At 39.9% G+C, this 72,089-nt stretch overlaps 2 protein-coding genes across 4 annotated transcripts; one reads left to right on the forward strand and one right to left on the reverse strand.

Annotated features, from left to right (window-relative positions):
* Positions 1-2,682: 2,682 nt before the first annotated feature.
* On the reverse strand, positions 2,683-11,295 carry LOC127570429 (spermatogenesis-associated protein 24-like). Its single transcript, XM_052016007.1, has 6 exons — positions 11,167-11,295; positions 8,286-8,351; positions 7,774-7,904; positions 4,372-4,442; positions 4,088-4,190; positions 2,683-4,002 (listed from the first exon to the last, which is right to left on the reverse strand). The coding sequence occupies exons 1-6, from the start codon at positions 11,269-11,271 to the stop codon at positions 3,894-3,896; spliced, it is 585 nt and encodes a 194-aa protein (XP_051871967.1). The 5' UTR covers positions 11,272-11,295; the 3' UTR covers positions 2,683-3,893.
* A 266-nt stretch (positions 11,296-11,561) lies between these two features.
* On the forward strand, positions 11,562-38,969 carry mmadhcb (metabolism of cobalamin associated Db). Of its 3 annotated transcripts, none has more exons than XM_052015978.1 (8): positions 11,562-11,677; positions 13,697-13,735; positions 15,184-15,328; positions 16,875-17,092; positions 18,567-18,675; positions 24,043-24,173; positions 35,177-35,263; positions 38,190-38,969. In XM_052015978.1, exons 2-8 carry the CDS (start codon positions 13,727-13,729, stop codon positions 38,385-38,387), a joined length of 897 nt encoding a protein of 298 aa, XP_051871938.1. In that variant the 5' UTR covers positions 11,562-11,677; positions 13,697-13,726; the 3' UTR covers positions 38,388-38,969. The 3 variants fall into 3 exon arrangements, with proteins under 3 accessions (XP_051871938.1, XP_051871954.1, XP_051871945.1); XM_052015994.1 differs by having other exon boundaries at positions 11,625-11,685; XM_052015985.1 differs by having other exon boundaries at positions 11,626-11,689.
* The last annotated feature ends 33,120 nt before the right edge of the window (positions 38,970-72,089 follow it).

A 72,089-nucleotide genomic window follows, 5' to 3' on the forward strand; every position in this document is an offset into this window, starting at 1 on the left:
TTGCCAACCTGCTGAAACTGCAGCAAAGGACTACATTTGTGCTAACCAGCAAAAACAGCATGCAGTGGAGCCAAGCAGTCCAACAATCAACACATCTGATCAAAGCTCTACAGTCCTACCACATCTAGCCATGAACCATGGACAATTGAACAGCTAATGGGAAGAGGTGGTTCCAAGAACATCCCCATTCTCAAAGATGGCAGAACTCAACATACGAGTCTTAAGTGCTTTGTTACATTATCTTTAAGAATGCTTCTAACATTTTCCCCAAGATAGATGCCAAGCTAACTAACCTGTAGCTGCCTGCTTTGTCTCCCTCCCTCTTTGAATAACAGAGTTACATGTGCTATTTTCCAATTTACTGGAATCTTCCCCGAATCCAAGGAATTTTAGAAACTTAAAACACATCAACCATCTCACTAGTTACTTCATTTAAGCCTACTAAGACAAACATTTGTCATAGATTTCCAAGTGCCATTTTACTTTCTCTATTCATCCAAGGAATTTCAATATCATTATTCCAACAATTTTCCACAACTCATTTAGGAAAACTTGTTCTGAGCTTCAGGCAGGGTTGAAATATTGTTCACCTCAACGTAGAAACATTGAAAGTAGGATCAGGAGTTGACCGTTCAGGTCTTTGAGCCTGCTCTCCACTTCAATCATGGCTGATCATCTATCTCAATAGCATATCTGCACCTTTACCCCATATCCAATAATGTCTTTGCACCTAAAGATTTATCTACCCACTTCTTAAAAATATTCAGGAACTAGGCTTCTATGGCCCTCAGTGGTAGCAAATTCCCCAGGTTCACCACCCTCCAAGTAAAAACAATTCTTCTAATCTCATTTCTAAATCTCTTGCCCTGAATCCTAGGACCATGACCCCCTCCCCCTTATCCCACACATCCCAGCTGGGGAAACATCCTCCCTACATCCAAGCTATTTAGTTCTGTCAGAATTTTGTAAGTTCCAATTATATCCCCTCTCATTCTTCTGAGATCTGATAAATACAAACCCAGTCAACTTAATCCCTCCTCATATGGCAGTTCTGCCATCCCAGGAATCAATCACTGAACTTCACTGCAGTCCCTCTGTGGCAAGTACAGTTCATTCATAGCTAAAAAACAAAACGGCACATAATTCTCCAGGTGTGGTCTCACATGGTGCAATACAATTCTAGTGCTTTAAAAGGTAGTAGTGACTTTCTTCTTTCAATATGTTATCAGTGCCTGGCACTTGACAACATTCAAGCCTGAGTTGACCAGGTCGTACTTATGGTTGGTGTTAACAGATGACTTCTCAATAATGTCCTCAGGAAATTATCCAAAGTCTTTCTGATCATAAACAGCCTGACTTCTAGGATGGGAATGTTTTCAGAACCAGCATAGACTCAATAGGCTGGATGATCTCCTTACATGTTGTGAAAAATATGAATAAACCTTTTAAAAATTACAAAAAGATATTCCTTCATTTTTAAAATATGTTATGTTTTGTGAATTTGGATATTCAATCAATCAGGCAGATAACCATTCAAACTCTATTATTAACTACGACTTGCGTGAAAATAAATTAACAATATAAACTGCCACAAATTAACATCAATAACCAAAAAAATCAATTTGGCATAAACCAGCTTTAAAAAAATACAATTAAACTATACAAGTAGAGTCATAAAGTAATACAGCATGGAAATGGGCCTATCGGCCCAACTCGTACATGCCGACCATGGTGCCCACCAAGCTAGTCCCATATGTCTGCGTTTAGCCCATGTCCCTCCAAATCCCTCCTATCCATGTACCTATTCAAATGTCCTTTAAATATTGTTATTGTACCTGCCTCAAGCACTTTATCTGGCAGCTAATTCCATATACAGTATGTATCACCCTCTGCATGAAGAAGTTGCCCCTCAGATTCCTTTTAAATCTTTCACCTCTCATCTTAAACTTATGTCCTCCAGTTTTTAGCTCCCCTTCCCTGGGAAAAAGACTATGTGCATTCACTTTATCTATATTCCTCATGATTTTATACACCTCTATAAACGTCACCCCACAATCTCCTACATTCCTAGAAATAAAGTCCTAGCCTGCCCAGCTTCTCCCTATAACTCAAGCTCTCGAGTACTGGCAGCATCCTTGTAAATTTTCCCTGCACTTTTTCTAGTTTAATATGTCTATTCCTGTACACAATACTCAGCAACATCTTGTACAACTGCAACATAACATCCCAACTCCTATACTGAATGCCCTGAATAAAACTCAGTGGCACATATTGTGAATTTTGACAGATTAGTTTCAATGACCTTAATAGTCTTTGCTATTGAAGGAAAGACATCTATTTTATGAACATTTCCTGCAGTGGCAAATTATTTTGCATCTTTTGCATACACTTTCTGACATCTTTTTAAGTATACTGTCCTTCCCAGTACAAGACCAATTGCAGTCAGAAAGATATCAACTACTAAAAGGGAAGGACATGGTGAGTATGACAGCACCTTTAGCTATTCAGTTTATACACACACCATAGAAAACTGGTAATGTTACTTGCACTCCCTTCATCATTGAAGATTCTAGACATTTCAATATACTGGGTACAACATTTACACAAAAGAAAATTAAAGGCAATGAACATTTACTTCTTTGAAAACAAAAGTTCTGTAAACAGAACTCTCAATAGTGACTGTAACTAAACCATAGTCCTGGGGCTGTCACGATCAAAGAAAGTGCTCTAAGATTGCTGAAGCGATAAAATGCTTTATATTACATCTTTAGAATTAAAACACTTGTAAGTAACACAAATAATATTGTCGATAAACTTGGTTCAAGAACAGTGAATCTAAGACAGAATGCTGATAAGGCCCTACTATTTTGATTCAACAGGTGCAAATACAAATAAAGACTATATTCATGATAAACAGTGGCAAATTTAACTGCATTTCACTCAGTTTATTGACAAAAATGCATCTCAAGTCACAAGGTCAGGAATATTGACACCAGAAAGGTTGTCCAATGGTCAATCCATTTGACAGTTCCTTGGTGGCGGATTTATCCAGTATAATGCCAGAAATTTTGGAATGCAAGCCCATAGCTCCCTCAAAGTGGCAACAGAAGTAGATAGGGTGGTAAAGAAGTAATACTTGCCTTTAGCGGTTGGAGCGTTCAATATAAAAGTTGGGAAGTCATGTCACAGCTGTATAAAACTTTGGTCTGGCCATATTTGCAATATTGTGTACAGTTCTGGTTGCTGCATTACAGGAAGGATGAAGAGGCTTTGGAGAGGGTACAAACGAAGTTCACCAGAATGTTGCCCGGATTAGAGAGTATGAGCTTATAAGGAGAGCTTGGAAAAACTTGGATTGTTTGCTCTGGAGCAGTGGCTGAGTGGCAACCTGATAGAAGTATATAAAATTATGAGAGGCAGAGGTAAGTAGAGTCATCCGTGCTGGGAAAAAAGAAAGTCAAATACCAGGGGGTATGGATTTAAGGTGAGAGGGCAAAAGTTTAAAAGGAGATTTGCGAGGCAAGGTTTTTTAAAAAAACTACACAGAGAGTGGTAAGTGCTTGGAACCAGCTGCCAGGGAGGTGGTGAAAGTAGATATGATAGCAACATTTAAGAGGCATTTAGACAGGCACATGAACAGGCAGGGAATGGAGGCATGTGAACCATATGCAAACAGGTGGGATTAGTTTAAATTGGCATCATGGTCAGCACAGACATCGTGGTTCGAAGGGCCTGTTCCCATACTGTATTGCTCTGTGTTAAATTATGATTGCAACTTTTTGCTGAGAGCATCAGTTTCATCAAAACAATTCAAAATTTAACCAGTTGATAAATGATATTGTAACATTGGAGGAAATATTCAGGAATTTTTTTAAAAGTCTATATACACAGGACTACTTTGAGGTAAGAAACTTTCCACGTGCTTTCCTCTTTTTTCCTTCCAGTACACGTTCAATATATTCATTTTGCTGTTTCTGTATTTCAAACTCAGTAACCTGTTGTCTAAATATAAAACACAAACATCAGTTCTTTGCAATTAAACATCACAACATACTGAAGCCCTTGCAGGACTGCTTTACATACTTACTTCAATGTAGCTTTCTGTTTTTCAAGTTGATGACAAAGTTCTTTAATCTGATCTTCTTTGCTACTTAAAATGTCTTCTTGCTTTTCTATTTGACTTTCAATACCTGGAAAAAAATAGCTAACAATTACTTTTTTAAAATTTCCTAGACTGGCTGAATCATCATTTCACATAATCTACCACAATTGTAATTGTTGAAATCCATATGCTTCAACTAATAGACATACATCTCATCATATTTTGGAAAGAAATAAAGTACATACACTGGGAAATAATTATTGACTTACCATTGTACTTGCTTTTTAACTTGTCATTTTCATTTGACTCCTTCATTGCCTTGTTTTTAATACTTTCCAATCTTCATAAAAATGAAAATAGGCATTATAAATCACAATGAAAATAATTTATTGATATAGGATTAACTTATAATAGAACACCAAATATGTTAATCAAGAAGCGAAAAAAAAAATTGCTGGAAATCCAAAACAAAAAGAAAAGGCGAATTTGTGGACCAGTTAGCATCTCTGGAGATTACGTTTCATGATGCTAGGTGTTAGGGAGAAACAACCACAATTGGAGGTTCAAGTGTAATAGCCATTAACACAAACAAGAACCAGCCTTCAAACTGTTTTCAAATGTAACTGACAAGCAGTAAATGGTCTTGAAATTACAAAGACAGCTGCATAAATAGAGCTTAAGAGAACAGACTACTAGCTGTATATTTCATTCTAAACAGAAGACGAATTAATAGGTATGCTTCGGAGAAATGACAAGACAATCTCTTAAGTGACAGGTGTACAAAGGTACTTAAATAATGTGATGTCCATCAATACAATAGATTGCAATAAATTGTTCAAGGCATTGGAACCAACCATTAGAAGTGAGACTTCTTGAGCTTTGTGCTATTGTAACGCAAAAAGATAAAAAGGGCTTTATTAATCAGACTACATCAAAACCCATTGGATGTGATCCGTGAAGGTTACAGGCTGGCTATTTTGCCGCTCAACACATGGTCATTTTTATCAAATGATACTTGAATGTATATGTATCAAGAAAGCCACCTCTCAAAATACTGTGATTAAAATAAGGATGTTTGGGTGCCAAGAGTTTCTTTATCTTCAAAAGTGTTTAAACAATAATGTGAACTACCTTGTCCCAACAAAGATGTTTGAATATACAGAGTTGGTCTTGTCAGTTAAAATGTGCTTCCATTATATACGTGCAATTCTATGGAGCCATTTGTCCACACCTAAAACATTCAAGTAAACAATGCAATTCTAACTATTGAAATTGTTTTCAATCATCTGCTGTTACCTTTGTACTTAAAGGGTAAATTGGTACAAAATCTCAATGTACTTTGAGTCTAGGGATGGAGACTCTTCCACAAGATTCTCTCCCCAGGTCTCCCTGTGTTTGCTTGTGCTGGATAAAATCTGTTACGTCTGCACTCCAGTCTCGGTGTGCCTCATTCAAAAAGCACAACACTAGAGATAACCAGCACCTAAGGAAATCCCTCTTAGATTCCAATTCAAAATACTTCAATGAGCTAAATCCTGGGTCAGCAGTGAGTGAAAAGCCATTCACCCAGATGCACTTCCCATCCATTTTGTGATTGGGAAGCAAATTTGTTATCTTCTTTCAATCACTTGAAAATTTTAATTTGCAGATTTTGACACTAATGGAAGAAATGCAAACTTAAATATTTCTACTGCTTAATGGGACACATCATTGTTGTTCCATATATTTCCTGCATTCTTATTAGCTCTTCAATGGTTAGTTTTCACAATTCATTTCCTAAATTTTTAAGTTGCAGTGATAACAGCACTTCCTTTCCTTCCTTGTCATTCTATTTCAGAATTTGTGCAAATGTTGGTCATATCTTGCTGGTAAATGGCATTGATTTCACTGCAAATAACAATAAAACTCTGATAACCCAGGTTCTTCCTGTGGCTCAGCGGGTACTGACTCCCGTAATCCCTTTCGCACTTCAACCCCCGCCTCCCACGCTCCCTTCCACATACTGGGGTCTTGGTTTCTGTGCTCCCCTGAAGCTTAGCTGGTTCTGTTTCCTGTGCTCCCTTGAAACTTCCTGGGTTCACTGGAAAAATTATTATTCTACTGTGTAACATCAAAAACAAAAAGGTGTTAGAAGTGTGTTGGAGCATCAATAACATCCAATAATCCAAAAGACCTGCTGGCCTGGCACCACCAAAGTCACGAGCATGTTGTAATAATGGAGTTTTATTGCATCAGCATTTACCTACATAAATGCAAGCAAGTTACCACCTGCAGATTCAAACCCGAAATCCTGAAATCACATCCTAGCTGACAGATTCTTGACAGTGCATCTGTCAATGTTTGGAATCTGCATGGTATCCAGAGATAGGAACACAAACTTGACGAAATTTCCTAAATTTAATGCTCTCAGATCCTGGGTTGGCTTAAACCTAACTTGCAATTACAAATTTGCTCATATCAATTTTAATTTTAACATTGTAATGAAGAAAGAAATGAGGGAAAAGGCAATTTATTCATTATTTTTAAAAGGTGTTTCTTGTAATACTTTTTAAACATAAAACAGTACAGGCATGATGCCAATTTGAACTAACCCCATCTGCTTGCCCATGATCCAATTTTTTTCATTCTCTGTATGTTCCTGTGCCTGCCTAAATGTCTCCTAAACATCAGTATCATATCTGCTTCCACCACCCCCACTTGGCAGCGTATCCCAGGCACCTACCACTCTGTTTACAAAAACTTGTCTTGCAATTCTCCTTTAAACTTCCCCCCAGCACCTTAAATCTGTGCCCTCTAGTATTTGACATTTCCACCCTGGAAAAAAAGATTTTACCAACCCTATCTATGCTTCTAATAATTTTATATACTTCTATCAGGTCACACCTCCATTTCAGACACTCCAGAGAAAACAATCAAAAGATTGATTTTAATCTTTGCGATTTCTTAAATAATTTTAAATATTTTTGATTGTACATTTCATTCTAGAGTTTGTCTCACTGTCAATAGTTTTTAAATGCTTCTAGATATCAACAGGCAGCAATGGGTCTTGTTTTGGCCCACTTCCATGATCCAAAAATATCAAACAAGGCCCAGTATCTGGTAGGACCTGACCAACAGTTTGGCCTTAGAGATATGAAGTGAGTGCAGGGTAATGGGTACATAAGTTGCAAATAAGTGGCAGATCCCATTTCACCAGCAGATGTTTTTCTCTGCAAGTATTCAATATCCCATTGCAATCAAAACTTCAATAGAGCAGACCAACTTGATCATAGTCCTCAAATATGAGGACCGTGCATGCCAGCAACAGATAAAAGAAAATCACAGAAAAAATTAACACCATGAAATAAGGCTGCATTAGTTATACCCTACCTTCTAGTCTATTGCAACTGGTCAGTATTTAAGATCACACAAGCATAAGATGTCCAAAACGTTAATAAGGGTTGCACTTATAAATACAATAAGAAAATCTAGCTACTGCATGATGAATTCTATACCTTTCAAAACAGTAAAATCAGCACCAAAAATTGCCACAATAACTCTAATGAAGCAGAAAATTTTGAATGACATTCATATAGCACTTTCTATGACCTCAACACATCCATCAGCAGTTCAATAAATTAATTCATGAAAAATAATCACTGTTTGCGTCTAGATAGGAGCAAAGAACTTACGCATTTTCAAAGGCCTTCTTTTCCCGCTCCAGCTGTTTCATTAGAATTTCAATTTCACCAAGTGAAAATTGCAGTTTTTCAGACTCCTTGGAAAGTAATGCTTTTGTTTTAGCATGTTCAAGTCTTTCATTCTGTAAATAAGTGTATCAGAGTTAACAGAAGATTCCTTTTCTCAGGTACAAATGATGCAAGATTGGCACTTTATAATGTGATTAAGAAGGGGTTCATTACAATCACTTTACACATCATTCAAGGGAATAATAGCTAGTTTCAATTATGGCAGGAAATGGTCACCAGAGAAAGGTATTGCACATTATGAATCAATTGAAGACAATATTTTAGATATAGCTGAAATATATCATAGAAGGTTCAGTGAAGATCATTCTTTTACCTGAATCTCTGGTAGGGACATCTAACAGATAAGTACACTGGTACAAAAAATGATTAAATATTGAATAAAAAAAATACTTACATTGTTAATGGTTCTTCTTTATTAGTTTAAAAATTCTCACCTCCAATTCTTTCACAACATCTTCATACATCTTTATGCTTACTGATTCTTCTTCTCTATCCTGTATCTAAATATGCAATATATTTTAGTACATTAGTAAAATTTGTTATCAAAACAAAGAATGTTTGACCCTTTCATGACTGCTGACCTGATAGATGCCAAATCATTAACAATCAATGACTTTATACAATCAGGTCAAATCTAGGGAAAAATATTTTGTTGTTTTGCCTCTTATAACAGTTTAGATGGACAACCTAGAGTAGATTCCCAGGATGATGTTGAAGCTGCAATCTAGCTAAATAATAGCAACAAAACATTAAATCTGAGTACAGTCTAATAGTCATCAAAATGATAACCTGGAAAGACTGTTTGGGTCCCTGGCTGGTGAAGCAGTGATTCACTTGCACTTCTTCCAATGTAATATACTGAATATGATGTTCACAATGTGGCCAACACTGGCTGATCGATTTGCAGAACACCTGTGTTCCATCCACAGGGGTGACCCTGAGCTTCCTGTTGCTTGCCACTTTAATTCTTCATCCCACTCCTACTCTGACATATCAGTCTGTGGTCTCCAGCAATATTTCAATGAAGCCCAATACAAACCTGAGGAACAGCACTCCATCTTCTGTCTGGGTATGTTGCAGCTTCTGGACTTAATATTGAATTAATTCTCCAACTTCAAGTAACTTGAATTTTGTCTGCATCAGTCATCTACCTGTGATATTGGCTCAGCTTGCTTATTGTTTCTCCCCCCCGCCCCCCAATTCCCATCCCACCCAACCCCCACTCTAGGAATGGAGGATTTCCTCAGCCTGACCTTCTGAGCATGAATTCCTGCTCCGCATTTCACAACCCCTACATTTTTCTGTCTATGTTCTCACTCTCTAACTGTTCCCATTCACTCATTGACAAGATGACCTTGTTTACAGCTTATCCCCATGGTCACTGCGATTTTACCTTATTAGAGATATTCTCCTCCCCACTTCCCTGCATCTTAACAAACTTCTTTTGTCTCCTTCCCCAGTTTTGTCCTGAAACCTTAACTCGGTTTCTCTTCCCACAGATGCAGCCTGACCTGCGGAGTGTTTCCTGCAATTCTGCTTTTATGTTAGATTTACAGCATCTACAATTTTTTTTGATTTTCACATCTCCCCTTCGAGTTCAACTTTGTGTCTTGGGCTTTGCTCTTTTATCACTTCAGATAAACAAAACAGAAAAATTATCAAAATCATACTGGCTGCATGTGAAAGTGAAAAAGTAATATCAAAATAAACAAAACAGAAAAATTATCAAAATCATACTGGCTGCATGTGAAAGTGAAAAAGTAATATCAAAATACAACTGTAAGCACTCTTCCCTACATGTTTGCATTTTTGATAGGAATTCGTGTTGTACTATAAATATCCATTCTATAATGATATATTGCGATGTTACCTCCAAAGGAGTCAAAACACAGCTTGACAAGTTTGCACAGACAGTTCCTGCAATATATGAAGCACTGGAATTTATGAGCAAGTACGGATAGAATGCATGAGTTTCAGTGAATGAATTACATCTGTGTGCCCTGATTATCCTCCCTCTTCTAACTCGTTTGACGTTATATTGTAATTGTTATTGACTGTGAATGCAATGGCACAGGATATTAACATACAAATTAAGACACTATAAAGTGACCTGACACTGAGATCTGGGTACTGCCCATAACAGAATACTGCCAATCAAAGGATAACCACCAATAAAGTAAACAAAGCGTCAAGAAAGAGAGTCCAGAATGGTGATGCAAGTGTGGAGTTGTGAGTGGGGCGGGTCAGGTTGTATGGGAAGTTGGAAAGGGTGAGTGTGGAAAGAAGAGGGGAAAAGTCAGAGGGAAGGTGCAGAGGAAGGGAACAGGAAACATCGAGAGCATATGCCAGTGTGGATCATGGTGAGGGGAGAAAATTGGGAGGGGAAAGGGGATGCACGGAGAGAAGGAGCTGGGGAGGGAAACTAAAGCATGTACAACAGTAGTGGTGGATTGGCTGTGGAGAGGGGAAAGAGGAACATTCCTGGGGAAGGTGCCCATGCAACTCCTGGAAGATGCACAAGGATCCACATATCCTGTGGGGAAGTAGGAAACATCAGGTGGTTGAAGTTTATCAAATACACTCCAAGGGACAAGGGGCAGGAAAGTACAGGGAGATGCACATCACACTGGGGGGTGGGAGCAGAGGATTGAGCAAACACTTGGGGGGGACAGGGAGGGGGAAAGCATAGGAACCATTCGGGGGGGGGGGGAATCAGAAGGATGGTTCTGAGCATCATTAAGATGAAAGAGGTCTGAGCATCTGCTGGACTGTCCCACTCGGGGGTGGGGGGATGACAGGGTAGAACCGAGCATCTACTGGAGTGGAGGGTCCCACGTCAACTTGGGGAGGTGGTGGTGGTGGTGGTGGGGGTGGTGACTGGAATTGGGAGCGAGCATCCACAGGAATAGAGGGTCCCATTATCACCCAGGATCATGGTGGTGGGGATGGGGGTGGTGACATGCGGGGGTGGGGGGGGGGAAGAGGGGGAGCATCCAGTGGAAAGGAGGGTCCCAGCATCATCCAGGGACGTGCTGGTGGGGATGGGGGAGGGGAGAGGGAATGGGGGCAAGCATCCACTGGAATGGAGGGTCCCAGCATCACCCAGGGGCGTGGTGGTGGGGATGGGGCTGGTGACTGGGGGAGGGGGTGAGCATCCACTGGAATGGAGGGTCCCAGCATCACCCAGTGGGGCGGTGACTGGAGGAGGAGAGGGGGAGGGGTGGTGACTGAGAAGGGCCGAGCATCTGCTGCAGGCCACCTGCCGCTGAATCAAGGCCAGGGCACGAGCAAGGGAAACGCAAAGCCACCCCTCACCATGGCGCCGAAGCTTTCGATCTGCTGCTGCTGGATGAGCACGACGTCCTGCAGCTGGCTGTGGACCACGCTGTGGGTCCAGGCGTCGGCGGCTGCCTCCGCCATCGCCCATTCAAACCCCGCTCGGTCCCACCCAGCCAATCACAAGGCGCGTTACGGCAGCATCAGCGAATCCGACCAATAGAAACGACCCTTGCGAAGCGACGCTGAGGGAGAACTTTAAAGAGAATACAAACCAGTGACCTCCGTTTGACCGCGGCATGTTATCATCACCGTGCCACTTTGTAACTGTATTAAGCGATGGGGTGGGCTGTTGATTTCTTTTGTTATTGATCGCGGTTACCATTGACAATAGGAACAGAGATTGAGAGTCCGCCCCGTTGCTATGGGACGCCATGGTTACGGGCGACGTAAAATCTAACGGGATGACGTCAGGCGTACGTGCGCTCCGGCCCGGGTAGCAGGCGGGCGGCCTGAGGAGCTGGTGCCGCGGCCTGGGCAGCAGCACAAGGTGGATCCGTGCGTGAGTCTGACCGCGACCTTCAGAGTCATACGGCTCCCCAGGGAGAGCCATTAGAAGTGCCCTTGTGGCAGCTTATCAGAGCAGAGCAGCCTCCAGTCAGGCTGGAGCTGACCCGCTGTCCCTCGGCGGTGAAGGCGGCCGGACACTCGGACTGTCCCCGGCACACGCGTAACCCGCACACCCCTCCTTAACGCCAGCCTGTCCTCATCCCATCGCTCCCTCCTTCCCCAATCCATACCCCATTTAATCCCCAGTCCACTGTCACCACCTTCCTCAGTCCACCCTCCGCTGTCCCCGCCTACCCCAGTGCATACCCCATTCAATCCCCAATCCACCCTCCACTTACTCTCACCTTCCCCAGTCCAGCCCCCGGTCAATCCCCAATCTACCCTCCCATTATTCCCACCTTCCCCATTCCAGTCCCCAATCAGGCCTCCACTGTTCCCACCTTCCCCAACCCACAGCTGCACCTCTCCCCAACCTATCGTTAGTCCTCCCACTTTCCGCCCAACCCAGCCATTGTAATCCCCAACTGACCTATTTCCTGTCTTCCAGGCCTCTTGACATGTTACCTCCAACTCAAGACCTCCCTTGCTACTCATCTATAACTCAACCCGTATGTATGCTACTGTCCAGCAGTGCCTCTTACCACTTCCTGCCAATAGTTCCTATCCAGTGCCTGGGGCTTCACAACCTGTCTATCACTGCCTTCTACTCTATCCTGCACCTCACAGACCACCTGCCATCAGTCTACCTAACTCCCATTCCACCTCCTGCCCATTTGCACTAGAACTATCCATAAGTCATACTAACCAGCTACCACCCATCTTCCCCATAAACTCCAACCTGAAATATGAATCGCCTATTTCCATTTGTGCTGAATTAGAGGTCAGCAATGACTGAATGGCAGAGTTGGCAAATGATCAACTCCTGTTTCTTTTTCTGGCATTCTTCCATACAGTTGGAATGCTTCAAAAACAAGTCATTCAATCAGTTGGTAATGTTCCCAGACCTCTCAATGAGAAGGAGTTGTTGTACCTAAACGATGGGGTTAATGATTACTTATTTTAAATTAATAAACCCAGCTTTGCATAAAATGAATGCTGTTCTGTAAGCAAAATGTTCTCTTTTGCACTAAAACATTTTGTATTGGCTATTAAAATCTTTTTCTACAAGGTTGGAAGGAAAACTCAGTCCCAGTGGTAAATAACCAGTAGGACAAACTTGGAATGATGCCATCTGAATCTGTTGAATTTTGTTAATAAGTAACTTTTTTAAGTTGAAATCAAGGCTTTGTTAGAGTAATATTTACTTCAGTAATATCCATAATGAGTTACTAACATTGATTGTTTTTTCTGTGGGTAAATATTCCTATTGCTCTTATCTCTGCATTGATAATAAAAAGGTGAAAGCAACACTTGCAAGTTCAGTAAACGTTTAAATTGTTTGTCTTTGGACTTAAATTAAAATCCTATATTGATTCCACTGCCATGTATCTTGGGACAATAAAGGCAGTTTGTCAATTAAAGTTGTTGTTCGTGTTCAAGGGAGTTAAATTGAAAGCCTGAAGTAGGCTTATTGCAAACTACAATAAATGATTGTTGTTTGATTGCACCCTGTTTTAAATGAGCAGTGCAGTAGATCTTGCATCTATCTTGATCTGCAGCAAATTTCCATCTTGAAATAATTTTCTAACTTTTTAAAAATACAGGTTACTGAATTCATCAAATTATTTTGAGACACGTTGCTTATCCCCATGGTATATTTTAAAACCCATTTTTGGTATTAGCACTATTATTTACCTGGAATTTATGATATTTAATGCTTTGCACTGGACTATTATTTGGGCGGTTTGATAATTAGTTTGGTCTTTCATACAAAATACTATGTTCTGGAAATTGATTTCTGTTTTAATATTCAGTCTGCAAAGTAAGGGTAGAAAAGAGAAGTCCATGTCTTTTGATAACTTGGGGGCTAAATTTCTTGTATTTATTTTCTATTCTGTAGAAGAAGCAGTTGGTGCAGAAAACAAGTAAAATGGCCAAGGTACTTTTTGGATTATTATCTCTTCTAAATTTACTCTTTAGGAATGAAGTATACACAAATGGAATTGCAATATTAGTGAGTCAGTTATTTCCCACTTCATTTATCTGAAAATGATTAGAAATATACAAATATGTTTTTTAAGAACTTTAATCTGCTTGTGAGTTACTGCAAGAAGCTTTTTCCTGCATTGGATTAACTGACTATTTTGAGTCAAATGTAACTTGGAGTCTCTCTGTAAAGTTTATCTTTTTTCTCCGGGAATGTATATGGCAATGGGCCTGACACCATTCTGGGATTGAAGTTTAGGTTCCTGCAATTCGTGCCTGATATCAAAAGTTTTAAATTTTTTAATTGCATTGATTGAAAATGTAACATTAATCTAAGTTGCTAAAAGGATTTTAAATGAAAAATTCTTTTTTAAGGATTATTTTGTGAATACTCTATTATCCTATTTTTATTAAACTTCATTTTCTTTCTCCTAACCTAACATTTCCAATTATTCATTTCGAGAAAGCAAACTAGCACTTAAAAAAAGGGGGTTGTTTTTTTTTTACCAGTTAAGTTCAGGAGCTACTCTTCAGAATGACAATCTGACATGTTTAATGCCAGCCTGAGCTCACCACTGCCTCCTGAGCTCAATGACTCCAGACTCATTTGAAACTTGAGCATGCAATCTAGGGTCATACTTCAGCATAATGCGACATCATTCCTTATTTGCAGGAAACAACATAGGAGATATATGAGATATAACGACATACAAGATATCTGTCTTCTCAGATAGGCATAAAATAATTCCTGGCAATATTTAAAGCTGAGAATACGAGCTCAGTGGTTATCATGAAAAATATTTATCCTTTAAACCCTCATTTATCTGTAACTGAAACCAATTATCTGGTCATCTGTTCCTTGTGTTTGGATCTTGTGTGCAGATTGGCTATCTGTACATTATGCTTTTCTATATTCCTTTCTAAAATGTATCATTGGTTTAAAAATGCTTTGAGTCATCCTGAAACTATGAAAGGCACGAGGCAAATGCAGTTTGTTTTCTTTTAATGGAGGAAAATGAATTAGTCCTGATTAGTGCTACTTTTCCCTTTTTCCTCTCTTTTTTTCCTATTTCCTATCACACTTTGGAAAGAAGTATAAATTACCTAGAAAGTGCATTAACTTGGTACAGGAAATGCAGAGTCAAAATCTCTACCAAATTGATCCAGGAGTCCAGGGGCACCTTTCAGCTCTGATGGTAACGCAACTTATGACTGTCGCCACCTTGTTGCACATTTGTTCATGAAATGCATTCTTCATATTTTGTGGTTTAATTCTATGGTTGCACTTCATAAGATCATAGAACAGTACAGCACAGTTTGCACAATCTTTCAATTAATAGCAATTTTTTAAATATAAATTATCAACATTTTCGCTCCTAACTATCTGTTCCTTGTTTACAGGTGCTTTGCACCAAGGCCAGGCTAGTTACTTACTTGCCAGAGATTCAGGCATTGGTTAGAAGGATTGCAGCCATTAGAACATTTGCCACAGCGGGCTCTTCAGGGTCTGATGAACCTTACGTTGCAGTTATACCACTTGATCAAGGTAAGAACAGAATTCCTTTTTATTCCTCTTTCCAAGAGACTACAGGTGCTGGAGTCTGGAGCAAAAAAGTCTCCAGGTCTTGATGCAGGGTCTCAACCAGAAAAATCAGCCATGTACCCACTAAGTTTTTCCAGCAGTTTATTATTTCTCTTCATTGACATTTGTGTTATTGCATATCAATAAAATTCATTTGGAAGACTACTATTTGGAAGCAATTATTTCTCGTTTTTCTTATTTCTCATCTTTCCACATGACATACAAATTGCAGCCCATCACATCTCTATCAGAGGAGTCTCATTAGCTCTATTCTCTCATATTTCCCTATAACCTATTCTCTCGCACATTATATCGGAAACAGGGTTCTTGTCTGTAATTTTATGATTTTGTGTTCTAAGTTATGAAAATGCACATAGAATTGAACTTGCCAGAGTTGAGAGAGGTTTTAAAATATCTCTGAGAAGTGGCTAATATATGTAGCATCAGAAAAGGTGATTCAGCCCAATGTAATTATTCATTTTTCAGAGATTGAGAGCAATTATCCTCCTCACTGCAAATCATAACACCTTTTTCCTCTAGAAATGTGTACTGTCAGTAATAGATTTGACTGGTAATTTGCTTCAGTATTTCATTGCACTTCAGGGCAGACACCCTCCCTAATCTTCCTTCCTTCATCCTGATTGTCAACATGTAAAAACTTTATTGTTTGCAATTTCCTCTGACCGGTTTTAGAAGTTCCTTTCTTAATATTGAAAGAGTAATTTAAATTGTTTTGTTATTTCTCCCCTAAAGAAAACCAGCTGAACCTCTTGATTCTTGCCATATACCACATTCCTGATCCTTTAAACTACTTTTCTCATAGGTTGTTTCAAGGCCAATAACTTCCCTTCCTTCATTTTGGTGAACTGGGTTAAATCTAACTATTTCAGATTCTGACCAAATTTGGACTAGGTTTGCAGTACTTTTGCTTATGAGCCTGAAGATCCTAGCTTGGAGTCCATTGTGAACGGACACATAATTTATTGATGCCAGTTTAAAGAAGAACTAATACATTGGAACTGTTGTCCGCGTTTAAATGAATTATTAAATGCCTGTCTTTTTAAGTCCATGTTGTTCTTTGAAAATTTCTGAAAACCAAATAGTGCTGCAGTGACACTATTTTAACCACATGCTTCAGTTTTAGTAAAAAGTATGTTGTAATGTTAAGACAACATTGCCTCAAATGTGACTTAAGAGACCTCAGTATCATTTATTGACCGAGCAGAGTGATGGACAATCTAAAAACTCTTGCACACTGCTTTTTTGCTTTATAGTTAATGGCACATTGAAAAAATGGTGGCCCATGTGGAAGATAAATCCACACATAAGCATTTATATCTTTTAAAAATATAATTCCTGAAGTGATGATCTCCAGTTAAGAACAATAATTTTCTTATTGGCTAATGTGATTTTTAATCCCTGATCTCTCTTCCACCACTTTTATGTAAATTCTGAGTCTTTGTGCTAAATTTAAATGAGATTTACCCTCTTGTCGTGCTTGTATTGTTAGGTTTGCAGACTGTATGGCCTGATGAAAAGATGGGGCCATTTGGACCTCAGGATCAACGATTTCAACTGCCGGGTAACATGGGGTTCGATTCCCATATTAATGGTGTTACTAATCTGAAGAGAATCTCAGTGCGCAGAACGCTACCAGATGTGCTGACAGAGCCATTATCCAGTGAAAAGCACGAGTTCATCCTTGCACAATTTGTCAATGAATTTCAGGCAAGAGAAAACAATTTTTGATGAGCCAATATTCTAAAATTTAATTTTCAACATCGCTTAAGTTGTAATATGAATTTTTGCCATCTAATAATTTAAACAATTACCATTCTTTTTTAGAATTAGTGATTGATAATTTGAGATGTGTTGGTGATGCTAGTTCTCCTATTTGTATTGCTCTCTGCTATCGTTTTGCTGCCATTTGTCAATTGCTGATATATAGAAACCCAGCACATTGACTGAATCACTGAATCTGACGCAATAGTCCGCACACTTAATAGAACATAGAACATTACAGCACAGTACAGGCCTTTGGCCCACGATGTTGTGGCGACATTTTATCCTGCTCTAATATCTATCTATCTAACTACATAGCCCTCTATTTCTCTATAATTCATGTGGCTATCTAAGAGTCTTAAATGTCCGTACTGTATCTGCGCCCACAACCTCTGCAAGCAGTGCGTTCCACGCACCCACCACTCTCCACCCACCACTCTTCGTATAAAAGAAAAAACACCTCTGATATCCCCCTTCTACCTTCCTCCAATCACCTTAAAATTATGCCCCCTCGTGTTAGCTTTTCATCCTGGGAAAATGTCTCTGACTGTCCACTCAATATATGCCTCTCTTCATCTTGTAGACCTCCACCAAGTCACCTCTCATCCTCCTCCTCTCCAAAGAGAAAAGCACTAGCTGACTCAACCTATCCTCATAAGACATGCTCTCCAATCCAGGCAGCATCCTGGTAAATCTCCTCTGCACCCTCTCTAAAGCTTCCACATCCTTCCTATAATGAGGCGACCAGAACTGAACACAATACTCCAAGTGTGGTCTAACGAGAGTTCTGTAAAGCTGCAACATTATCTCACGGCTCTTGAACTCAATACCCCAACTAATGAAGGCCAACACACCATATGCCTTCTTAACAACCCTATCAACCTGCACAGCAGCCTTGAGGGATCTATGGCCGTGGACCCCAAGATCCCTCTGTTCCTCCACACGTGGTTGTAAAATGGAAGCCTGGCATTGTAATATTAAATGATAGGATTTTAGTTGGTTCATTATTAACAAAAGTAATGTCTTGCACAAAATATCAGAGTTTTGCTTAAATAGAAATATTACAAGAGTAATTACTGTGATCTTTAGAAGTGTGATAATACAGCTTAAAATCACTGTAATAATGTTACAAAGGTAGTAATTGTAAAATTTAGTTTAAGAATGAGTAATCGTGTGGACAATTGAAAATTGCAGTAAATAAGACTAAATGGTTCCTCAATTATTAGTAACTTCTCTGTGGGAATGATTTTAATGAGAGTTAAATTTCTTTAATGTCTATATTTGGTAAGCCAGTCTTTTTACAGTATTATCGCCTTCCTCTCATATTGCCGCATGGTATAATATGTTTGTAATTGGAGCAGAATAAATCAGTTCTATTTCAATGATCTAATGTTCAATCAGTTCCTGCCTTTTATTTCAGGGAAATGAAGTTGAACCTCAACCACAGCAGATCACTATTGCAGAAAGTTACTTCAAGAATGCAAAGGTGGAATGTGTCATACAAGCCTGCCCAGAACTTCTACGCAAAGGTCTGCTACATTTACTTCAACAGAATTTGACTTTTATAAGGTCGAATACCTTGTACAGTAAAACTCCGATAATCCACTCTCTGACCATTTGGAGATCCTGTGCTTATGGCATCCAGCTTCCCAGTTCTCCGACTCACCAGGTTCACTGGAAAAATTATTATAATTCTGTGTAAAGTCTGAAAAAAAAATGCAAATCAAAAGTGTGTTGGGATATTAACAAGAATAATATTCAGTAATCCAGAAAAGCTATTCATTTAGAGAAACTTAATATAATCAAACCAAATCAGCATGGTCTTATGACAAATTTGTTAGGGTTCTTTGAGGATGTAGTAAGCTGAGTTCATTGAATGCTACAGGGTCCTGCCTGTAGATGTAGTGTATTTGGATTTTCGGAAGGCATTTGCAAGGTGCCACATAAAAGGTTGGTGCACGAGATAAGAGCACATAGTATTGGGGAAGTGTGTTAGCATAGATTGAAGATTGGTTATTGTATGAAAGACAGAGTTGGAGTACATGAGGTTTTTTCAGGCAACGTAGAAAGTTGTTTTTTGGTCTGGAGGCCTGTGACTAGTGGTGGTCCCCAGGGACAGGTGTTCGGCCCATTGCTTTTTGTCAATGCTATATCAATGATTTGGATGAGAATGTACAAGGCACTGTTAGTAAATTGCAGATGACACTAAATTAGGTGGTGTCGTAGACAATGAAGATGGTTATCAGGTTTTAACAGAGGGATCTTGATCAGCTGGGTAAATGGGCCAAGGAATGGTAAATAGAATTTAATTTGGATCAGTGCTAGGTGTTGCATTTTGTCAAAGTCTTGGACTTTCACAGTGAATGGTAGGGCCCTGGGGAGTGTTGTAGAATAGAGGGACCTAGGAGTACAAGTATGTGGTTCCCTGAAAGTGTCTTTGCAGGTAGACAGGGTAGTGAAGAAGGCTTTTGGCTTGCTGACCCTTCATCTGTCAGGGCATTGAGTACAGAAGTTGAAATGTTATGTTGCAGTTGTACAAGACATTGGTGAGGCCACATTTGGGATATTGTGTTCAGTATTAGTCACCCTGCTGTAGGAAAGATGCCATTAAGCTGGGAAGAGTACAGAGAAGATTTATGAGGATATTGCCAGGACTTGAGGGACTGATTTATGGGGAGAGGTAGAGCGGGTTGGGACTTTATTCATTGGAGCATAGGAGAAGGAGGGGTGATCTTATAGTGATGTATAAAATCATGAGGGGCCTAGATAGGGTGAATGCACAGTCTTTTTTTTCCCCCATGGTTGGAAAATCAAGAACTGGAGGACATAGGTTTAGGGTGAGAGGGGAGAGATTTAATAGGAACTTGAGGGCCAACTTCTTCCACCCAGAGGGTGATCCAGCAAGGAATGAACTGCCAGAGGAAGTGGTTGAGGCATGCACATTAACAACTTTTAAAAGGTACTTGGGCTGGTACATGGATAGGAAAGCTTTGGAGGGATATGGGCCAAACACGGGCAAATGGGAATCTTGGTCGGCACGAACTAGTTTAGCTGAAGGACCTGTCGCCATGCTGTATGACTCTACAATTCTAAGTGTGAGGTTATGCATTTTAGGAAGAGGAATCTAAAGACTGACTGTGACCTTATTGAAACATAAGATCCTGAGGGGGCATGACAGGGTAGATGTTGAGATGTTTCCACTAGTAGGTGAATCTCGAACAAGGGGACATAGTTACAAGAATAGGGGGCAGTCATTTAAATTTCTTGAAGACAGTGGTGAATCTTTGAATTCACAAACCCAATTATTGTGGAGTCTAGATCATGGGCTAAATATTTAAAAAGAAAACAGCTACATTTTTAAAAGATCAGGGAATTGCGGGCTGTGTTGTACTGGAACAGAAGAGGAGATGAGAACTGGGACAGATCAGGCATGAACATATTGAATGTTGGGGCAGCTTAAGGGGCCAAAGGGCCTTCTGCTCCTATCCTCTTATGTTCTAAAATCTGTCTGTCTGGCATCTGCAAAGTCCTAAACGCGCAGGATTATCAGAGTTTTAATGTACTTAAATAACTTCACACAAAAGTAATGTGATTGAATTATAAATGTCCTTATCCACTTATTGATTCATTATTAAGCTTTGGAAGGTTGATGAACAGTGATAATAACACTTCTAACAAAGCTTTATAATATTTCACATATGTTGCATGTATTAGTGCTAAACCAGCATGTTTCTTTGTCAGAGGTTCTCCTACATAAGAAGCTTTTTCAATACAATCTCACTCCATCTTGTCATTTTTTACTTTTAATAAAAAAGCTACTTTCAAGAAATGCCATTCGATGTAACTGATATGATCACTTCATCATAGACATCATTAGTTTAGAAGATAAGGTATCTTTATTAGTCATATGTACATCGAAACACACAGTGAAATGCACCTTTTGCGTAGAGTCTTCTGGGGGTAGCCCACAAGTGTCACCACGCTTCTGGCACCAACATAGCATGCCCACAACTTCCTAACCCGTACTTCTTTGGAATAGACAATAGGAGCAGAAGTAGACCATTCGGCCCTTCGAGTCTGCACCGCCATTTTGAGATCATGGCTGATCCTCAACAATCAATATCCTGTTCCTGCCTTGTCCCCATATCCCTTAATTCCCCTATCTATAAGAAACCTATCTAGCTCCTCCTTGAAAGTGCCCAGAGAATTGGCCTCCACTGCCCTCTGAGGCAGTGCATTCCACAAATTCACAACCCTCTGGGAGAAGAAGTTTTTCCTCACCTCTGTCCTAAATGGCCTAGCCCTTATTCTTAAATCATGCGCCCTGGTCCTGGACCTCCCCAACATCTGGAACATATTTCCTGTCTCTATCTTGTCCAATCCCTTAATAATCCTGTATGTTTCAATCAGATCCCCTCTCAATCTTCTCAATTCCAGCGTGTACAATCCCAGTCTCTCCAACATCTCGGCATAAGACAGTCCCGACATCCCCGGAATTAACCTTGTAAACCTATGCTGCACGCCCTCTATAGCCAGGATATCCTTCCTTAACCCTGGAGACTAAAACTGTACACAATACTCCAGGAGTGGTCTCACCAGGGCCCTGTACAAATGCAAAAGAATCTCTTTGCTTTTGTACTCAATTCCCCTTGTAATACAGGCCAACAGTCCATTAGCCTTCATCACTGCCTGCTGCACTTGCTCATTCACTTTCAGTGACTGATGAACAAGGACTCCTAGATCCCTTTGTATTTCCCCCTTACCTAACTCCACACCATTCAGATAATAATCCGCCTTCCTGTTCCTGCTCCCAAAGTGGATAACCTCACACTTATCCACATTAAACTTAATCTGCCAAGTATCTGCCCACTTACCCAACCTATCCAAATCACCTTGAATTCTCCTAACTTCCCCTACACATGTCGCACTGCCACCCAACTTTGTATCATCAGCAAACTTGCTAATGTTATTCACAATGCCTTCATCTAAATCATCAACATAGATCGTAAACAGCTGCGGTCCCAGCACCGAGCCCTGTGGCACCCCACTAGTCACGGCCTGCCATTCTGAAAAACATCCATTCACCCCTACCCTTTGTTTCCTATCCGCCAACCAGTTTTCTATCCATGTTAATACCTGCCCCCCAATTCCATGAGCCCTAATTTTACCCACCAATCTCCTGTGCGGCACTTTATCAAATGCCTTCTGAAAGTCGAGGTATACAACATCCACTGAATCTCCCTCGTCTATTTTCCCGGTTACATCCTCAAAAAAAACTCCAGTAGATCAGTCAAGCATGATTTGCCCTTGGTAAATCCATGTTGACTCGACCCAATCCTATCATTGCTATCCAAATATGCCGCTATTTCATCCTTAATAATGGACTCTAGTATCTTCCCCACCACAGATGTTAGGCTAACTGGACGATAGTTCCCTGTTTTCTCCCTCCCTCCTTTCTTAAAAAGTGGGACAACATTAGCCATTCTCCAATCCTCAGGAACTGACCCCGAATCTAAGGAACATCAGAAAATGATCACCAATGCATCCACAATTTCTAGAGCCACCTCCTTTAGTACCCTGGGATGCAGACCATCTGGACCTGGGGATTTGTCAGTCTTCAGCCCCATTAGTCTACCCATCACCATTTCTTTCCTAATGTCAATCCACTTCAGTTCCTCTGTCACCCCCTGCCTTTTGTCCATCCTTACTTCTGGGAGATTTCTTGTGTCTTCCCCCATGAAGACAGATCCAAAGTACTTATTAAATTTGACTGCCATCTCCCTGTTTCCCGTAATAATTTCACCCGATTCGGTCTTCAAGGGCCCAACATTGTTCCTAACTAACTTCTTTCCCTTCACATACCTAAAAAAGCTTTTGCTATCCTCCTTAATATTCCTGGCTAGCTTGCCTTCGTACCTCATTTTTTCTTCCTGAATTACCTTTTTAGTTAAATTCTGCTGCACCTTAAAAATTTCCCAATCTTCTATCTTCCCACTCAGCTTGGCTCTGCCATACTTCTTCCTTTTTAACATAATGCTATCTCTGACTTCCTTTGTCAGCCACGGTGGCCCCTTTCCCCTCTTTGAGTCTTTCCTTCTCTGGGGAATAAACTGATCCTGCACCTTGTGCATTATTCCCAAGAATACCTGCCATTGCTGTTCCACTGACAATTCTGCTAGGATGCCCGCCCAGTCAACTTTAGCCAGCTCCTCCCTCATGGCTCCATAGTCTCTTTTGTTCAACTGCAAAATTGACCCTTCTGATTTGCCCTTTTCACTCTCCAATTGCAGATAAAAACTTATCATGTTATGGTCACTACCTCCCAATGGCTCCTTTACTTCGAGTTCTCTTATCAAATCCTGCTCATTACACAGCACTAAATCCAGAACAGCCCTCTCCCTGGTCGGCTCTCGTACCAGCTGCTCCAAGAATGCATCCCAGAGGCACTCTATAAACGCCCTTTCCTGGGGTCCAGTACCAGCCTGATTTTCCCAGGGAGAAAACCAAATGTGGGAGAAAACCGGAGCACCCAGAGGAAACCCATGCAGACACGGGGAAAACGTGCAAACTCCTTACAGAGTGTGGCTGGAATTGAACCCGGGTCGCTGGTGCTTTAATCGTGTTACGCTAACTGCTACACTACTGTGCCTGCCACAGAAACATAGTGTAAATGATCTTGGAGGTACAACAGCTGGAATCCTACTTTACAAGGAAAGAAAGAAGGAAATTATTTTTTCTTGTTGTTTCTGACCCATGTTTCAGCTCCCCAGTGCAGTGTTAATATAAACCCAATAAAGGGTCAAAGTTTGGTATAAATATAGCGAGGGCACTTGGATCTTTTTAGCTCTTTGTGGTTGGAATAGGAGATTAGATTTGATTGTCACATTCTTCCTCAGATTTTCAGTCTATGTTTCCCGAGGCGCCAGCTGCTGGATTTACAGTTCTTACTGTAACCCAAAGGAGTTCTAATGATATGACTATATGGAATGAAGCAGTTGAGGAGGAACGTGAGCAGCTACTGGAAAAAGTAAGTGGCTAATGCTTTCATGTATATCTAAAGGAAAATATGAAATATAACTGCAGAGAAAGAGTAAACATAATGATAATTGTAAACTCCCTCAGTATTCCTTTCTTCGTCATCGCGCAAACTACTTTGCGCTGCATGGTGTCATGCTTCCAACGACAATGATGCCCATGGCATAAAGGGGACAGTGGCAGCATTGGTACAGTGTAGACTAAATGTATAGAAAGAAACGTGTTGAGTTACTTTGTGGACGGGAAGATGTTCTGTTGGACTCGGGGAAAGTAACTTTGCTGGGTTGATCTACAGTAATTGGACATGTAGTGGATGCAGAGCACTATACTGAAATTCACTGATGAGACAAGTCTTTGAACTGTACTAAATATTGGGGGCAGTCATGAGTTAACAAGATATATGCAGGTTGATGGAATGGGGTTCAATGTACAAAAGTGAGAAACATGAGGAGAAACAATACATAAAATATAGTACAGCTTTAAAGGGGTAAATGAACAGAGAAACCTGGAGGCATATGTGTGCATATAATTGAAGGTGCAAGACAAGTTAATAACATATTTATTAAAGCCACATGGGATACTGGAGTATTGTGTCTAATTATGGCCACCATACTTTTGGAAGGATACAAATGCTTTGCAGAGTGTACAGAAATGTTTTATATTCATAGTTTGGGTGATAGAAGGATTGGAGTTGCATGAAGAAACTCAAGTATCCTCTTGGGTCAGAAGGAAGAGGCAATTGAGAGAAGTGTTTAAAAATGTGAAAGGTTAGAAAGGGAAATGAAGAGAAACTTCCCCATGACTAACAGATCAATAACTGGAAGATAGAAATTTAAGGTGATTGATTAAAAAACATAGTAGCAGCATGAAAAAATATTTTCTACAGATGAAATCTGGGCATCTTTGGTAAGGCGAGCATTTATTGCTCATCCTTAATTGATTTTGAAAAGATGGTGGTAAACCTCCACCTTGATCTGCTATAGTCTTTCCGGTGAAGGTGCTCCCACAGTGTTTTTAGCTAGGGAGTTCCCTGATTTAGACTGACCACTAATGAAGGAGATGATGAGTGACTTACTTGGGGTGGGGGGATGGCGGGTGGGATCCTGAATGTGCTTAACTTCATCCTTCTTGGTGGTAGAGGTTAAAGTTTTGGAGATGGTAGGAGAGTGGATGTGCATGGAAGAGAGAATAGGGTACAGGTAAATAAATGGAGGATGTTCTGAGAGCTGGCATAGACTCGATTGGCCAAATAGTTTCTTATGTCATAAGAAAATGAGCAATATGAGAAATGTAGGCCTAGCACATTCCAGATATTAGTCTAGTAAACCTTCTCTGAATTGCTTCCAATTCATTAACATCCTTTCTTAAATAGACTAAAACTGTCTGCAGTACTCCAGGTATGGTTCTGCCAAAGACCTATATAACTGAAACGTAACTTCCTTACTTCGATTTTGTGCTAACAATAAAGAATAACACTCTGGTTTTTCTAATTTATATGCTGCACTTGCATGCTATCTTACTTCAACCCAGATCCCTCTCCATTCTCTTACCATAGATTTTGTTTTCTGTCAAAATGGAAAATTTTACAGTATTCTTCATTCATTAGATTTTATCCACTCACTTAACCTATCCATAGCCTTTTGTAGCCTCCTTATGTCCTCTTCACAGTTTATTTTGCAGTTTCCTTTCTTTACTATTTTTGTGTCTTAAGCAAATTTAGTATCCGTATCATATTAGCCCATGCCTGAATGTTGTCCAAGCCCTGCTAAATGCAAATGCAGACTGCTTCATTTTCTAGGGATTTGCAAATGGAATTGAACATTGCACAATCAGCAGCAGACCTTTGACCTTATGATGGAAGTGATGTCATCAACAACGTAGCTAAAGATGGTTGATAGAACTCATCAAAGTAAACAGCTTAAATAAGAACCCCAAAATCTTACTGCAAAGTTCATTGGAAAAACAATTTCAGAAGAACTAAATTAGTTAAAAGTCAACAGATACTGGCAGTGATAGATGTTGGAAATATAGTAAAGCTCTTGATAATCTGGCAGCCCCCAGGCCTTTGGTAGTGCTGGACCAGCAGATTTTCTGGACTGTGGGATGTTACTCCTATTGCCCCACCATGCTTTTATTTGACTTCTTTTAATCTTTGTTACACAGTAGTGTAATAACTTTTCCAGTTAACTTGGAGAAAGCAGGAAACTGAGTCCCAGTGAGTTTAAGGGGACACAGGAGACTGAGCCCAGTGAGTTTGAGTTGGTATGTTTCAGCTTGTCCCAGCTCCAGCCACACCCTGGCTCCAGTTGCAAATCTATCCATGTTCCTGAACAGTCCTGTATTCCTGACCCAGACCTCTGCTCCAATGCACATTTGGCCCACCTCACGGGTCTGTGGTTAATGGGGACTTAATGTACTAATGAGTGAACCAAATGCCCAAACATCAGGATTTCCAGAGACTCAGATACTGGATTATTGGTCTTTTATTGTATTCTGACAAGCAGTACTTCATTATTGCTGTCAGCAGATTGCACCCTTGTTTTGGACAAATCTGTTCAATATGCATGGGTATTTGAAAAAATTAACAATTCTTATCACCAAAAAAAAATCCTGCACAGATTTTAGTTTTATCCTGAATGGGTGGAATCACATTATACTAAGCTCAATATATCAAATTACAAGGAACTGCCATTGGTATCCAGTAACAGGAACAGAGCATGTGTGGATTTCAAATGCATTCTCTGTGAAAAATGTGTCCAAATTTTTTTTTAATTTCAATTACCCAACATTCTTGGCACATTGTCATTCATTTTAAAAAGCTTCAGGGCAGAGCAGGATTACTTAATGGGATAAATTTAGCTACAAAATTTAGCCTGTCTCTCACCTGGTTAAAGTAAATCACTGATAGAGGTACTGTTGTAACAATATCTGGGGAACTGTCTTTTTATTCATTTTTCCTGAAGTCTAGAAAATATAATACTGCCATTTCTCTCAAATGAAGCAACTTATCCAGAGTTGCAAAAGGTGAAACTGCTTTCTGGTGCCAGCTGAGATGTTGGTACTGTGATTGTAGATTTTCACTCAGCCAAGTTAACAATAGTACTGAGCGTGAGGATAACTGAACATGGAAAATGTCCATGGCGTGCTCCTTTTAGTGACCCAGGTACCATTTCTATTTCTCCATCAAGTTCATAGACCAATGGAAATCCCCAACCAAATTCCAGAGGAGTGTTTCTAACCTTGCAGTGATCATTCTTTACGCCCAATGACCTTTTGGCTCTTGTGTAATTGTTTTGTAAAACAAAAGGGAAAAATACTCAGTTTTCTGAAATAACTTGTTGAATATGTCTTCTCTTGCAAATTAAACATTGGCTTGTTGTAGAATTAAATGATAAACCATAGACATCAATCCCTAAAATAAAATCTATATCACAATCAGTTTGATTAAATTGAATATTTACATTAAACTAATGAATCAACAAAGAAAATGGTGGCAGGATCGAAAGTGCTGGAAGTAATCTGGTCAGGCAACATTTCAAGAGAGAATCAGAGTTAATGTTTCAGGTTGATGACCCTTCATCAGAAATAGGATGTTTATCTTAAAAGTGATCCCACTGGTCACCCCATTATAGGAAGGATGTGGAGGCTTTGGAAAAGATACAGAGAGGTTTACCAGGATACTGCCTGGATTAAAGGATATGTGCAATGAGGAGAGGTTAGACAAATTTGGGTTGTTTTCTCTGAAGCAGCGGAAGCTGAGGGGAGACCTGATAGAAGTCTATAAGATTGTGAGAGGCATAAGTAGAATAGACAGCTGGTATCTTTTTCCCAGGATCAAAATGTCTAATGCTAGAGGGCATGTATTTAAGGTGAGGGGGGTAAGTTCAAAGGAGATGTACGGGGCAAGATTTTTATAAACACAGAGTGTGTTGGGTGCCTGGAATGTGCTGCCATGGGTGGTAGTGGAGGCAAATGTGATAGAGGCATTTAAGAGGCTCTTGGACAGGCACGTGAATATGCAGAGAATGGAGGGATATGGACATTTTGTAGGCGGAAGTGATTAGTTTAGATAGGCATTTAATTACCAGTTTAATTAGTTCAGCACAACATAATGGGTGGAAGGGCCAGTTTCTGCTGTACTGTTCTATGTTGTGTGTACTCTGCCTTGAAAGATGAATGCCCAAGTTTTTATTTCAGATTTCCAGCTTGTACAGCTCTTTATCTTTATGAAAGAAAATGAAAAGGATGTTTTAGTTTTACCACTTAGTGGCTATGCAGAGAGAGTAGCATTAGTTGTCAATTGTATTTCATTAGAAATATCAAGAATTCCATCATGAAGATAGTTGGATAAATATTTACAATTCTGCCATTAACTGAGGTGTTAACAACAAAACCAACAGTGACACAGGAATTTGTCAATGGGAACAGTTCTTATTGTTGTGGTTTTATAAAAGGTGTGCCTGTGTGGTGAATTATCAAAACATATAGTTTGAGATCAATTTCATAATGTTAAAACTAGGAACCACAATACCAGAAAATACTTCTGAAATGGCAGTCTGTTCAGAATTGACCAATATAACAAATTGCTAGTCTATTTCTTTGTCAGATCGTTTGAGGACCATTCAGGTTGGACTCTTTCTCCAGTGATCAAATAGATATAACAGTAACAAAACAGAAAATGCTGAAACATTCAGCAAGTCAGGCACCATCTGTGGAAGGAGAAATAGATTTAACATTTCGGGTTGAAGACCCTTCATCAGAACTGTGAAAGAGAGAAAATAAGTTAGTTTTAACTTGTCGACAGAGTTGGGAGAAAAGTGGATAAGACAAGGGGAATATTCCTGAGGGTGTGGCCTGGGTTGTTGGGGTGATCCTGACTTTTGCAAAAATGTCTGATTAATAGATTAATTAGGGCAGAAAACTAACGAGACATGTTAAAGCTCTGAAACATGAGCTGCCATTCTTCAAGCTTATGTTGGGCTTTGTTGGAACGTGATAAGAGGCCACAGAAACACAAAGATTGCATGAACATTGATTTCTCCAACTTTTAGTAACCACTCGCCGCTGTTTCCCCTACCCTACCCTACCCCACCTTTGTTTTCCCTTATCCCACCTTTGTTTTCCCTTATCCCACTGGCCTTAATTCCCCTTCTTTTTCCCCTCCCCCACCCTCTCAATCTACTCATCACCCAGACATTCCTCCCTCCAGTTCCCCTCCTCACTTCCCCTTTATTCCATGGTCCGCTGTCCTCTCCTACCAGATTCCATCTTCTTCAGCCCTTTGTCATTTCCACCTATCACCTCCCAGGTTCTTACATCATTCCCTCTCCGCCACCTGCGTATTTTCCCCCTCTCACCTGTATCCACCTACCAGCTGTCACTCCACCCCCTTCCCCCACCCTTTTATACTGGCTATCTCCCCTTTTTCTTTCCAGTCCTGAAGAAGGGTCTCTGCCCAAAATGTCAGCTGCCCATTTCCCTCCATAGATGCTACCTGACCGGCCGAGTTCCTACAGCATTTTGTGTGTTGCTGTGAACATAAAGATTTAGACCAGTTGAGTGAGTGGGTGGATACACACATCATATATTTAAAAGGTGATTGATTGGGAAATGTGGATGTAAAGGGGGAGCTGGATGTTTTTGTATACCAGTCATTGACGCAAACCTGAAAGTGCAGCAAGCAAGTATGTTGGCTGTCATTACAAAAAGTTTTAAATACAGGAGCAAGGATGTCTTTCTGTAATTATACAGTGCTTAAATGAAACCACATCTAGAGTATTCATAGAATCATATAGCATGGAAACAGGGCATACAGCTCAACTCATCCATGCCAACCAGTGGGCATCCTTCCATGTTCGCCCCATCACCCAGCACTTGGTCTGTATCCTCTATACCAAAGTAATTCAGGTGTTCATCTAGATGCTTCTAAAGTGCTGTCAGTGACCCAGCTTCAACCGTGCTCTTGGGCAATGCGTTCCAGATACATGTCATTCTCTGATGAAGAAGGTCTGCCTTCATATCCCCTCTAAATCTCTTCCCCCTTACCCTAAACCTATGTCCTCCAGTTTTATCTACCTCTCATATGGGGAAAAGTATCCTGCAGACTGCCCATACCCCTCATAATTTTATATACCCCTCATAATTTTATATACCCCTCATAATTTTATATACCCCTCATAATTTTATATACCTCAATCATGTCCCCTCTTAGCCTCCTCCACTCCAGAGAGAAAAGATCCAGCTTCTCCGGTCTCACAACTGACCTGCTTTATCCCAGGCAGCATTCTGGTGAATCTGCTCTGCACCTCATCCAGCACTATCGCATCCTTCCTATACCTTGGTGACTAGAACTGCACACAGTACTTCAGCTGAGGTCTGACATTTATCAATGTCTACCTGCGTTGCCACCTTCAAGGAGCTATGGACATGTACTCCGAGGTCCCTCTGTTCCTCAATACTCCCTAACACCCTACTATTCAAGTGTATTTCCTAGCCTCATTAGTGCTCCCAATGTGCATCACCTCATATTTGTCTGTGTTAAGCTCTATCTGTCATTTTCGATCCCATGTCATCAAAACAACATCTCCCTGAAGCCTAAGACTATCTTCCACACTACCATCAGCTCTGCCAATGTCTATGTCATCTGCATACTTAGTGATCTTGCCTCCCACATCCACATCCAAGTCCTTCACATGTACTACAAATGGCAGTGATCCTTAAGGGACGCCACTAGTCACAGGCATCCAATGTCTAAAACAACCTTCTACCATTACACTTTTTCCTATTGCTAAGTCAGTTTTGGATTCAATTTGGCAACTTGTTCTGGATCCCATGGGTCCTAACCTTCCGAACCAGTCTTCCACGTGGGATCTTGTGAAAGGTTTGCCAAAGAGTATTCTGTGCAGTTTTGTTTTCCATGACAAAGAAAGACTTTGCCATTGAGGGAGTGCAGCAAAGGTTCACTAAATTGATTCCTGAGATAGCAGGACTGTTTTTGAGGAGAGATTGCGTCGATAAGGCCATTATTCACTAGGATTTAGAAGAAAGAAGAAGAAGATCTCACTGAAGCATGCAAAATTCTGACAGGGTTAGACCAACTGAATATGGGGTGGATGTTTTCCCTCGCTGGCGGTTCAAGAACAAGGAGTCACACTCAGGAGATAGAGTAGGACATTTAGGACTGAGATGAGGAGAAATGGTGAAGCTGTGGAGTTCTTTACCACAGAAGAGGATGGAGGCCAAGTCGCTAAATTAAGGAAGAGGTACATGGATGTCTCAAGACATTAAAAAAAACATCAAAGGATATGGAGAGAGGACAGGACTGTGCTATTGTGGTAGATGTTCATATTGAATGGCAAAGCAGGTTTAACAGATCAAATGGCTTGCTCTCATCTACTGTGTTTTCCTGCTGATTCTACACTGCCTTAAATATAGAAAGTACAGTGCATTTGTCTGTATTTCCTTTTGAAGTTGCTGAACTGTGTAGAAATAGGTGGTTTTGAAAAGGTGGTGTGACATGCTTTTTATAGAATTTGACTTATTTGTTTGAACTGTGTAGAAATAGGTGGTTTTGAAAAGGTTGTTGTGACATGCCATTAATAGAATTTGACTTATTTGCTTGAAAATAGATGTGCTGTACGTTGGCAAAAGAGCACTGAGTAGATGTCCTTGAGGTGATTTTTTTTTTAATTAATTTTTGAGGTCCTTTACCAATTTCTTCCTCCCAAATACCCTTGGGAAGGCGGCAATAGGCCCCTTTCTTAAACTGCTCGAGCCTCTGTAGTCTGCCACTGCACAAATGCTGTTGGCAGTCCAGAATTACAAGTCAGAAACTTAAAAAGGCTGGTAAATAAATGTCCAAGTCAGAATGATGTGTGACCTGACTACAGGTTATCTATGTCGATTCCCTTAGGAGCAAGAAAAATGGTCAAAGATTTTTAAAAATCTAATATTACCTGTTAAAGTTATATGGCGGTCAGTACTTTCTCTGTATTATGCTTTATCTCAAAATCTGTTCAATGGACAGTTTGCAGGTGACGTTGCATAGTTAAATTACCTTAGTAGGTTTCTTTTTTAAATAGCCATGAAGTTTGGAGCTAAGAAACACTGAACTCTTGGTCAGCTCAGTATTCAATGTGGCCATCGATTAATGACCCTGTTCTGCTATGCAGTTGCAAAAGGCTTAGGAAATGTATTTTTAATGAAATGTGCTTTTAAGATGAGTTGATGCTAATATTTTGTGTTGTCTCGTATCAAGAGATACCACAGAATCAAATAAATAGGGAAAAAAAAGCACTGAAGGTTTTTTTATCTTCCACAAATGTTATGTTTCTATAGGAAGTGTAGATCCACTGCAATGGCTGTACAAGTGTTGAAGCATTGCTTCTATTTCTATTTAAAAATACAAGCAAAGATAAAGAAATTTAAAGCCAGGAAAATGTATGACTTTGAAGTGTGAAGTATGCAGTGAGATCTGATATGATCTGAGCCAAGAGAGAATAACAACCACTATAAAAGCCATGTGTTGGAGAAGTAAGCACTGGAATATTTGAAATGAGGCAATAAAAACAAACTATTGAAGGTTGCGACACCAAAGAAAAAATGGAGGGTGGGGAATACTAGGGCAAATAATAAAAATTGGCAGCAGGTTGGCCTGGTAAAGGGCATTTTAAAGATGCTAGAGTACTCTAAAGAAAAAGTTACATAGAAATGCACTTCAATCAATACCATACAGATAGCTTATCTTCATAGAAACCAGCATGGCAACTACAAATTGAAGCTGAGAAACATTTGCTCCATAATTCCAGAGCAGGACAAAGGCTGTTGTGTTTTTATAAAAGACTAACACAGAGCTAAGTTGTTTAACTGGAAATGTCTTATTATAATGCCGTAGGTGCTGATTAATGTAATAGGGTTGTGGGCTGTATTACGATGGCAATTCCATAAGGAACCTTGACTGACAGGGCATCAATTTTAATACTGAGTTGATTGCATTTTAGACAATACTTAACCCCATGTCCTGCACACCTGAGGCCATGTAATCTTGAGGGCAAACAGTGTCAAAGGCTGGGTGTAATTGGACCAGTTCAAAGAGATGGAATTTAGTCATCATTTTGAGGTCAGGTATTTTGTCCTTTTTGGTATATTTTGTATGTTTTATTTCCCTGTTAAGTAGCAAAACAATGCATTTTTGAAACATACAAATGGAGTTTGTTGAAGCAGAGATTTCTGTATAGTAGCACTGAGAGATTTAAAATGGGCAAATTTTTGGGAGTGGAGGAAAGATGCATCATTTTACATAGGTGCTGCAAGGCAAGGCCCCATTAGCTGATCACTAGTGGTTTGGAGAAGGCATTGTCTTTCTCCTCAGACAGTTGAAGTAGTCATGCTGATGATCCCATAAACACACTAGGTAGAGAATTCAGGATTTTGAGCTGATGGTTAAGGAATTGTGTGATTTTTTTTCAAAATCAAGATGACTTCCTGCTGATGGTCTTCCCCTCACTTGTCCTTCTTGGGGAACACCAGTAGGTGGTGCTGGAAGAGAAAGTTTGAGTATTGCTGATAAAGGGGTGATGTTGGGTGCAGTGACAAAAGGACTCCTTGAATGAACCAGATGCCAGTAATTTTTGTAGGTAGATTTTTTGTCTTAATTTTATGTGATTTCGATGTCATTGGCACCACCACCATTTATCGCCAATCTTTAATTACCTTCAAGAAAGTGGCAGCTATCATCTTGAACCACAGCAACGCTTTTGGTGAAGAAACACCCTTGGCAATCTTAGGTGGGGAGTTCCTGGATTTAGACCCAGGAACAATGAAGGAACAGCAATGGGTTTTCAGGTCAGGATGGTGCTTTGGAGGAGAACCTATATTTGTCTTTGTACCAATATGGAAGTTCTGATGGAACATTACTTGTGCTGACAACATTGCAGATCATTTATAGCCAAAGTAAATGCAGCCAAAACAGTCAAGGCAGTTTCACTTTTTAATTCCTACTCCTTTTTTTTAATAGCTTTGAATGGTTTTTAATTATAGTACCTATTAACAAAAATTCCAGTTTCTATCTTATCTTCAGGTTTGAACTAAAGAAAATGAGGCATAATAAAGCTGAAAATGTAATTTCATTACATTGGACACATTTGAGAACTTCTTAAATCAGACCAATTATGTTTCAATAAGAGACATTCTATAATACATTACTGATAAAATACATGAGAGTGACAAAGGGTATTAAATTATTGGTAGTTTTATAATGTGGGGTGCTGTTCATGAGGGCAATCACAGCACAGTATCTGTGTATTCTGTCTTTGGCTCTAATGAGTCCTTTTCATGGTGGAAATGAGAGCCGAGATTAGTTGCATGGGTTTAAATGCAGCATTAATTCTCCTTTAATTTGTTCCACTATTTTCACCTATCCTACCTCAAATCTCCTCAGATGGCAAGTTGACTAAATGGTGACTCAGTGCAACTAGATATTCCAGTTCTCTCAAAAATATGAACACTAAGGTCCTTGGTTGCCCCCTATCATAGATTACAATCAGTGACAGTCAATCTTGAGTACAAATTTTATCAGATCTAAATCTAGCTAAAGATATTTTCAGCATTGAATTAATGTTCTCCAGTGGACAATAATTGAAAATAGTGTTATTAGTCAGATTTTTTTGTTTTTATTTGTATGTCATTTGCATTGAGCACTTTATCAATATTTACTTGGTGAGAAACCTTGCCGATTCAAACTGTTCTGCTTTTTCAATGTGGCAGTTAATGCTATCTAGGATTTGGAAGGTAAGTGCCAGCCATTTTTGCTATTAAGTAATTGTAAATTCATTAAATTAACTTTTTGGGCTTTAATTCTGTTATACTCTTGTCTTAATTTGATCTTTTGAGACCATGGAGATCTATTGTCCATTTGAGTTTCAACTTCATCTTTCATTTATTAAATTAAAATTGAATATGGTTTGATTTCAAGCTAAGCAAGGGTTTATTTTTCAGTTCATTAATGGTGCTAAGGAAATCTGCTATGCACTGCGCTCAGAAGGTTACTGGGCTGACTTTATTGATCCATCTTCAGGACTCGCTGTAAGTATCCTCTGCAATTATTGTTTAATTTCTCATTTATAGAGTTGTTTAAATGAAAGAAGAAAATACTGGAGATGCTCGTGTTGAAAAATGAAACTTGAAATTGGCAGAAGAGAGGGAAAAAGTGTTGAATTCAATATTACCAGTTCTGATTTGCAGAGAGAGGGGAACAAGGGGACAGACAGAACAAAAGGGAAGGTTTTTAAAAGGAGACCAGAAGAGAATGAATGAAACAAGTTGTGGTGCTGACTAAAAAACGAGTGGTAAAGGCTAATGAATAACGAAAGGTGTATCTGGGGAGGTGTAGATAGGAGATGATGAATGAAATCTGAAATCGCTAAACCAGAGGAGAAAACTGAATGCTAAGAATGTGAGATACTGGGCTGAAATGGCTGGTTATCTGAAATTGTTGAACTTTGGAAGGCTTCAGTGTGCTATAACATTAAATTCAACACTTTTTTTCTCTCTCCTTATGGTGATTTTGGGTTTTATTCTTCATCATCATCCAGTTATACCTCCCCCAGATTCATCTTCTATTATCCACTGGCCTTTACAACTCTCTTTCAGTTGGGCACCACTAATCCTCATTTCCAACCTAGCACAGACTTTTCCTTTTGTTCTCTCTTCTCCCATTTCCCTCTCCCTCCCACCCCCTCTTCCTTTGTGATTTTAAAATTTGTTTTCCCAGTTCTGATGAAAGGTTATTAACCTGAATTGTTGACTTTGTCTATGTACAGAATTTTGCCAGATCTGCTGGGTATTTGCAGTATTTTCTCTTTTTATTTTATTATGCCCAAGTAACACGTGACCTATATTGAAATCTTAATATATCATACCTTTAAAATGTAGGAATTCATCCAAACAATGTCCAAACAAGGGCGTTTCAATTGCACAGCTAGTGACTGCATGGGTTTCCTCTGGGTGCTCCAGTTTCCCTCCATATCCCAAACACGTGCCGGTTTGTAGGTTAAATGGTTACTGTAAATTGCCACTAATGTGTAGGTCACTGGTAGAACCTGAAGGGAATTGATGAAAGTGTGGGGACAGTGACAAATGGAATTAATGTAGGATTAGTGTAAATGGGTGGCTGATGGTCCGTGCAGACTCGAGGGGCCAAAGGGCCTATTTCCGTGCTGTATTGACTCTGAGTCTAATCTTACCCTCCAAGGCAAAGAAGATTAACTGGATGGATTTCTGGAATGACAGGACTGAAGTATGAGGAAAATTTGGATCGATTAGGCCAATATTAACTGAAGTTTAAAAGAATAAGAGTTCTTTGCAGAAACCTATAAAGTTCTGTTAGGACTGGATAGGCTAGATGCAGAAAGGACATTCCTGATTGAAGGAGAGTCCAAAGCTAAGGGTGACAGCCTCAGGATATGCTATTTAGTACCAAAATCAGGAGAAATTTCTTCACCCACAGGGTGGTGAATGTGGAATTCTCAACCACACAAGGCAGTGGAGGCCGAGTTAAAGAAGGAGGTCAATATTTTAATGCTAGAAGGATTCAGGGATATGTGGAGAAGGTGGCAACTGAAATGGATAATTGTGTTGAATGGTGCAGAATATTAAAGGATGAAATGACATACTCCTGCTCCTATTTTCTATGTTTCTGAACTCTAGCTAGATGTGACTAGCACAGTTGTGAAGTGGTTGTGTCCATTGAGGATATTCCAGTGTAGTGGTTAATTTGCTGGTTTAGCAGGCAGATTTCTGGGCCGTTGATTAGAGATGCAAGTCCAGATCCCATCACTGGAGCTGGGAGCATTAGAATTCAAATAATTATGCAAACTGAAGATGCACCAACTCTTAATTATCTGCTCAGTTCAGAGGTAATTGGGAAAGGACAGTAAATGCCGACATTGCCAATAACATCCATATTTTGTTAACAAGTTAAAGCATACTAGAAGGCCTGATGAACAAGATTTGCTTAACCCAGCGAATTCAAATTAACATCTCTGTACTTGAAGTACATCCTTTATAGATGCTTGGTTTCCACTGGCACACTGTTCAATCAACCAGTGGGTACTTTTGGATTATTGACACATTGCAATTTTGTGATGAAGTATTACAGTACTTTCTGGTAACCTGTAACTAAGAGTTCAAACCAGTACAGAGAGTACAGCACTACACTGTGGAGGTGTCTTCCTTTGGATGAGAGTATATTATGATGAAACAACTGCACCTTCATATGTAAATAAAATTTGCATAACTCTTTTTGAAAAAGGGGATGGAGTTCAGCCAGTGGCTTGGCCAATGTTTATTGCTAAAAATTAGGGTGCTATGCTAATGTTGTTTGTGAATCCTTGATTTGTGCAAATTGATTGACTAGTTTTCCATCATTTGCAACAATATTTTAGCTGTAAAATTCTTTGGAACATCCTGTGGTTGTAACATAGAAATACAACTTTCTTTGTAAAGATTGAGAGTTAGTCTCTAGTTTAAGCACTGTTAAATTTCTTGACGTTCAGTATTTTAAATCGGAAGTATTCTGAAGGATTGATGTGCATTATATTTTGTAAAGCACAAATGGTCCTGATCTTAATAAATTCACCAAGTTTCACTCAATTTCTTACTTGGCATGTGTACTATCTAAATGTCACTGCCACTTAACACATTGCTTGTGGAAATGTTGGCTCTTGTTTCCTGGTGCTTGATGCTACTAATAGTCAGGCTATTAGAACTATTTAATGCGCTCCCTCAGAATAATGCAGTTTCACTTTTATGGTCACGATCAGGTTATTCTATCAAAAGTTCAGATATACCAGATTTACACCAATAGTTTGAATATTTAGGAAACCTTTTGAAGAATGTACTGTAATTGCATATTGGGGAACAATTGTTTATTGAGGATTATTTGGCAGTAAATGTTTTGTTCAATAAATGTACAAATAAACAATCAATATTTGTCTTTTATTTCTTCCAGTATTTTGGACCGTACACAAATAATACACTATTTGAAACGGATGAGCGCTATCGACATCTGGGTTTTCGCATTGATGACCTTGGCTGTTGTAAAGTTATTCATCATGTGCTCTGGGGGACACATGTATTTGTTGGAAGCCTTTTCACAAACGCACCCACAGATTGCCTTGTTATGAAAAAATTACAAGGGAACAAATAGCCTTGATGTCAGACTCTGTTTACTACTGACAAAAAAAAATCAAAAGCCAAGTTTAAAAACTATTTTAATAATGCATTTTTGAGTGCTCATGCACTTTAACAGGAAAACTATGAGATGTTAAATATATCAGTGATATTTATTTTTAGTTTACATTTAATGACATTGTATAAGACTGTGATCATGAGAAATGTCTCTGGGATATGCACATTTGCATTCTATATAAAGAAAATATCACTAAAGGAGCCAGTCTCAGCAGTGTTCCAAATGTATTTTAAAAACTGTTTGTTTATTGATGCCTTGTGTTCTGTGGTTTGATCCAATTCCATTGTGGCAGTTTATTAAATTTCTGTCAGCCAACATCTTACATTTCCCAAAACTTCACAGTGTGGGTGCTATTGAGTTTTCACAAAACTTTTGTCTGACTTTTCACTATTACCTGTTGTGACTTAATTTATTCCAAAATGCTTTAAAGCCTGTGAAGTTTTTTATCTACATCACAAAAATCCATCAACAAACAATAATCAAGATTGTATAATTCATTCTTGGTTAATTGTAGAATAAATACTGTACAGGAATGCTTCATTGATGTTTGGAAGTGTTTAGTTTTTTTTTCCTGAGGGGTTAGATGCAGCTTTCCTTTGACATCACCTCTGACTGATAGCAAGTACCAACACTGTGCATTGTCATAGGATCATACAGCATGGAGAAAGGCCATTTGGCCTATCACAGCTATGCTGACCTGTGGGCAACCATCCATATTAATCCCATCTTCTAGCACTTGGCTCGTAGCCTTCTATGCCAAATGATTCAAGTGCTCGTCAAGACACTTAAATGCTGTCAGCGATTCTGCTTCTCCCACTCTGTCAGCAGAGTATTCCAGGTACTCACTACCCTCCAGGTGAAAGAGGTCCCCCTCAGATCCCCTCTAAATCTTATGTCCCTTAACTTAAATCTATGTTGTCTAGTTTTTTTTTCTACCTCTGATATGGGGAAAGGTTTGCTACTGTCTGCTCTGTCTATAAACCCTCATAATTTTATATACCTCAGTCATGTCCCTCTTAACCTCCTCTGCTCCAGGGAAAACACAGTCTCTCCTTATAACTGAAACTTTCTATCCCAGGCAATATCATGACAAATCTCCTCTACACCCTCTCCAGCACATCATATGTTTCCCACATACTTGGTGCTGTAGATTATGGCTTCATGGCTGTCAAGCAAATTAACCATCTCATGTAGAATGGCATAAAACACAAAAACATTTGCAGGTTTGCTTGTGAAAAGTTTAAATGCAAAGTAAATGAAGAATTTTGGACACAATGCACTGACTTCAGTGTGATCGACAGTAGTACAGCTCTCTCACTGGGAGGCTGCAGCATAGAACATCAAGCACCAGGAAAATGTGTTAAGTGGCAGTAACATTGAGATAGTACAAATGTTAAGACATTGAGTGAAACTCAGTGAACTTAAGATCAAAGCCATTTTTGCTTTACAAAATATAATTTTGCCAACAATAGATTGGAGACTATCAAACATTATAGCATTAATTATTATTAACAATGCTGTTTAATTGGATTCCTTTTATGACAAGGAAGCATTTCAAAATTTGTTTAAATAAATTGTCAAAAGTACCTTTTTCTTTGGGAAAGAAACATACATGGAATACCTCCATAGAGGCAAAAAAGTTTCTCTCAGACACTGAACTTTTCAGGGCTTTCCATGTGAAAAATACCCAAGGTACAAACATGCTTCCCTTTATAATGTTTAGTTCAATCTTGACAAATTAATTTTGCCTAGCTATCAACAAGGGTGACTTGGAAATAAAAACAAAATACTGGAACAAGTCAGGTAGCATCTGTGGAGAGTGAAAAACTGTGTTAATGCACTGCATCAGAAGTGGTATATTTGAGTTGTTCAGTATTTCTAGTCACATCCTGAAATCCATGCTTAATGCTATCCATTGACACTTGCTTGTTCTTGATTCCTCTCCACAACTATCTTAAAGCTGTCCTGGTCTGCTGTTCCACTTCATTCTTTTTGAAGTAGAATGATAGCAAAAGTGAACAGTTCTTAAATTCTAATCCTCCACTAGATCATTCTTCCTCCTTTATTTTCCTGTGACTCACATCTCAGGCTCCAGAAATGCTGGAAGAACTCAGGCAGTTGGGCAGCATCTGTGGAAAGAGGAACCAATCAACATTCCAATTGACCTTTCCTTAGCACCACTTTTCATTTAAAAAAACATTTTGTCTCTTTTATATTATTGTGTTTATTAGGCAGCCATATTCACACAAAAAAATGAAATACAAAAGTACACCCTCCACAGACCTCTCCATTTTAAAAGGTTGATCTGATGGCTTATTTAATCACTGAATTCCATTTATTAATGATGAAATTAATGTGTCCATCTGTGACTATGATGTGGAATCGATATTTATCAGTGTTTACTGACAAAAATCACATCCTGACATGCCAATGTACATGCAGTGTTGGCCTTCATTTCCTTTGTGCTAATGTGATACTCTTAATTTTTTCTGAAAAAACAAATTCTCTATTTAATTCACAATAATTAAAACGAGTTCTGACCACCCTTACATTGGGCTGGGGATAGAGCTGGGAAGTGTTAGTTTAATATTATAAAAAGAATGATAAAAATCCAGAACAAAATTTAAAAAATCCTAAAATATTGTGGATTAGTGTGCTGGGCCTTCACCTCTAGGGTACAGATTTACTTCAAACCTAGGGTTATAGAATTAAAGTCTCTTCTGTTTGTTGATTATAAAGATTCTTTGTGAAACAAGTTTCAACAGTTGCAGCTTGGTCCTCACTGGTATGTAGGTCTACCTCACAGAAATGCCCTGTGCATTCATTCAATGTAGTCTTAAATCCTGACACCTGGAAAGCAACATACCATTCTCTGTCAAGTTTTCAAGCATAATCCAAGCTTGTCACTTTAATTCTCCATCTCATTCTGCTCTGACCTCTGGGTCTCAAACCTCCTACACTGTAAGTGCTATCTAAAAGGAACTTAAACAGCACCTGATTTTTTGACTAGGCATGTTACAGACTTGTGGGCCCAATAATTTCAGAGTATGGTCACTATCCCAATTACTTCACACCACATCTGCCAACAATGATTCTGCTGCTTCCATTTATACCAACTCCAACCACATCAAGTCTATACCAACTCCTAGGATAGCAATCCTGTCAGTCTCATTCCCTTGCTCTTCCTCTGAAGTGCCAGTCCTATGCCCTATTGAATACATTGATTGATTCTGTTCCATCAGCCCCACAGCAAGTGAATTCCAGATTTTTAAATTCTGGAGATTTAGAAAAGATTTTCACACCCTTCTTGCATGTTTGCCCTAAACTTTCAATCTTCTTCCATTGGTGTTTAAGTGATCCATTGATGGGAATAGATTCCATTTACTCAACCTCTCCAAATCTGTCTTGATCTTGCACACCACCATCAAATCTTCCTCAACCTTCTCTCAGCGTGGTGAATCTTTGGATTTCTTATCCCAGAAAGCTGTAGAGGCTCAGCCATTGTTTGCTTTCAAAACTGAAATTGATAGATTTTGTGAAGTTGCAGGAATTAAGAGATATGGGGATGGAGCAGGAAAATGATAGAAGATCAACCATGATCTTGTTCAATAGCAGAGCAGGCTCAAGGGGCCAAATGATCTTTCTTGCTCCTGTTGCTTATAAGACGACCACTATCATCCCAGCACCAAAGAAAAAACAAGGTAACATGCCTCAATGACTACTGACCAGTGGCTCTGACATCCACATCATGAAGTGCTTTGAGAGGTTGGTCATGGCACACATCAACTCCAGCCTAGCAGACAACCTGGACCCATTGCAATTCGCCTATTGGCGAAACAGGTCTACAGCAGATGCCATCTCCCTGGCCCTACACTCAGCTCTGGAGCATCTGGACAGTAAAGACACATACATTAGACTATTGTTTATTGACTACAGCTCTGCCTTCAATACAATAATTCCAAGCCAGCTTGTCACCAAACTCCGAGACCTAGGACTCAATACCTCCCTCTGTAACTGGATCCTTGACTTTCTAACAAACAGACCATAATCAGCGAGGATAGGCAACAATACCTCCGGCATGATTATTCTCAACACTGGTGCCCCACAAGGCTGCGTCCTCAGCCCTCTACATACACTCACGACTGTGTGGCCAGATTCTGTCTACAAGTTTGCAGATGATACCACAGTTGTAAGCCGTATCTCAAGCAGCGATGAGTCAGAGTACAGGAAGGAGATAGAGAACTTAGTAGAATGGTGTCATGACAACAACCCTTCCCTCAATGTCAACAAAACTAAAGAGCTGGTCATTGACTTCAGGAAAGGGGGCAGTGTACACAGACCTGTTTACATCAATGGTGCTGAGGTCGAGAGGGTTGACAGCTTCAAGTTCCTGGGAGTGAACATCACCAACAGCCTCTCTGGTCAAATCATGTAGATGCCACAGCCAAGAAAGCTCACCAGTATCTCTACTTCCTCAGAAGGCTAAAGAAATTTGGTTTGTCCCCTTTGACTCTCACCAACCTTTACTGATGCACCATAGAAAATATCCTATCTGGATATATCACAACTTGGTACGGCAACTGCTCTGCCCAAGACCACAAGAAGCTGCAGAGAGTTGTGGACACAGCCCAGTGCATCACAGACACCAGCCTCCACTCCTTGGACTGTCTTTACCTCTTGTCTTGGTGAAGCAGCCAGCATAATCATAGACCCCACCCACCCAGGACATTCTTCTCTCCTCTTCCATTGGGTAGAAGATACAGGAGCCTGAGGGCACGTACCACCAGACTTAAAGACAGCTTCTACCCCACTGTGATAAGACTATTGAATAGTTCCCTTATACAATGAGATGGACTATGACCTCACAATCTACCTTGTTGCAACCTTGCACCTTATTGCACTGCACTTTCTCTGTAGCTGTGACACTTTGTACAGTTATTGTTTTTACCTGTACTACATCAATGCACTCTGTACTAACTCAATGTAACTGCACTGTGTAATGAATTGACCTGTACGATTGGTTTGTAAGACAAGCTTTTCACTGTACTCGGTACAAGTGACAATAATAAACCAATACCTTGTTTTTATGTAAGGGAAACAATCCTAGGTCCTCCAATCTAATCCCTCAAAGTTGGAACCATTCCAGTAAATATTTTGGAGTTAGAGCGTTGTACAACATAGAAACAGGCTTATCGGCCCACCACATCCATGCTGACCTTTATGCCCATCTACACTAATCCCATTTGCCCAGTATCCATCTATTCCTTGGCTTTTCAAGTAACTGTCTAAATGATTCTTAAACAATGATTGTACCTGATTCCACCACCTCTGGCAGCAAGTTCCAGATATCAACCACTCTGTTAAAAAACTTTCCCATCAAATCGCCTTTAAAACTCCTTCCTCTCAGCTTAAACCTATGCCCTATTGTTTTTGATATCCCTACCAGTGGAAAAGGATTAATAACTATATCCTACCTTTGCCTCATTATTTTATACACCTCTGTCAGGTCACCCCTCAGCCACCTTTGCTCCTGGGAAAACAACCCCTATTTATCCATTCTCTCCCCACAATGAAAGTTCTTCAACTCAGGCAACATCCTGGTGAATCTCCTATTCATTGTTTCCAGCACAATCACATCCTTCCTGTAGTGTAGCAACCAGAACTGTTTAACCAGTGTTTTGTTAAGTTGCAACATAATGTCCCAACTGTTACATTCTATGCCCTGATTTAGTAAGGCATATCATGCTTGCTTCATCACCCTATTGACCTGTGTTGCCACTTTCAGGAACTAGTGACTTGAACCCAATGGTCCCTCTGTTCATCAACATTCTGCAGGGCCTTACCATTTACTCTTCACATCCTACCCATTTGAATTCCCAAAATGCATTACCTTGCACCTGTCAGGATTAAATTCCATCTGCCAATGCTCCACCCAACTTTCCATCTGATCTATATCCTGCTGTAGCCTTTACAACCATCCTTGCTATCCAAGGATGGTTGTATAAGGTTACCACACCACCACCTTTTGAGTCATGCACAAACCTACTAATCTTACCGCCAACATTCACATCCAAGTTGTTTATATCACAAACATCAAGGGTCCCAACACTACCCTCTGCCTCCTATCACCAACCAATTTTTGGATCCAATTAGCCAGGTCTCCTTGGATCCTGTGTCCCTTATCAATCTGGACTAGCCTACCATGCAGGACCTTATCAATGCCTTAAGGTCCATATAGACAACATCTACCACCCTGCCTTCATCAGTTTTCTATATCATCTCTGGGATCTTCACATTGTTCTTTAAGTTTGGTAACCAGAATTAGGTGAAATATTTCAGCACATTTTGTACAGATTCCACATAATTTTCAAGTACTTCATGTCTGTATTTATGATCCCAGGAGTTACATGCATTACTAATATTTTTTTACATACTCTACCACTTCCAAGGACATCTCCAAAAGCAAAAAAAAGCTCCAGATGGTAGAAATCTGAACTCAAAACCAAAAATGCTGGGCAAGTCAGACATCATCTGATGAGAGAGAAACAGCATTAACTTTTCAGGTCACTGACCTTTCATCAAAACCAGGAAAATTTAGAAAACAGGCAGATTTAAATTTGCAGAGAAGATGGGGAGATGGAGAGAAAAATTGGAAGCTGAGAGAGCTTGCTATGCTCAAATTAAACTAGTTTATTCCATTGCAGCAGTACTTCAAAAGTAGTTCATTGGCTATAAAGTGTTTTGGAATATCCTGAGATCACAAAAATCACTATGTCTAAGTACTTTCTTAATTCAATTATAGTTTATTCATATGAATGTGTTGGAATCTTTGATTTTCCATTACATCTAGGGAAGTTCTTGGGTCTCACTTTGAATCCTGTAGTGGAACACCCAAGTACTAATGAGGTGAAGTGACTCCATCTTCTAACCCTCCTTTATATAAAGATTTAGTGAAAGTGTTAGAGGTGGATTTGGTGAGTGTTAGAGAAGAAGCAAATTAAAATCTTATAGCTATTTGATAAATATGGTGTTCAGATATATCACAAGTTTTGTTAGGTTTCTTTTATGCCAAAAAATTTACTTTAGTGTAGTCATTTTCACAGATATTTCAAGTTGGATTGCCCCAATAACAGCTTCAAGCCTTTTACAAACTAATGTAGGATATGGCAAAAAGTTCACTTGTGTAGAAGCAACCATAGGATTACACTTAAATGCCCCATTTGGGGCTGGGGCAGCTTCAAAACACAAGATATGTAAAATTCAAGGTATTCCTTGGATATTTTTCAGATTTTACCAGCATTTCAGAATAAAGCAGATTGATGTTAAATTTACAATGTGGGAGGAAGTTGGTATGTGCATGGGTGGTGGCATTGATGTTATCTTTCCATTTTGTTGAAAAATGATCACTAAAAATCATTTAATTTAATAGATTACTGCAAACCACTAGGCGTCACTAGAATACTTGCTAACATTTCAGCCATTTTAGCATTACAGCTCACAACCATCTCTTATCACTTTAATCTACTAAAAGACTGGCACCACCCTGAATAAGATGCAAGGTCACAGAGGTTCTTAATTTTATTTAAGTGAACAGTTGTTAATATTAGGAACAGAAAAATCCTCACCAAGATATTTGAGCAGATTTACACTATTTCAAAAGGTATAATTGTACCCAGGAGGTTACATTTTATTGGGACACGAGAATACAGAAGCTGTAATCTATGTAAACTGTTTTTTGCATTACATTTTATTGCTTTGTTTAAAAATAAACAGTCTAGAGTTTCATTATTTAAGTTTCCATTATTCCTTTTGTTGAAAGTGCAGTAACACTGATAATCCAGATTCCAATTGTTCAGAAATCCTGATTATTTGATGTCTGGCCCACTCATTAGTTCAGAGAGTCAGAAATCCAGAGCAAAAGCAGTGGGTGCAGCTAGCACAGGGTTCTGGAATACAGCCAGGGCTAGAATCCAGACTGTGGGCTGGGTGTGCCATCAGCATTGGGTCTGGAACACTAGGGGTCAGGAACATAGGTAGTTCTGCAGCCAGAGCCAGTGTCCAGAGTATCTGTACATTTAAACTCACTGTATTGGCTAGAAAGTTTATTATACTATGTAAAAAATTGATTTAAATGTGTTGGGATACTATTAGGAGCAATATCCAATAGGTCAGCAAATCTGCAGGTGCAGCATTACCAAAGTCCCAAGGATGCCAAATTATCAGAGTTTTACTGTAATTTGGTGAGACTGATCATGAAAGGAAAATTTTTGCAAGCAGGTTTTTTGTCACAAGGCTTTTGCATGCGATAAACATTACTGAAAATTTTGTTTAGTAGAGTCTTTTCTGCCCTGACACTTACATCTGTAAGAAGTTTAATTAGTAATTCAATAAATTCATTCTACATAAAGTTTTGTCACATTTTATGGCAGTGATGATTTTGTGTAAAAATATCCACAGTAATCCAAAAATGACAACCATTTGAGAAAGCCATGGAATTCATAAGTGAAAATATTTTTGGTGCCTTCATCCTTTAAAAATACATTCCATTTACTCTTCAAAAAAGAGACAACTGAGAAGGACACTCCTTTCTTTTTAATGTTTTAAAAGGATGTGGATGCCACTGGCAAGACTAGCATTTATTGTCCATCTACATTGTCTAGTTGTATCAGAGTGCATCAGATAGTAACCCCAGTTATGAATGCTCAACTTGTGTACAACCTACAAGAACATAACTAGGAGCAGGAGTAGGTCATCTGGCCTGCTCTGCCATTCAATAAGATCATGGCTGATCTGGCCCTGGACTCAGATCTACCTACCTGCCTTTCCCCCCCCCCCCCCCCCATAACCCTTAATTCCCCTACTATGCAAAAATCTGTGTCTTAAATATATTTACTGAGGTAGCTTCTACTGCTTCCTTGGGCAGAGAATTCCAGATTCACTCCGGGAAAAGCAGTTTCTCCTCATCTCCATCCTAAGTCAATTCCCGAATCTTGATGCTACACCCCCTAGTTGTAGTCTCACCTACCAGTGGAAACAACCTTCCTGCCTTTATCTTATCTATCCCTTTCATAATTTTATACGTTTCTATAAGACCCCCTTTCATTCTTCTGATTTCCAGCTAGTATAGTCCCAGGTGACTCAATCTCTTCTCATAGGCTAACCTCCTCATTGCTGGAATCAACCTGGTGAACCTCTTCTGTACTCCCTCCAAAGCCAGTACATCCTCTCTCAAGAAAGGAGACCAGAACTGCACATAACACTCCAAGTGTGGCCTCACCAGTACCCTGTGCAGTGGCAGCATAACCTCCCTGCTCTTAAATTCAATCCCTCTAGCAATGAAGGCCGACATTCCATTTGCCACCTTGATAACCTGTTGTACCTGCAAACGAACCTTTTGTGATTCATGTACAAGTACTGTCTGCACAACAGCATGCTGCAATCTTTCACCATTTAAATGATAATCCGATCTTCTCTTTTTCCTTCCAAAGTGGATGATCTCACATTTACCAACATTGTACTCCATATGAATGTACATATGAACATACTATACATATGAACAAGCATTTTGCAGGCCAGCAAGATGGATTTACTGGCTGCTGCAGGCACCTTCTGCTGTATAGGAATCTGAATGGTTAAGTTAAACATCCTGGATTACCTACATGTTGTCCTTGGTCAGCCTTGTTTTTATTTAAATACTGTATATTGCCAGGCAGCTGCATTGCCGACCTGTGAAACATTTGGGTTAGAAGTAGTTCTCAGGAGCAGAACCCTGTCCAAACCTGGAGAGGACCTGAATTGCAAAATGAATTTTTTGCTCCAACAGTAGAGTTTTAGTTTTACATTATAATTAAGTCCCTGTTTAAAACAGAATAATGACCTTTTAAAATAAAATCAAGTTAGAGAGTAAAGCACACACACCACACTGAGTCCCTTGGTGAGACCACACCTGGTGTACTCTGTACTGTTCTGGGATCCTTATTTAAAGAAGGATTTACTTTTCCTGGAGGCAGTGCAGACAAGATTCACCAGATTTATTCCTGATATGAAGCAGTTGCCTTATGAGGAAGCAATGAGTAGATTAGGTCTATACTTTAAAAAGTTCAGAATAATGGAAGGTGATCTTATGGAAGCATATAGTGCTGAGGGAAACAGTCGATTTTGTAAGGAAATGTTGCCCCTCCCCCATGGGGGTAACAAGGGAAACAGTCTCAGGATGGAATTGCCCAGTTAAGATGAGGAGGAATTTCTTTTATCAGAGAGTTGGGAAATCCACCTGGTGAAGCTATGCTAGCTTAAACTGGTACAAATACAGCAGGCCCATTGAAATGAGTGGCAGAAGTCAGCAGAACTTCTTACTTGATTTAATTAAGCAAGTTCAAAGTATGGTGTGTGCTTTACTCTCCAACTTGATTTTATTTTTAGATTATTTTTTTTTAAAAACAGGTCCTGACCAATTTTGAATGTTTATGAATATCTTTGACATTCACAAGCATTTAAATCATGACAGCTTTGACAGATAGTAAGCCCCGAGGGGAAATGGGGAGCTCCCCACCTGTCAATGCTACTCTTGTACAACAGTCCACTTACCTGGGAAAGGTCCTGCACCACTCAGGGCTACACTGAGAGTCTCCCATTGGCATGTAATGGAAGAAACAGCAGTCCACAAGCAGGTGACCAATGATCTCAGAACAGCAGAAAATTGGAATTGGTTTATTATTGTCATTTGTACTGAGGTACAGTAAAAAATGTCTTGCATACTGTTCATACATTTCAATTCATTAGTGTATTGAGATAGTACAAGGTAAAACAATACAGAATGCAGAATAAAGTGCAACAGCTATAGAGAAAGTGCATACAGGTAGACAATACAGTGCAAGGTCAAGAGTCCATCTTATTGTACCAGCGAACTATTCATTAGTCTTATAACAGCAGGATAGAAGCTGTCCTTGAGCCTGGTGGTATGCGCTTTCAGGCTTTTGCCTGGTAAGAGAGGGGAAGATAATGTTCCAGGTGATAATAGTGGTTGCTTTATCAAAGCAGTGAGAAGCATAGACAGAGTCCAAGGAAGGGAGGCTGGTTTCCATAATGTGCTGAGCTGTGTCCACAATTCTCTGCAATTTCTTGTGGTCATGGGCAGAGCAACTGCTATGCCAAGCTGTAATGCATCTAGATAGGATGTTTTCTATGGTGCATTGGTAAAAGCTAGTGAGTGTCAAAGGGGACATGCCAAATTTCTTTAGCCTCCTGAGGAAGTAGGAGCTGATGAGCTTTCTTGGCCATGTCATTTATGTGGTTGGACCAAGACAGGCTATTGGTAACTTTCATTCCTAGGAACATGAAGCACTCAGCTGTGTCAATCTCAGCACCATTGATGTAGACAGGAGCATATGCACTGCCCCCCTTCCTTAAATCAATGACCAGCTCTTGTTTTGCCAACATTGAGGGAAAGGCTGCTGTTATGACCTCATGTCACAAAGCTCTATACCTCCTTCCTGTACTCCAACTCATCATTGAGATGCAGCCCTCTAGTGGTATCAGCTGCAAATTTGTGGATAGAGTTAGAGCAGAATCTAGCTATGCAGTCCAGGTGTGTAGGGAGTACACTGTGGAGCTGAGGATGCAGCCTTATGGGGCATAGGTGTAGAGAATAATCCCCATTCTGCTTTTGTTGTTACTTGTCAAAAGACCCGTTTCCAGCCTTTTTGTCCAGTGGGTCCACTAGAAGTCCACAAGAGGGATATGGGCCAAACACAGGAAAATGGGACCAACTCAGGTAGGCATCTTGGTCAGTATGGATGGGTTGGGGCATAGGACCTGTTTCACTGCTGTATAACTAATCAATGAGATTATGGCCTTAGTTACTTATTTCATGAAATAAGGACCATGTTAATAAGGAATAATAACCTTGTTCTCCATTCTTAACTGGAAGGAGAAGATTATCTTTCTGGAATATCTGAATAAGCATTATGAAGGGGAAGTTGAATTCCATGTTGTTACTGAGAGGATTTCAGAGGCTTTAGCCAAAATAGCATGTGTTTCTTGAAATCAGTCTGAAATGTATAAATTATATTTCAAGATGAAGATGTGTATTGCTCTAGATTCCAGCATCTGTCAGAACATAAGAATGTTGAGGAACTCAGGTCAGGCAGCATCTATGGAGGGAAACAAACAATCAATGTTTCTACCAACCACCTACCTTCCCCCTCTCACCTGCCTGTGTATGCTTCTCCCCCTACCTTCTTATTCTGGCTTCTGCCCTCTTCCTTTCCAGTCCTGATGAAGGGTCTCGACTCAAAACATCAACTGTTTATTTCCCTTTGTAAATGCTGCCTGACCTGCTGAGTTCCTCCAGCACTGTGTAGTGTTCTGACAAAGGGTCTTTGACTTGAAACTTTCATTAACTGTTTCTCTTCTGACAGATACAGCCCAACATGCCAAGTATTCCCAGCATTTTGTTTTTACTTTAACCTTCCCCCATTCTTCATTTAATCTGCACCACATACAAATCAGTTCTTCCCTCAGTGCGAGGGCATATTGCAATTTGCTTTTAGATATCTGGTGGGGTCAGAGTTCAAGCAGATCACATGTAGAAAGTAAACTTGTGGTACTTTGTTTAAAGTAAGGATCCTAGAAAAGTAATGGGTTTATGCCCTTACAGCATTAAGAAAAATCAATGGGAAAGTTTTCAACATTTAATCACAGTAAATGTGTTAGCAATTTCAATCATCTGCTTCAATGAAAATGCCACAAAGTGGGCAATTATAAAATGCAAAGAAAGATTTCCTGCCCCATTTCTGTTGTGAGAAAAATGTTTACATTGTAGTTTACACAGATGGGTTACTTTAATCAGCTTTCTTCCCCCGAATCATAATGGTCCATCACTGTTTAAAAATTTTTGTAAGAGAGTACCTACATCAAGGTCAGACAACATCAAGTCAAAATTTTATGTATTAAGTGGTAGAGCACCTGCCACAAACATGAAAGAATTTGAGAAGTTGACAATTTCTTATGAATTAAACCCAACACCTGAATATACTTGTCCCAAAGGATATGTATCCTAAAATGACACCACTTATTCCCACTCCTGGTTTTACATTTGTTTCTATCAATGAGGCTGCTATTAATATCATAATGGCTCTCTGGAATTTTAAGAATACACAGGGGAAATGCATTGAAAATCAACATTAAAGAAACAGGGCCTCAAACTAACAAGCAAATTACAATTGTTTAAACTTGCACTCATTATAAAAAGGAGGGTTCCCAAAATACAGATTAAGATAAAAGAAACCAATTAGCAATCAAGACTGCATTCAGGAGTTTAATCAGTATGTAAATAGGTGAAATGGGTCAATTTAGATAGCTCCTTCCAGGAGTTCCCAAAGTGGTCTGAGTGGCTTGTTTGTGCTAAATCCCTGTATCATTCTGTGCATGAGGATCAGAATCACCATAATTGATGCATCATATGTTTGTAAATAGATTTAGTTACAAAGTTCAACTTTCCACATAATACATTGTACCTGGGAGAGATTTTTTTAAACTCACATTTGATGGGCTCACATTAATCCTGTTGATGGGCTATCCTCTATTCTTTTACTGGTGACCAACTTCTGCATGTGCCACTGCCAATGCAGTGAGATTCACTAAATCTCTTCACTGCATCTGGGGAAGCCTGGGAAGGTCTGACAGTCAGTGATTCTTATAAAACTAAGGTGCATTCTGTTGTTGGCACAATTTTCCTGACAGAGTGGAATTAATATAGCTGACAGTGGAATTGTCCTAGAAGAAATAATGGCAAAGCCAGTGATTGTCTAATCTTTCTAATGTGTGAATAGGTTGATCCAACCTCTGCCTGCTACTCACCTTGCAGCTGCAATGGTCACTGCCTGGGCAACATCAAGGAATTCCCCAGCAGAGTTTAGGCTGACTTGGTGGCATTTGGTGTTCATCAGGAGGTAGTGCAAGTTTCGTGACTCACCTTCATACTTGCTGAGGACCTTATTTCCTGTTTTACAGATGATTTATGGGGAAAAGCTTGCTGACATGTCAGTCATGTCCTTCCTTGGGGAGGGGTGCAGCATACCCATCCCCACCCCAAAAAGGGCACAGATGAGAAACATTACCAGGATTTTCTGTCAAAGATACTGTAAACTCCTTAGACTGCTCCTTCCAAACCCACAACCTCTACCAGCCAGAAGGACAAGGGCAGCTAAAGCATGGGGAACACCCACCACCAGGAAGTTGCCCTCCAAGCCACATACCATCCTGACTTGAAATATGTTGCTATTCCTTCACTGTCACTGGGTCAGAATCCTGGAGGTCCCTCCCCAACAATATTATGGGTATAACCACACCTCAAGGACTGCAGCAGTTCAAGGCAGCAGCTGTCTCAAAAGCAACTAGGAAATGGGCAACTAGATGCTGGTTCAGCCTGTGAAGCCCACATCCCTTGAATAAAGGAATAAAAAAAGCACTCCACAGGTCAGGCAGCATCTGAGGGAAGAGAAACAGTTAAAGAGCTTTCCCATTTCTGATGAAGTTCCTGAAACATTAACAAGTTTACCTTCCACAGTTGCTGCCTGACCTGTGTTTCTGGCATTTCCTGTTGTTTCTGATTTCCAGTATGTGCAGTATTTTCTCATTTCCTTTTCCTGCCAATCATCTGCCAGAAGCAAGAGGTAGGTGTAAAAGTATCTTTGAAAATTAAGGTTCAGTTAATTGTTGAACTAAAGTAACTGCCTCATCAGCTGGTATTTTAGTCAAACAGTTAAATGGATACACATTTCAAACTTCATATACTACGACTACCATCTGAGGCAGAGAATCCTGGTACTGTACAGTATGGAAACAGGCCCTTCAACCCAACTTGTCCAGGCTGGCCAAACTGCCTAGCTGATCAAGTCACATTTGCCTGTGTTTGACCCATATCCCTCTAAACCTTAACTATCCAAATGCCTTGTACCTTCCTCTACTCTAGCAGCTCATTCCATATACTCAACACCCTCTGAAAAGGTTGCCTGCCATCTGTATTCTTTGGAGTTTAGAAGAATAAGTAATCTTACTGAAACTTACATGATCACAAGAAGCATGACAGGGGAGACATTGAGATGCTTTTATCAGTGGGGAAGTATCAAATGGGGGGGGAAAATAGTTTAAAAAATCAGGGGCTTTTCATTTAAAACTGAGGTGTGCATGAATCCCTTCTTGCAACAGGTGGTGAATCTCTGGATTTCTCTATCCTGAAGGGTTGTGGACACTAGATCACTGAAGGTATTGAGGGGAAACAATTTTTTGAATAATAGGGAAAGGGCAATGGGGAAGAAGAGTTGAAACCTGAGGAGATCAGCCATGGTCATGAGGCAGACTTGAGGGCTGGGTGGCCTACTCCTGCTTTGTTCTTGCATATACTCATGTTTTCAAACTGGAGTGGGCATTTGGTTGCTGCAGGTTAGAAGGGGATGCAAGTATTAAAATAAAAGTGTGCAACTTATGTTCATAATTAGGACAGAAGATTGCACAGGAAATAAATCCTAAACTGACATGGCAAAAAGAGTTTGGGAATACCTGCTTTGGAGAGGTGAAAAAGTACCTTATAATAATTGAAAGGAAGTCTATTGCACTCTGCAATCAACTGAATCCCTTTTCCAGGATAATTGCTTTAAAAGTCATCTTTTACTGCCTTGAGGAAACTTATAACTGGAGCAAGTTAACTCTGCCACTAAGGAGCAGGTGTAAAAATTGGCAGTCAATCACCTATTGGCATCAGATTCTCTCTCCTTCCCCCCCCCCCCCCCCCCCCCCATGACTACCAGCTAAGTGTACCAGAAGAAAGAATTTGCATTTACATAACACCTTTCATGACCTCAGAATTCCCAAGAACTTCAGCCAGTGAATGTCTTGTTGGCTGTGATGCCTTGGCACTGCCTTCAGTCACTCTGGGAAAACTGGGGGAAAAAATCACAACCCTTTCTGCTTCTAAAAGTCAAAGTCAGTTGGCAAATTGGGGAATGAGGTAGCAGATGGAATTTAATCCAGACAAGTGTGAGGTAATGCATTTTGGAATGTTAAACATCAGGACAAGGATAGAAACAGTAAATGGCAGGACCTGAGGAACATTGATGTACAGAGGGACCTTGGGGGGTACAAGTTCATAGCTCCCTGAAAATGGCAACACAGGTGGATGAGGTAATGAAGGCATTCAGCATGCTTGCCTTCACAGACCAAGGCATTTAGTATAAGAGTTGGGATGTCATGTTGCAGCTGTACAAAACATTAGTCAGGCTGCACTTGGAGCTACACAAGGAAGGATATGGTAGCATGAAAGTGCAGAAGAGATTCACCAGGGTGTTGCCTGGAATGGAGGCTTTACTAATAAGGAGAGATTGGATAGGGTGGGTTTATTGTCACCTAGCTGTAGGAGACAGTTGACCCTGTTGATGTTTATAACATTATGAGGGGCATAGTAGGGATAGAAGTCACTTTTTCCTAGGGTAGGGGAGTCTAAAACTAGAGGGAACATGTTTAAGGTGAGGGGAGAAATTTAAAGGAGTTTGGAAGGGCAAATTTTTCACACAGAAGGTGGTGATTATATGGATTGAGCTCCAGAGGTGGTAGAGGCAGGCACAATTACAGTATTTAAAAAGCATTTGGACAAGTACTTAGATAGGAAATGAGTAGAGGGATACAGGCCTAATGTGGGCAAATGGGGTCAGCATAGATGGGCATCATTGGTCAGCATGGATGAGTTAGGCCAAAAGGCCTGTTCTTGCACTGAACAACTATGGCTCTTTGACCCTGAGGCAATGTGCTTTGGAAAGTGGCTACACAGGTAGATAGGGTGGCTAAGGTGACTTATGGAATGCTTGCTTTCATTGAGATATTGAGTATGGAGTCAAGAAATTATGATGCATCTATGGAACTCTGGTTAGGCCCATTTAAAGCATTACATGCATTTCTGGTCACCTCACTATAGGAAGGATGTCGAGGCTTTAGGGTGCAAAGGAGGTTTACTAGGATGCTGCTTGGACTAGAGGGCATGTGCTATCAGAAGAGGCTGGACAAACTTGGGTTCTTCTCTGGAGCAGCAGAGGCTGAGGGGTGATCAGTTGAAAGTGTATAAAATTATGAGGGGCATAGATAGGATGGAAAAACAATATCCTTTTCCCCATTGAGTGATCCAATACCAGAGAGCATGCATTTAAGGTGAGGGGGGGTAGGTTCAGAACAGGCATGAGGGGTAAATTTTTTCCCCTCAGAGTGGCGATGTCTGGGATGTGTTGCCCAACAGGATGGTGGAGGCAAATTCACTGGGGGGGCTTTTAAGTGGTGTTGGATGGGCACATGAATTAGGGGAAATGGAGGGATATGGGCATTCTGTAGGTAGGAGGGATTAGCTATGTTGGCACATTATGGGCCAAAGGGCCTGTTCTGTGCTGTACTATGTTCTATGTCAAATTCTGGAGTAAATAGCTGGGACCTTAGGAGCACTAATGTATTGAGAGACCTTGGGGTGCAATCCATAGCTCACTGAAAGTGGTGATACAGGTGGATAGGATAGTGAAAAAGACATTTGGTATGCTGACCTTCATAGGTCAAGGTATTGAGTATAGAGTTGGGACATCATGCTCCAACTGTAGATAACATTGGACAGGCCACACTGAGTATTGTGTACTGTTCTGGTCACCACACTACAGGAAAGATGGTGGCAATAGAGAGTGCAAAAGAGATTCTCCAGAATGTTGCCTGGAATGGAGAGCTGTAGTTATAATCAGAGACTGGATAGGCTGGGTCTGCTCTCACTGGGACATGGAAGGCTGAATGGCAACCTTGTATATGTTTATAAAATTGAGGGGTATAGATAGGGTGGTCAGAGTCTTTTTCCCCAGGGCAGGAGTTAAAATTTAGGTTTAAGGTGCAAGGGGAGAAACTTAAAGGTCTTAGGGGGTAGGTTTTTCCACACTGATAGTGGTGGTTATACAAAACAAGTTGCCAGAGGAGGTGATAGATACAATTACAAAGTTTAAAAAGACCATTTGGACAGGTACTTGGAGAGGAAAGGCACAGAAGAATAGGGGAATAATGTGGGAAAATGGGACTAGAGTAGATTGGCATTGTTGTTGGTGTGGACAAGGCATGCTGAAGGGGCCCTTATCTGTGCTGTATTATCTACGATTCTATGAAATCTGTGAGGCTATGTTGGCATATCTGTATCTAGGACAAATGTGAGGGTGAAAGGCAGTGTCAATGAGATTTAGATGAAAGAATGAGCATCAGGGTGTGTAACTGATAGGAAGCATGGTAATTCACAAGAGGGAGAAAATCAATGAGTTGAAACTTCCTGAAATGTATCCACAATTAGCTGAGGAGAGCTACATTTGGAGATAGTTCAAGATCATTTACTTGAGTCACACTGAAACAAGTATTTTATATATGCCTTTCTCCTACCTTAACATATCCATTAAAATGTTATTTATAACCCTATTTTAAAGTATGTAGATTGGCAGGTGTCTACATAACTGTGTAAATTAGCCTCTAATGTTGCAATCCTCTCCAAAAACATTAGCACAACTGAAATTGTAAGAACAAGGAGATCCTTTAACCAGTGTCCAGTTGTATTGGAAAAGTTAAATCATATGCCCTGACTGATATTAATTCTTCAATCAACATCACAAGATCTGGTTAGTATCTCACTGCTGTTTGTGCAAGCTTGATGTATGCAAATTGTCAAACTGGCTTCTTACATGAGAACTGAATACATTTAAAAACTCTGATTAAAATACTTTGGGATATCCTGAGGTTGTGCAAGTTATTATGCAAGTACAAAGCTTGCCATCTTGCTTGCTTGCTTTTCAAGTGCAGTTTAAACAAATGACAGTGGAACTGATATGGGAGGATAATAGTTGATTAATTGGACAAAGCCCTGCTTGATGTATCATTCAATTGCTGTCATTGCCTAATCATGGAAACCACTTAAACTCTTGGATGAACTTGAGGGAGAGGATTATTTCCTGAAGTCAAACCTAAAAACTCAGCTAAAGCTCAACAACATTGCTGTGCTCAGTTTGCATATTTTCATTCATAGAATGCAGTCATTGCTAGCAGGCTGTTATTCATGGCCTATTCTTAATTACCCTGTGCAGACAGTCAAAAGGCACCTTCTTTAACCAGTGTGGTGCCAATTGCCAGGTTATTTGAGCATCATTAGGAATGAACATCATTGCTATGGCCTGGGATCAAATACAAGCTGGCCAAGGATAGCAGCTTTCCTTTCCTGAGGGACATAAGTGAATCTGATGTTTTTTGCAATATTCTAGTCATTTCATAGTTATTATTGATACTACCTTTTTATTCTAAATTTAATCAACCCATCTTTATTTTTAGCTGCTACAGTTAGATTCAAACTCATTTGAGTTTTGTCCAGGCTTCTGGACTACTAGCGCAGTAATATAACAAACATACTACTGTTTCTATATTTAATATAATTAAAGCAGCACTATTTATTATCTCTAGGCAGCAAGTATTTTGTAACTAAGGATTAAAAGGCACAACCAAGATAGTAGGAATCAAAACATCTATAAAGAGTAAAGATTTTGGCCAAGTTGTGCTGGACACATCCTAATGCCCAGAATTGCCCCTGTAGTTCCTGTCCACCCACAATATATAGGAGCAGAATTAGGCCATTCGGCCCATTGGGTTTGCTCTGCCATTCATTCATGGCAGATTTTATTCTCCTCAACTCCATTCTCCCACCTTCTCCCCATAACCCTCAACCCCCTTACCAATCAAGAACCTGTCAATCTCTGCCTTAATACACCCAGTGACTTGTGCCTCCATAGCTCTGTGGCAATGAATTCTAGTTTCACCACCCTCTGGCAGAAGAAAATCATCCTCATCTCAGTTCTAAAGGGACATCCCTTTATTCTGAAGCTGTGCCCTCAGATCCTAGCCTCCCCTACTAATGGAAACATCCTCTCCACATCCAGGCCTTTCACCCATATCTGGTGTGGAATGCCAATTTTGCTGGACTGAGGAGACAAGGCTTCAGTGATGACTAGGCCTCAAACTACAATGTAAAGGCTCCACCCTCTGCCAGAATGATCCAGACAACCTTGACAGAAATCAAAGTATGATTAAGGGTAGAATATTGACCTGCACAAAGTTGTGCCAAATTTTACAGCTTTCAATTTCCTGATATTAAATTGAACAAAATAAATTTTTAAAATGAACACTTGAAAAAATTAAAGTTCATTAAAATACAAAAACATGAAACATTAAACTAAAGGAAAATAAGGAAATTGCTTCCCTTTGCCTCCTAATCCTCAGGCCTGTGATCCCCATTGAAACCAGTGGGGATCTCATCTTGCACTGGATCTGACCTAGTGCAGGATCCAAACAGTGATACCCCAGCAAGCCTGATCCTAGCTATGAGGAGTAATGGCAGCTGTGGTGCCATCTGTCACTCAGAGCTTCATGTTCAGCAGCATGTGCTCTGTATTCCAATCCTTACTGAAGTTTCAACAGTTGACAGTTCCAGATAGAATCAGAACCCAGCCAGCAAGTCTAGCCCCATTAGCCCAGAGTAATGAGCCATGGTAGCACAATGGTTAGAGTACTGCTCTAGCAGCCAGCATTCCAAACCATTGATCCTTAGTTATGAGTTTGAGTACCACTACAGCAGCTAGGGACAATTTAAATTTGGGTAATTATATAAATCTGGGATTAAAACAAAGTTTCAACCATTAAGTTACTAGATAACAAAATCCAATTTTGTTCATTAATTTTTTGAAGGAAGAAAGTCTGCCATCCTTGACTATGTATATGATTCTTGCCTCTATGTGACTCCAGCTCCACCAATGTGGTCAAGTCTGAGAAACAAAGGACAGCAGATGCTGGAATCTAGATGAAAAACACTGATGCTGGAGGAACTCAGGCCAGGCAGCATCTGTGGAGAAAAGCAGGTAGTCAACATTTTGGGTCAGGACCCTTCAGGACTTGAAGACAGGAAAGGGGAAGCCCAATATACAAGAGGGAAAAGCAGAGCAGTGATAGGTGGACAAAAGAGGAAAGGTGGGGTGGGTACAATGTGGTGATAGGTAGATGCAGGTAAGAGTGATAGGCAGATGTGGGGGAAGAGGGGAGAGCAGATCCACTGAGGGATGGGCCAGAAGTAAGGAGAAAAAGAAAAAGTAGAAAAAAGGCTAGGAGAGGCTGGTCAAGTCTTATCTGCCTGTTCAGTTCAGGAGTAATTAGGGATGTACAATAAGTGTTGTCATTGCTACTGATGTCCACATTCAGGAATGATTAAATTAAAAAATGCATTTCAGGTATAGACTAGGTATGGTTTTGAGGAATCACTGCAACTGAAATGTCAACTTGCCTTTCCTGATCAGATATTCTAGGAGTGATGTTGTGGATTTCCAGACTGAACTATAATTCACTCCTATTTTAAATTTCTTTTCCTCAGAAAGGTGTCTTTTAGTGCTTTAATCTATTTTGCATTCCTCACCCCAATTACTAAAATAAATGGGTCAGTCAAGGTAGTCCTGCTATACACTTTCACCTTTGGAGAAACAGAAAATCCTTAGTGCCCTCATTTTGTTGAGCTTGTCAGTGTTTGTGACCTGGACCCTTTATGCTTCATCTACTTTTATACACCTGAATGCAAGCAAACAGTCCTTTAAATAGCACTGGAGGCAAAGCAGTTCCCTGAGGAGAGAGGCCCATTCATGACTGCCATCTGATTTCAGGTAGATTAGCCCACATTAGTAATTGAGGTGTCATTCAGCAGAGGTGATAATCACAGACTAATATGGTTTCACAATGAAACATGTAATATTAGACAGTAAGGTAGCTAACCTCAGACTAACCTTAGAAAAGACAAATATTCCTAAATAAAATCTTATAACTTGAATATACACCACATTTTCATTGCACACATCTTGTTGCAATCTATTTCCCAAGTAAATTAAAGCAACAATTATTTACTACTGCTGAGATTCTCACATTTTCCTTCAATTCTTTTTGCTGAGTTTCACTGCTGGGCTGCTTCTTGCTAATTATCCCCTTTCACTTGGTGGGGTAGCACTGTCATGACCAAATCACCTTTGTTCTTTAGTAGTTAGTTGGCTGATTAGCTTTGCATTTCAGTGGGCATGGGAGTCATTTTGTTAACCTTTGATCATAAGATGATCAAGGCTGCACTAACACAATCAAGGACTGACAAAACTTGCCCAAACAGGTAAATAATTTTGCATCACCAGTGGAGATGGTAGTGAATTCTCAGCAACAATGCAATGCATGCCTGAACTCTACTTTGAGTTATAAGGTCAGGTTTAGAATGGTAGTGTATTTTCCCACTGCAGTTCAAGTAAAGATTTTTTAGGTTCTTCTTGGCAAGTGGTAGAAGTTGAGAGACAGCTCAATCCATCACTTAACTCTAAATAATCAAATGTTCCCTCTGTCTACTCCCCTTTTCTCCCTGCTGCCCTAGAAGCAAGGTTTTGTTATCCTGCTTAAAGACTGAACTCACCACAATAATTTTACTGCAGTTTTACTGGTAGATTTATTTAAAATGCACAAAAACCTTTTGCCAGTTTTTATTTATAACTTGAGCTGCTTTCTCCTATATTTTTAAGGAGTCTGAAGATCAGGTACAAGCAAAACCCACAAGTTTCACAATTTTAATAACTCAGATTTCCTGCAGTGAATATTTAAACAGCCTGTACATCTGTTTAATAAAAGCTTAACTAATTAAGCAGCTGTGAATTTAATCCTTTTCCCAAATTAGCAGATACATCAAAGTGTCTAACAAGATCCAATTTACAATGCAAGCAGCATATCTTGACAATTGTATTACAATTTGCATAGTCATGAATTATTGCAGCTGACCTTTCTTGAGCAAGGTCTGCAGGTGCAGGCAAGGGTATTCCTCAGTATTTTAGTACCTTTAGTGGAAAAGAGACTATATTGAGAGAAGCAAAAATTAAGAGGTAGGATGTTGTACATCATGTTCTGATGAAAGATATTGATAATGAACAGTTCAGCTCCCTAATTAGTGTTTTACACTACTCAGCTGACTCTGCAAATGACTAATAGCTCCAGCTGCCTTCTTTATTTTTATCCCGTTCTAAGAAGTGTTTCAAATATCACGAGGACATACACTTTTAATCAGCTTTTCCTGCCTTGAAGATACTCCTAAAGCTTTATTTACCAAGTAGATTACAGTCTTATTGTAATGAGGATACTCTCAGATGAGGATGTAAACTGCAGGCCATTGAACATGAACTGGATATTTGGAAATTGATTTTTATGCAAACAGTTTACCTTTGTAATGTCTATAGGCTATGAGTAAAATATTCTGAACACATGCATTTTTCCTTTCAATATACAGTTTGATGCCTTGCAATAGGGTGGCACTGTCTGAATTTTATGGCATTGGTATATTGTTAATATTAGGCTAAAATTAAAAACTGGATGCTGGTAATCAAAAAACAATGCTGGAAATAAGTAAACAGGTCAAGCACCATGTGTGGAAAAGACAGTTAGCATTTCAAGTGAGTGACCTTTCAGCAGGTTGTAGTTTTAGTCCATATGAAGCTGTTTGGAATGTAGAACCATAGAACACTACAGCACAGAAAACAAGCCATTCAGCCCTTCTAGTCTGTGCTGAAGTGTTATTCTGCTAGTCCCATTTACCTGCACCCAGTCCATAACCCTCCAGACCTCTCCCATCCATGTATCTATCCAATTTATTCTTAAAGCTCAAGAGTAAGCCCACATTTACTACATCAGATGGCAGCCCATTCCACACTCCCACCAGAGTGAAAGTGTTCCCCCTAATGCCATGTCCTCTCATACTTCTCTCCTAATCTAGGTGGAAAGAGCCTAGATGCATTGTGTCTATACCCCTCAATTTTGTAAACCCTATCAAATCTCCCCTCATTCTTCTGTGTTCCAAGGAATAAAGTCCTAACCTGTTCAATCTTTCCCTGTAACTCAACTCCTGAAAACCCAGCAACAGTCTAGTAAATCTCCTCTACACTCTCATCTTACAAATATCCTTCCTATAGTTAGGTGACCAGAACTGTACACCATACTCCAAATTTGGCCTCAATGACTTATACAACTTCACCATAACATCCCAACTCCTATACTCAATACTTTGATTTATGAATGCCAGCATGCCAAAAGCCTTTTTTACAACCCTGTCTACCTATGATGCCACTTTCAGGGAATTATGTACCTGAACTCCCAGATCCCTTTGTTCCTCCACACTCCTCAATGCCCTACATTTACTGTGCATGTCCCACCTTGATTTGTCCTGCCAAAATGCAACACCTCACTTATCTGCATTAAATTCCATCTGCCATTTTCTGGCCCATTCTTCCAGTTGGTTCAGATCCCTCTGCAAGCTTTGAGAGCCTTCCTCACTGTCCACTACACATCCAATCTTCGTGTCATCAGCAAGCTTACTGATGAAATTTACCACATCTAGATCATTGATATAGACAACAATGGCTCCAGCACAGATCCCCGAGGCACAGGCCTCCAGTCTGAGAAACAATCATCCACTACCACTGTCTTCTCCCACAATTTCAAATACAGTTTACAACCTTTCCATGGATACCTAGTGTCTGAACCTTCTGAACTAACCTCCCATGTGGGGCCTTAAAGTCCATGTAGACAACATCCACAGCCTTCCCTTCAACTACTTTCTTAGTAACCTCCTTAAAACTCTACAAGATTCATTAAACATGATCTACCATGCACAAAACTATGCTGACTATCCTTAGTCAGCCCTTGGCTGTCCAAATACTTATATATCCAATATCTCAGAACACCTAATAATTTACCTACTACTGATGTCAGGCTCACTGGCCTGTAATTACCTGGTTTACTTTTAGTTTTTAAAAACAGAACATCATGAGCTACCCTCCAGTCCTCCAGCACCACACCCATGACTAAGGACATTTTAGATATATCTGCCAGTGCCCCTGCAGTTTCTCCATTAGTCTCAATGTCCAAGAAAATATCTTATCAGGCCTGGGGGTGGGGTGGGTGGTGGGATTTATCTACTTTTATTTACTGTAAGGCAGCAAGCACCTCTAACCTCTATGTTCCATGACACTACTGCTTGTTTCCCTTCCATATCCACTATGCCAGTTTGAGTAAACACTGATGCAAAAAACTGTTTAAGATCTCCCCCATCTCCTGAAGCTCCACACAGATGACCACTGATCTTCTAGGAGAAGAATTTTGTCCCTTACTATCTTTTTACTCTTCATATACTCATAGAAACCTTTCAGGTTTACCTTCACATTATCTGTGAAAGCAACCTCATGTCTTTTTTGCCTTCCTGATTTCCTTTAGTATTTTCTTATTTTCTATACTCAAGTACCTCATTTGATCCTAGTTGCCTATACCAGCTATACATCTTTTTCTTAAAGAGATTGCCAATATCCCTTGAAAACCAAGGTTCCCTATGCTTGTTAACTTTGCCTTTAATCTTGGCAGGAACATGCAAACTCTGCACTCTCAAAATTGCCTTTGAAGGCCTTCTACTTACTGAACACATCCTTGCCAGAGAACAACTTATCCCAATCCACTCTTCCTAGATCTTCTCATTTCCACAAAATTGTCCTCTAATTTAGAACCTCAACAAGGACCAGACCTGTTCTTATCCATAAGGAACTTGAAACTAATTACATTATGGTCACTGGACCCAAATTGCTCACCTACACACGTTTGTCACCTGTCTGGTTCCTTAATAGGAGATCAAGTATTGCATTCTCTACCATTGGTACCTCTGATGATTTAGAAAAGTTTCCTGAACACATTTGATGAATTCCAAGCCATCCAGCCCTTTCAGTGTGGCAAGGCCAGTTAATGTGGAAAGTTAAAATCCCCTATTACAACTTTGTTTTTTATATTGGTCTGCTATCTCACTACAGATTTGTTCCTCCAATTCTGACTATTGGGCAGTCTATAATAGACCACTATTAGTGTGGCCATACCCTTCCTGTTCCTCAGCTCTACCCATATGGCCTCCATAGACAAGCCCTCTGGGCTGTCTTGTCTACACACAGCTGTGATATTTTTCCTGACTAGTAATACCACTCCTCCACCTTTCATCCCTCCCCCTCTATCATGTCTGAAAGAACAGAACCCCAGGACATTAAGCTGTCAGTCCTGCCCCCCCTACAGCAAAGTCTCACTAATAGTGATGTCATAATCCCACTGCCAATCCACACCCTAAATTCATCTGCTTTACCTACAAGACTTCTTGCATTGAAATAGATGCACCTGAGAACATTTCTATCACATACAAACATGTGATTTTTGTCAATACCTGCAGTCCTTCACATGACCTTTTTCCTCCTCCACCTCACTATCTGCTCTAACACTGGTTCCCCCCACAAGTCTAGTTTAACTACCCCACCCCCCAGAGCAGCACTAGTAAACCTACCCACAAGTAGGTTAGTCCCCCTCCTATTCAGGTGCAAACCATCCCATCAGAACAGGTCCCACCTTCCCTTGAAGGAAGCCTAATTGTCCAGAAACAAAGCCCTCTCTCCTGCAACATCTCCTTAGCCACATATTTAGCTGCATGATCCTATTTCTAGCCTCACTAGCTCATGACACAGGTAGCAATCCTGGAGATCCTGTCCTTCAACTTTGCACCTAATTCTCTAAGCTCTTTGCAGGACCTCCTCCTCCCTTCTATCCACATCATTGGTCCCTACATGGACCACAACATCTGGCTGCTCACCCTCCAAGAATATTGAGAACTCAATCCAAGAGATCACAGACCCTGGAACCAGGGAGGCAATATACTATCTAGGATTCTCAATATCTCCCACAGAACCTCCTATCTGTCCCCCTAACCATCAAATCCCCCATCATTACTGCTCTCTTTTCCTTCCTGAGCTGAGGGTCCCATCTTAGTGGGAGAGACAACCACTGCAACTAGTACCTGGTAAGTCATCCCCACCAGCAGTATCCAAAACAGTATACTTATTGTTGATGGGAACAGCCACAGGGGTGCTCTGCTGTCTATACCCCTTCCCTTTCCTGACAGTCACCCAGCTACCTACCTCCTGACTTTGAGGTGATAATCTCCCTGAAACTCCTAGTTTTTTCTGCCTCACAAATGATTCAGAGTTCATCCAGCTCCTGCTCCCTAACATGGTTTGTCAGGAGCTGCAGCTGGATGCACCTTTTACAGGTGTAGTCATCAGGGACAAGTGTACTGACCCTGACTTCCCACATACGACATACAGAGCACACAACTGCCCTAACTGCTGCCTTCATTACCTACTCCTGAGTTAATTAAAGGAACTTACCAGCCTTACCTCTGTGAAAGCAAGCAACCTCTGCTCACCAAAGCCTCAAAACTCCACTCCTACCCTGAGACACTGGCTACTCCTCTTCAGTTACCCCTCTTTATATTTGTCCCTGCCAATTACCTCAAGTAAACACTCCCTCTAATCAACCACTCAATACTCTGTTTAACCCTTCAGTTGCCCTCCACTTATTAAGCTTTTTAAATACACTCACCGGACCTGAAAGGGAACTGCTGCTCCAACAGCTCCCGGGCTGCTTCAGTAAAAGAAAAGCCCGCAAAACACACAAGCTTTTTAAATACACTCACTGGACATTATCACCAATGTGTTGATAATAAATTAGTAATAGAAGATAATGAATGCATTAATAAATATCAGATCAGCCATGAGTTGTACAGGCCAGGAAGACCTTTAAATACCTGTGGTATGATGTGACAAGTATATGCTGTGATTCTGGAAGCTCCCATATTTTCTCATTGACTTGATGACATCGTTGAGTGAGAAATTTGAGGATCCAAGCCTCGTGATGGAATTCAGTGCACACTTTAGAGAGATATCTCAATGCAACAGTGACACAGTGCTCATAATCAGATGTCATTTGGATTAAACAAAAACTAAGCTAAGCTTCTGAGCTGTTAAAATGAATGTGAAAGAACTTTTGGTACTATTCGGTGATCTGCAAAGAATTTTCATAGTAGCCTGGCCAACATTCATCCCTCAACTAAAATTAACAGAAGCATTGTTCATTCCTTACCTGTTTGTGAAACTGCTGCTATGTACAAAGTTGTCAGACATTGTTGATTATAACACAATGCCATGAAAGTATTTCCATGACTTTTGAGTTGTCCTGAAGATGGGTTAAGGTGCTATATGAACGCAAATTCTTTCTTTCTTCTTCCTCTGAGCATTTTTTTAAGATTCTGCTCTTTTAAGTTTAATTTAAACAGTAATGAAATTAGCATGAAGACAACCTAAATGTTCCGCTCGGCTTTACAGATATCCTGTGATCAGTAATTTCAGTTTTGCAAGACAGAATCTTCCACACCTAATTAGGACGATTCTCAAAATTAACTGTCCAGGACTTTGTCGTTTGCAATCCTCCTGGATTGGTTCCTCCTCCCAAAATGGAGATAGTGGTGAAGTTATCAAATTTAGGTTCAATATTTAATAAAACAAAAAGGAAGGAAGAAATAAAAATCTGTTTTGCTGTGACTTACTACTTGGTTATTGGAAATATTGATTATCAAAAGGTTCTTGAGGAACATTGTTAATCCTTGAGCATCACACATGACTGGAGCAATATGAGAACGGGGCAACAAAGTAAACAAGTTAACTTGTGTTAATTAGTGATTAAATTGCACATTAATCTGTGCACGATGGATGCAGAACAGGGCGGCAGGTAGTGTGGGACCCCCACAGCTCCAGTGACCTGGGTTCAATCCTAGCCTCCAGTGCTGCCTGTGTTGAGTTTGCCAGGGTTTCCTCAAGTTGCTCTGGTTTCATTCCACATCCCAAAGATGTGCTGTTTGGTTACTTAGTTACTGCAAATTATATCTAGCATAGAAGGGTTGTAGAAGAATCAGTGTGGAGTTGATGGGCATGTGGAAGTAAACTGGTTGCATAGAATTGTGGAAGAATGGGATTAATGAGATTTGTTGTGAGAGCAGACTTAGACCTGATGGGCCAAATGGCCTCCTTACGTACTATATTAAAAATCTGAAAGTGCATTAATTAACGATACCTTAATCTAAATCAAGGTACATCAGTGTTGCAGGACATCATCAGCGTCTGCAATATGCATCAGTGATTATTGCAAACTTCAGATAGAATTCCACATGAAGAATTCACAATAGTACTTTCTTACCGGGTTAACACACATCCATTGTCAGTACACGAGTTACATCTCCTTTCTGAATGAGGATGGTATGTTAATGATGAATATAAGAGACTTGACTAAATATTGCAAGTGATAAATCCTGAATTAACAATGTGGACAAATATATTGGCTCATTCTCCAAGGTACAAAGTGTTCCCAACGCTCACTCTTTAACATCATGCACAAAGAATGAAATTGTGGCACTTAAATTGCTTCCCTGAGCAAATCTAAAAGGGAAAAGTTTGAGGAAAAGCAACTCCTTTGTAAGATGATACATTGTTCTTTGTTCTTCAACTGTGAAGGCTGATGCAGAATTTCATCCTGGAATAATATTTAAAAGGTACTAGATTGCAAATTGGTGCAAAATGATCATACCGAACACAATTTATAATCAGTAACATGAGATGTATTCACAATATACAACATAACAAAATAGCTTTCTGTAATGCTTTTTGGATCACACCTAGGATTGCATCATGCCAGTCTCTCAGGCTGGCAAGTCTTGACAATCCCATTAGTTTTATTTATCTATAATTTGAGTCTAGTGGGCTGGATTTCTGAAGTTATGGACACCTTCTCATTTTGCAGTTCTCCCTGTTGGCTCCATTAACCTTGTTGATCCTTTAAGTAGATCTGTGATTCAATGCTCAAACGCTCTGCCTTCTACTGCCAGCCCACCTATAGAATGCCACCAACACCCTCACCTCTCCTATTGCCACTACACCTCCTTGCCACTGTTACCTGAACACAACGAACACTTGTTGCGAAGCACTGCACAGGTTAAAAACTGCATTTCTGCCTATTCAAAGTTAAAGATTTTCAAGGGTAAAAGCCATGATCGGTTAGAATGGCCATTGAATGTCAGGTCAACTCAACAGGTTTTATTGACTCATTGCAAAGGAAAAACTACAAATCAAGAACAGTGAGAAGTCATTAAACTATCCAACTAAATCATTCATACTTTATTTTTAAATTCAGCAAACTGGAACTGACAACAACCACAGAACAAATTAGCCAAATCCCTCAAACAGTATTTTCAAACGGTTTTTTAAGCACGTTTTTCTCCTTGCACAATAGAATCACTGATAACGTAAGCACATTTTTTATAAATTTGCCAACAAGTGATCCATTTAATGTTAGGTGTGCAAAAAGAACTTTGTCTTCATTGTTCCACCTGCAACCATCAAGATATAGAAATTGAATTCTGTGTCAAACCAAGAACTGGAAAAATTATCTAGACTCTGGACAGTTCCGGCTCCAGTTGAGTGATTGTGTGTTTGTAGGAGAGGTGAATACCATGGAAATTATGGCAGGTCTAAATGTAATATTGCTTTGCCTGTGCAGAACAAATACAGACATGGTCCCACTAAACTGTTTTCATCAATGTCACTGCTTGGCACATAATTTAATCATTTAAGTTTCTAGTTTGCTATGCGTCAACACACTATTTAAATACCATTGTTTGGCATATAAAAATGGAGAGAAATTACACTTTTTGGAGTATGAATATCCTGTACCATACGAAGATCCTTTGACCTTTGTCATCAGTGCTGTGTTTCTACTAGATAAAAGGAATTAATATAATTACATTAAACATTCATACTCTAATGTTGCACATCAAACAACAAGTGTGTTGTACCATATATGGAGAATAGGTTCGTTCTATCTCTTATCTTTGTTATATTTTAATGCTGTTCCAATGAACCCATTGAAAGATAAACCTGTGTAATTAAATTTGCAACAGCTCCCTTGAATAATAAACAATCAGATCTTCAATGGAAAAAGTTTCATTGAATTTATGATCAAAATATTCTTTAAAGACTGAGGCAAAAATTTAGGTGGATGCTGAAATATTCCTTTCTAATTAAACATTTCTTCAGATGAATAAAAACACATGCAAAAACTGTCATTGCTTCTATCTTTTTTCAGTAATACAGTTAATGGAGCTTGTCTCCTCTTGTTTGCTTTATAACTATTATTATAATTTTACCAATTACATTGAAGAAGGCAAGGTTAACAATAGAACGGGCTATGTGATTTTTCTTTGAAAAAATATCCTGAAGGTCCGTAGTAGGGTAGAATGCCAAGTTTGAGAAGAAAAAAATGGCAAAGATAAAATAAAAACAAATCAGGAAATTATTGTTGTGTGATGCCAAGCCAAAGATTTTGAACACAAGGAATTTGCAAATGGCAGAATAGACTCTAGAATATAAAGGATTCCACAGCTTTCAAAGACCTGGGAACAAATGAGTTGGTGAGGGAGTGATTCACCAACATTTCCATTGGGGAACAGTATACTCAAGGAGGCACAATGTGGGAGGCCTGTTAAGGTAAGATAAGATATCCTTATTAGTCACATGTACATCGAAACACACAGTGAAATGCATCTTTTGCGTAGAGTGTTCTGGGGGCAGCCCACAAGTGTCGTCATGCTTCCAATGCCAACATAGCGTGCCCACAACTTCCTAACCCATACGTCTTTGGAATCTGGGAGGAAACTGGAGCACCCAGAGGAAACCCACGCAGATACAGGGAGAACGTACAAACTCCCTACAGACAGTGGCCGGAATCGAACCCGGGTCGCTGGCACTGTAATAGCGTTACACTAACCACTGCACTACCGTGCCCATTGTCAACAATAGTGTTGCTTTTCCATTGGGATTGTAGAATCATAGAATATCCATTTTTTCCATTATCAAGACAGCCCCACAAGTACACCAATGGTGGCATTTTCCCTCATTTCATTGGTATGATCCCTCCACCTGCATCTAGAGTGTCTATTCAGTAATTTTCTCTCGTATCAGTTGACTTGCCTGTTTATTCATTTTTAAAAGCAATTTCATTCACCATTAAAGAATTCTCTACTTTCGAATTTGGAGGTCAACAAATGAGGAATCATTTCAAGTTTCAAGTTGACGTTTCAGGCTTAAGCTTATTGTCATAGGTATACATACCCAGGGTATAAATGCCAAGAAAATTAGCTTTTTGCAGCAACAGTTTAATACATTACAAACATGACAAACATAAATTACATAAGCTTAAATTAACAGAAATTATACATAACTTGCATGACAAAATACACCAAAATAAACATGATAACATTAGTGCAAGTTGAGGGAGATGCAGTCCAAAGTAGAATTACGGTTTTTCAGGTCAGTTCAAGAACCTGATGGCAGTGGGGAAGAAGCTGTTGTTGAACTTTGAGGTGTGGGTCTTCATGCTCCTGTACCTCCTGCCTGATACTAGCAATGAAAAGAGGGCAAGGCCTGGATGGTGGGGGTCCTTAATGATGGACGTCGCCTCTTGTAGATGTCCTCGATGGTGGGGAAAGCTGTACCTGTGATGGAAATGGCCATTTCTGAACGTCTTCAGAACGGTTTCAGAACCATTTCTGAACAAGTGCAATTCACAAACATTGATTTTTCTTTTATGTCATTTGCTAAGATTTTTTTCTGGAATTGCAACATGTACAAACAAATAACTATAACTAATGTTGTTCACAAGGCTGTTTGCATTAATAATACTTAAACATAAACTGAACCGAGAGAAAATTATCATACTTGTTAACAGGTTGTTGTTGGGGAGAGGTAAAAGAGGGGAGGAGTGGCATTGCTAATCGGGGATAGCATCACAGCTGCAGAAAGGGAGGATGTCGTGGAGAGATCGTCTACAGAGTCTGTGTGGGCGGAAGTCAGAAACAGGAAGGGAGTAATCAATCTATTGGGAGTATTCTACAGACCCCCCAACAGCCACCGGGACAATGAGGAGCAGATAAGTAGGCAGATATTAGAAAGGTGCAAAAATAACAGGGTTGTTGTCATAGGTGACTTCAACTTCCCTAATATTGATTGGCACCTCCTTAGTGCAAAAGGTTTAGATGGGGCAGAATTTGTTAGGTGCGTCCAGGAAGGATTCCTGACACAGCATGTGGACAGGCCGACTAGAGGAGAGGCCATACTGGATCTAGTACTAGCCAATGAACCTGGTCAGGTGACAGATTTCACAGTGGGTGAGCAGTTTGGAGATAGTGATCACAACTCCCTAACCTTTAGCATAGCCATGGACAGGGATAGGAGCAGACGATACAGGAAAGTTCTTAATTGATGAAGGACTAATTACGCAGAAACTTGGGAACATAAATTTGGAACAGATGCTCTCAGGGAAATGCACAGCAGAAATGTGGAGGCTGTTGAGGGAACACTTGCATGGGTTTCTGGATAGGTTTGTCCCACTGAGACAGGGAAAGGATGATAGGTAAAGGAACCATGGTTGACAAGAGAGGTGAAATATTTAGTCAGGAGGAAGAAGGAAGCATACTTAAGGTTTAGGAAGCAAAAATCAGACAGGGCTCGTGAGAATTATAAGGTAGCCAGGAAGGAGGTTAAGAAGGGATTTAGGAGAACTAGAAAAGGACATGAGAAGGCCTTGGCGAGTAGGATTAAGGAA

Source organism: Pristis pectinata, chromosome 1, assembly GCF_009764475.1.
Source record: "Pristis pectinata isolate sPriPec2 chromosome 1, sPriPec2.1.pri, whole genome shotgun sequence".
In the NCBI taxonomy this organism is placed as follows: Eukaryota; Metazoa; Chordata; class Chondrichthyes; order Rhinopristiformes; family Pristidae; genus Pristis; species Pristis pectinata.

What these genes read in the sequence shown, in the direction of transcription:
- LOC127570429 (XM_052016007.1), bottom strand. Translation starts at nt 11,271, where the DNA reads ATGGCGGAGGCAGCCGCCGACGCCTGGACCCACAGCGTGGTCCACAGC. An exon ending in AAGAAGGCCTTTGAAAATGC is followed by an intron (nt 4,443 to 7,773) that starts GTAAGTTCTTTG and finishes ATTTTTATGAAG; the next exon opens with ATTGGAAAGTATTAAAAACA. An exon ending in AAACAGAAAGCTACATTGAA is followed by an intron (nt 4,003 to 4,087) that starts GTAAGTATGTAA and finishes TTTTATATTTAG; the next exon opens with ACAACAGGTTACTGAGTTTG.
- mmadhcb (XM_052015978.1), top strand. An exon ending in AGTTATACCACTTGATCAAG is followed by an intron (nt 15,329 to 16,874) that starts GTAAGAACAGAA and finishes TTGTATTGTTAG; the next exon opens with GTTTGCAGACTGTATGGCCT. An exon ending in AATTTGTCAATGAATTTCAG is followed by an intron (nt 17,093 to 18,566) that starts GCAAGAGAAAAC and finishes CTTTTATTTCAG; the next exon opens with GGAAATGAAGTTGAACCTCA.